The 72,089-nt window shown below is 33.3% G+C and overlaps 3 protein-coding genes across 10 annotated transcripts; 1 reads left to right on the top strand and 2 right to left on the bottom strand.

Moving 5' to 3' along the window:
* Positions 1 to 15,074: 15,074 nt before the first annotated feature.
* On the top strand, positions 15,075 to 24,003 carry LOC115716395 (carotenoid cleavage dioxygenase 7, chloroplastic). Its single transcript, XM_030645181.2, has 7 exons — positions 15,075 to 16,036; positions 22,225 to 22,353; positions 22,473 to 22,604; positions 22,694 to 22,969; positions 23,054 to 23,139; positions 23,432 to 23,740; positions 23,842 to 24,003. The coding sequence occupies exons 1-7, from the start codon at positions 15,196 to 15,198 to the stop codon at positions 23,986 to 23,988; spliced, it is 1,920 nt and encodes a 639-aa protein (XP_030501041.2). The 5' UTR covers positions 15,075 to 15,195; the 3' UTR covers positions 23,989 to 24,003.
* Positions 15,974 to 20,104, bottom strand: LOC133037863 (uncharacterized). 8 transcript variants are annotated; one of them, XR_009687849.1, is made up of 5 exons: positions 19,489 to 20,097; positions 19,074 to 19,187; positions 18,908 to 18,944; positions 18,663 to 18,740; positions 15,974 to 18,548 (listed from the first exon to the last, which is right to left on the bottom strand). XR_009687849.1 is itself a non-coding variant. In XM_061115582.1 (4 exons), the coding sequence occupies exons 1-4, from the start codon at positions 19,545 to 19,547 to the stop codon at positions 18,288 to 18,290; spliced, it is 435 nt and encodes a 144-aa protein (XP_060971565.1). In that variant the 5' UTR covers positions 19,548 to 20,101; the 3' UTR covers positions 15,974 to 18,287. The 8 variants fall into 8 exon arrangements, 1 of the variants encoding a protein (XP_060971565.1); XR_009687847.1 differs by having other exon boundaries at positions 18,663 to 18,761; positions 19,489 to 20,087; XR_009687848.1 differs by having other exon boundaries at positions 19,074 to 20,104.
* A 413-nt stretch (positions 24,004 to 24,416) lies between the features above and the next one.
* Positions 24,417 to 31,121, bottom strand: LOC115716396 (nuclear pore complex protein NUP62). The gene is made up of 9 exons (XM_061115581.1): positions 29,655 to 31,121; positions 29,008 to 29,104; positions 28,519 to 28,597; positions 27,735 to 27,857; positions 27,241 to 27,318; positions 26,305 to 26,408; positions 25,242 to 25,329; positions 24,941 to 25,039; positions 24,417 to 24,733 (listed from the first exon to the last, which is right to left on the bottom strand). Exons 1-9 carry the CDS (start codon positions 31,012 to 31,014, stop codon positions 24,641 to 24,643), a joined length of 2,121 nt encoding a protein of 706 aa, XP_060971564.1. The 5' UTR covers positions 31,015 to 31,121; the 3' UTR covers positions 24,417 to 24,640.
* Between the last annotated feature and the right edge of the window lie 40,968 nt (positions 31,122 to 72,089).

Raw genomic sequence — 72,089 nt, forward strand, 5'->3', positions numbered from 1 at the left:
GACAATCTACAACAGAGTTTACTTACATTTGGAGAAATGTTATGTTCTTTCCAGAACATAGGTTAAAGTAAAGCTCAGGTTGGATGCATGGAGTATGCATTGGAATGGACCGATATTGAACTTTGAATTAGATTTTGAAACTTACCGTAAACATCTATTCAATTCAATATCATAAGTTGATCCTAGATCACATGATCGAAATCCTGATATGGTTAGGCTTAATTTCAAGAGTATTATTCGTGTTCTTTGATTTGTTAGTTAAGCCTAATCTTTAGTCTGGGCAATACATACATTTTGGGAACACGGTAGTGCGATTGAGTGGGAGCGCTAACATAAATATGGAATCTATAGCTTCTATCTGGCGAATAGTAAGCAAAGGGTGATTTCCTTCGAGCTTAACCAAACGAGATAAATGATTGAGTACTCATTTCACTTAGTTGGAATATCATTTATACAGGGTTAAGTGTTTTAAGGATAAAATACATTGTAGGGTGTTACGGTAATTTTAAGTCCTTTTACAATGTAAATCATCCATATAGAGGATCATTGATCACATTAGGATTATAACAATGGATAACTAATAATGTGTCTATATGGTGGAACATATAGAGCATTCTATATACTGAGAGTGCAATTCTGAGTTCTATGTGTGGATTCAACGAAGAATTAATAAGTCGCTTGAATTTAGGTGGTAAATTCTAGATCTGCTTATTGGAAGCTCGGATATATAGACCCATGGTCCCCTCACTAGTTGAGATGATATTACTTGTAAGACTCATTTAATTGATTTTAATTAATCAATTAAAAATTCTCAAGATGGACTTGTCTATTTGAGATTTTATCACTTATTAAGGGCAAAACAGTAAATAGAGATTTTGAAGGGCATATTTATTAATTAGGAAACTTTAATTAGCTTCATTATTAATAATATAAATGATAATATATTATTTGATAATTATTTTTAATTATTAAATAATTAGATTTGTCATTAATATGGTTGAACAATGGAATTGGCAGTTTTTCACAAAACAGGAAACTATCAGTGTAGGAAAAGGAAAGTTGGAAAAGTGGCAAGCCTTGTTTCCACATTGCCTAGGCCGGCCACTTAGCTTCCTTTTCCCTTTGATTTTTTCAATTCCAAATGTCAATCATAGCCCTTGGTGGTCTTCTATAAATAGAAGGCAAAGGCTTCAGAGTTACACACAACTGTACAACCTTTTCACAGCATTATTCTGAAAGAATTTTCTCTCAGAAAATTCTCTCTGAGCCGCCACCCTCTCTCTCTCTATTCCTTCACTGTTTCGAAATGTATAAGTGCTAGAGTAGTGCCCACACACATCAAGTAATACCTCAATCATAGTGAGGAAGGCTGTGTAGAATTCAGAAACAACAAAGAAGGACTTTCGGGCTCAGATCTTGATTATACTCTGCTACAGAAAGGAATCAAGGGTTAGAGATCTGAGTGGGAGGAGACATATATTCCGCTGCAATCACTGTAAGATTTCTGATACTCTTATATGTTTAATTTCATATCGTTTTAGAAGTTCATATTTAGGTTGTTAAATCAACATACTTGTGAGTAGATCTAAGTTCCTGGTAAAATAACTTCCAACACTTTCATGCACAAAAAACTACGTGCATGCAAGAGTCATGTTAAATTTTTATATGGAAAACTTCGGCTTCTGCGAGGGAAGGCTAAAGTTGCATAGAAATTCAAGTAATGACTTCGCTTTAAAAGACCAAAGGGTGAAACATCACTGGGCGTGTGACAGACTTCAAGTAGTCCTTCTCTTCTAGAAAGGAGGATTGAAGAGTGTCATATCCCCAGTGATTTTTCATGCACAAAAAACTAAGTCCATACAAGAGTCATGTTGAAATTTTATGTGGCAAACTTCAGCTTCCGCGAGGGAAGGCTAAAGTTGCATAAAAATTCAAGCAATGACTTCACTTTAAAAGACCAAAGGGTGAAATATCATTGGGTGGACACTGCACATGTTTCTATCTTTCTTCAACTCTCAATGAAAGTACCGAATGTTTATCGAGATTTTTGGCAACCGAATATCTTAGAGCTTAAGAAAGAAGTAATAGAATAAATAACTAATTTGAGATTTTTATGTGGTTCAGGCGTTAATTATCCTTAGTGGATGAGTCCATCTTATTAGGCTCATTAGTCAGTAAATATGAGTACAGATATATATACAATGGACTAGAACTCTTTATTCCTCTCGTTCTTCTTATAGAAGAAGAAACTTAGTAGGAATGTTCTTGTAAGGTTTTTCCTTATGCCGATAGTATATTTTCTATTTTCCAAAAGTCCCCCTATCTTAGCAAATTCATGGATATTTTTGGGCAGCTTCCCTCCATGCGCGTGCTTGAATTGATCATCTTTGGGTGAGATCCAACTCTTAGTTTGGTAGGTGGCCATTTAACCATATGGCATTTAAGGGTGCCAGATTGTACTGGTTGGGTATCATACATGTGTTGTCCCAGGGTTTTCCTTTTTGAATTTCCTTTGTTAATGGACGTTGGATCATTCAGTTAGGTACGATCGTGTGTGCATGCTCCGTACTACAGCGTATCGTGGGGGACAAACTCTAGCGCTGTACTTGAAAAAGCCTGGTTGTTCAATTTGTAGTCTAATATGTATCAGCAGAGCTTTCGCAAAATGAAGTAATGGCTTGGTCAAACGTATTCCATGACACCTCTAGGCATTTGATGTGAAATCCATACCCTTTGCGGGAGCTCTCGACTTCAGTCCTACGGGAGCGAATGGCTTCTATTCCTGGGAATGAGGAAGACCCTAGATTGCAAATACCCCCCGCATCGCTAATTGGTAGGGAAGTCCCAATCACGGAAGCCCTTTCCACGAGCCAGGGCCAGTTTTATCTTAACCTTTCTTGATTAGGATTCACGTTTTGAGCTTACAAAAAATTGGACAACAGGTACGGTTGTCCAGAGTTTTTTTTATGGCTTGGAACTTGCCAAGAACTCAACCTTTTGGCTTAGAACCTACCAGGGACTCTGTCTTTTTGGCTTGGAACCTACTAGGGACTCTGCCTTGCCTTGAAGATTTAGCCCGATACGCGATTTCTTTAGGAACTATGTCCATTTATTCTCTGGCTATACAGTTCTTGTAGGGCCTTGACCTTATGCATTTAAACTAATTTTTAATTCATATTCGGGCTTGAAGCTTTCATGTTCTTGATTTGGCCTAAAGCACTCTATTTTTGAACACTACTAGTGTTTAACCTTAAAGCCTTTTACTATGGACATATGATCATCCTGGCTATCTTCTTATGGTCTTGAATGTATTCAGATTTACTTTTCTTTATGTCAAGCTAAGGTATACATGCACTTGACTTAGAGGTAGTTTAGTAGCTTATTCTAATCGTTGAAATTTCTTTGCATAAGTTTTCCATGCTAGTTCAATGCATTGTACGGTGTAGGTGCCCCCAACTGAGCACACAGACTTACAGTCAGTTGGTCACTTACAATTCACGAAGTTTTATAGACCTTGCCTAAAATTTTCTCGGGGGTGCTCCCGGGTGTACGCATGTGGAACTGAGAAAGAGTAACTTTAAGAAGTTATCTTTGTTAGCAAGTGGTTTAGACACAATTAGTCTTACGTGTAACAAAAGCTTACAACTCAGTGTTTTCTTTTAAAATCATGTTGTGGCTACCCTTGCGCAGTTTACTGTGCAACAGCTTTAACTGAAGAGTGATGGGAGGCCATGCTGAAAAGTAATGGGTACTAGCTCTTTTATATTTGGCTACCTCTGCAGGGCTTACCATGCAAAGGCCATCACTAAAGAGTGATGGGAGGTCATCGCTAAAGAATGATGGGAGGCCATCGCTAAAGAGCGATGGGTACTAGCTCTTTTATGGATTCCTGGATGGTGAAACATTAGAGGAAGCACTATACAAGTTAACTAGTGAGAGCACTTACTGAGATGTTCTCCATTCCAAATTTTGGTAGAAGAGTCAACTCCAAATTCTCTTTATACTCACCAGTCTTGTATACACCTTTTTTGTTATCTGTAACGCGATGTTGACCTTTTTAGTTTGGTCCAAACATGATTGTTATAGGATCTTTGTTGTCAAGGAATACTCTTTAGGGAGTAGGTCTCTTACAAAGAATTTCCTTAATTTGTTTGTTGAAGGGCCTGATAACTCTTTGTAGGCAAACATGCTGGTTTGAGTTGGCTTGGTCTCTTCTTTGTCCCTTTCATTAAGGGATTCTACTAGCAAAATCTGGTTTACTTCTTGGTCACAGTAGACCAGAAGAGTGAGAGTAGACTGTTGGCAGATCGGGCAACCCAGGGTACAGACTAGGTGGCCAGCCACGTTGGAGCATTACCTGGCCATTTGGAGGAGGCTATGGTCGGCCATCCTATGGAGGCACTGGTCGACCAGTTAGTTGATCTTATGGTCAGCCAACTTGCTAAAACCATGGTCTACCAGCCTTTTGAAGGCCATGTCAATGCTGTCATTTGATCCTATCTACAATTGGTTGGCTTTGCCCCTAGCATGATTGAAGTAGAGCCTTTATGCACTTATGTCAATAGCTATTTAGCTTCTTTCATGGTAACACTTTTTAGAGGTGGTATTGGGATACAATGTCTATGCATTATAGTGCCTAGGATTGGACACCTAATAGCCATCCCCCTAATCCCTACTTTTTAGCAGCATTTTTATTTGGATGTATGCTGATGTAAGTGTATCCATGTTGGTTATCCAGCATGTCTACTCCTTTTGAAACAAGGATGCTTAATTCTTTAAAGAACTGAGCAGACGTCAAGTTTTCCTTAGTTTTCAAGGCCCGACTGGCTAGTTGAGCGAGTGCGTCAGTTGTTGCATCATCTTTGGGGACCTACCTTTTAGTACAGCCTTTGAGCTGACTTGACAATTCTTAGCTCAAATAGGCCATCATCTTTTTGCATTGAGATGTATATTCACCTAGGACATGACCTACGACTATTTGACAGTCGTGATGTATGTCTAAGTGTTTAGCTCGCACTTCATGTGTTAGCTCTTGAGGCCAGCATTTGGAGCTTCATGCTCAGCAATGTTGTTAGAAGCCTTGAAACTGAACTTTGTTGCCTCGTGCAACCATTACCCCCAGGTGTTCTGAGGCCCAAGCCTGCATCGGGAAAGTGGTCAATGCACCTTCTAGGTTGAGTTGTCTTGCTCTTGCTCTCACTTCTTCTCTGGCTCTTGCTTCTCACCGAATCTTAAGAGATTTGGAGAGATATGCTTCTATGTTTAGCCATGAAGATGGCAAAAGCTTGGCCTTCAATGTCCATGTTTGGATGACAGGTGGCCTTATACCGATCGAGCCTCGGTGGTTCACTTGAGTGGTTGGCCAGGTGCTTCAGGTTTTGATGACACCTACGCCATGGACGGTTGGCATGCATTGCTTTGGAAGTTTGGATAGGAGAGTGATGCATGCACACTTCTCCTTCTTCTCCCTTAGACTTCATGGAGTAAGGGAATCGTTGAATTTCCCTTTTTTGCCATTATGTTGGTCAGAACCATCATTGTTGTGCTTGCTTCTAACATTCTTATTGTTGGAGAATCGACAAAGATTTTCTGTGATGGTCAGCACACCGAATAGCACTTGGGGCAATATAACGCCCTGTGTCTATACAACATTGACTTGCCCTCTTGTTTGGGTTTGCCGAACAGCTTCTTCCAACTTTATGAAGCCATTGGCTCTCTCAAGGAATTCTTTCATGATGCTTGTTAAGATCCTTCTAATATCTTTCTAGAAGTCGGTCAATGGTAAGATACCTCTAATTATGGTCATATATCAGCCTTCTTCTGTCACACCTTTAACCTTGGCAGCCTCAGCCATGAACCTTTGAATGTAGTCTTTCAAAGGCTCGTCTTGTCTTTGCTTTATTTCGACAAGATTCTCTAGTTGTGAAGGTATTTATCTTGAAGTAGAGAACTAAACATAGAACTCTCAAGAAAATTCTTCTCAAGAATTAAATCTTCGTACGGCCAGCTTGAAACATCATTGTTTGGCTATTTTAGCCAGGGTTGCCGAAAAGATTTAGCATCGGACATCTCCAGATACTTGTTGGAGAGTTGTTTGGATGTCAAAGTATTTTAGGTGTACTAGAGGATCTTCTTTCCCCTGTACATCTTCCAAGTTGGCATCTTGAATTTGGGCAAGGGTAAGGCATTGATGTACGCCAAGAAAGGTGAGCCCCTTTACCTATCCAGCTCAAGGTTTGATGGTTTAGGGTCAGCTAAGCCCTTGAGCATGTCTCGTATTTGACCTAATTGTGCTTGCACAGAATGATCTATTACTGCAGGGGCCTTGTTGATTGGCCTTTCTTGATTGAGTTGTATTATTGGATTGGTTAGAGCCTGGCTGCCAATAACCTGGGAAAGGTATGTTCAAGGCTGGCCAATCTTGAGTTTGCCAGGTGTCCATCGCCGCCCAGCCTTGTAATGGGTAGGGCCTGGTCACCCACTCTTCCTTGACTGGCTAGTGGAGCCTGTGTGTTGACATGGGGTAAATTACACCAATTGCTGAAGTTTGGTGGATCTAACTGGCTGAGGTGATTGTACTCACTTCTCGAGTTGTTGTTGTCTTAGGTGTTTCCTCCAATTAACGATTGGCCTTTGGGTGATTTCTCTCGGATTCCCTAGCTTAGGAATTCACCTTATTAGCCGGCTAGGGGTGCACTTCTAGGGTGCTATCTGACCATGGGTTGGACAATTGAGGGTGTTATTGTGCCCGAGACTCTTAGCCGACCCACCAGGCCCATGGCTGCCAGAGTCTGGATATTCTTGCCATCTGATCTCATGGCAAGGCTTGTCCTCCTTCAGATTGGGGAAGGTTTGTCCTAGTTCCAAAGGAGATTGGTTGGACAGTTTATCTGTAGACCCTCCCCGATCTGTCAATTAGTCTCCCTTAAAGAGGATCTCTAATGAGATCCTGGCCTCTTCTGAAAGTTCTTTCATTAAATAGCCTTATTAAGTCGCTAGCTTCTCTATTACGACAGTCTAATTCTGCCTGATGAGATTGGAGGATATACTCTTGGTCATTCATGCCTCTTAGGAATTTGTGTCTCTATTGTGTGAGTGTATCGTAGCCAAAGCATGTTGTTCTTCAGTTTGGCTGACTTGGTAGACGGCCTCTCTAAGTATGGCTAACTCGAGATCTTCTCCTAAGTCTACACGGGGCTTGCCAATTCTTGGCGTCATCTCTCTTGCATGACATCAGGGATCAGATCCAACTATGGTGCCTGGAGGTTGCTCCATATTGGTCATTCCTTCAATGTCAGGCGCTAGTGGAGGGCCCTCTCTAAGTGGCAGAAGTTGGCCATTGAGACAAACTAGATTGGTGGTTATGACCTGGCTAGTTGTGGTGGCCAAGTTCGTGGTGTCTGTCGGGATGGCAGAGTTAGCCACATCTATCAGGTTCGTGGAGATTTCAGTTGTGACTAGAACACGAGCATCAAGATCTTCAGACAGAGGGTCTTAAGGAAGACCCGATGAGGCAGAAGTTGTAGCCAGAGTTCTCCTTATGTTAACCATGGCATTTGATCAAATTACTTGACAACTCGCTCTCAATGAAAGTACCAAACTATTGACCTCAGAATTTGGCCAACTGATAGCAGAGTCAAATTTAATGTTGAAGATTGCCATGTTTTATACAATAAGAATAATAAAGTAAATAAGACACAAGATTTTATAGAGGTTTGACCCCCTTAGTTAGCAAGTAGTGACCTACTCTCCTTTCGGTTATATTGATACCAAGAGATAATACCACTCAGATTACTATGATGATGGGATCTGAAGTAGCTCTCTTAAGATTACAATGTATGAATCCGTATGCAAGTGTCATGAGAGGGAGAGAGAGAGCCTTCTTGGAGGCGTGTAAAAGATAAGGAGACGAGAAGATTAGGGTTTTTAGACTTAGAGTTGAGAGCTTAGGGAGCTTAGAGGCTTAAATGAGTTAGGGTTTTAGAGATAGGCTAATGATCTTTATCCAGTAGAGCTTACATGTCTAATATCCTTAGAAATAGGTAAAATAAAGTTTTTATTTACATATTTAATTAATAAATATAAATGACTAGATTGCCCTTCAAAAATATATATTTTCCCTTGATTTTCGTGGGTTGTTAAGACCCAATCTGTTGCTTGACTTATTGTCCACGAATGAGGGTTGCACATCAATGTCTTGCCAGGCAAAAGTTGGTTATAGCCATGCACCTATAGGATACAGCCTAGCCAACCATACAATGTCTGAAAGTTTAGGTCTTGCCAGCCATGATCCTGATAGGGTCTGGCCTGCCATGTGCCTGCCAGGGTCTGGCTAGCCATGTTCCTACTAGCTTTGGCAAGTGGAGGCCAACCTTTGTAGGTGAGGCTAACCTTTGTACACCTTTTCCTTGCGAAGGTCAGGCTTCCTTGGTGAAACAGACTCTTTCTTAGTCTGAAAGTCACCTTTTGGCCTGCCAACTTATGCTCAAACTCTGGCTAGCCATACAAGCTCATCTTGGTCGACCTATAGACTCCCCTTGGCCGGCCAGACATGGTGGTACAGCTCCTTGAAGGCTCGCTTAACATTTTTTGCTTGTTGCTTGACAGTTTTGCCATGCCTTGTTGTTGGAAATTATTTTACCAGGATCTTAGATCTACTCACAAGTATGTTTATTAACATCCTAAATATGAACTTTCTAAAACGATAAATTAAACACATATAAAGTTTAGGAAACCTTACATTGGGTGCAGCGGAATATAATGACTCCTTCCGTTCAGATATCTAGCCCTTGATTCCTTTCTGTAGCAGAGCATTATCAATATCTGAACCTGGATCTCTTTCTCTGAATCTTTGATGCTGAAACTCCTTTGCTGATGATCTTTCTTCACGATCTTCCTCACTATGATTGAGGTATCACTTGATGTGTGTGGGCACTACTCATACACTAAGGATTTCGAAATTATCAAGGAAGAAGAGAGAGAGTGGTCAGCTAAAGATAGGGAGAGAGAAGGCTCAGTTTTTCTGAATAGAAAAAGTCAGAAGAAAAGTGTTATTTTTCTGAAGCCTTCACTATCTATTTATAGCATTCCACTAGGGTTAGATTTGAATTATATGGCATTAAAATAATGAAAAAATCAATTTAAAAAAGCTACAAAGGTGGCCGGCCATGCCTTTAATGGATTGGGCCTTGGGCTTTGCAATTTTGCAATTTTAACACCTTTTGTATCTGATTTTCTCAAAAATGCCAATTTCCTAATTCAATCATTTAAATGCCAATTCTAACTATTTAATAACTATAAATAATTATTAAATAATATTGTCATTTATCATATTTATTAATTGAACCATACAAAGTATCATAATTAACAAATATGCCCCTATAAACTCTTTCTTTACAATTTCGCCCTTACTTAGTGAAAAAATTCACAAATAGACATAGTCTAATTTGAGAATTATAATTGATTAATCAAAACCAATTACATGAGTCTTACAAGCAATATTATCTCAACTAGTGGGGGGACCATGGGTCTATATAACCGAGCTTCCAATAAGTAGATCAAGAATTTAGCACTAAAATTCACTAACTTATTAATTCTTCGTTGAATCCACGCATAGAACTTAGAATTGCACTCTCAGTATATAGAATGCTCTATATGTTCCACCATATAGACACATCATTAGTTATCCATTGTTATAATCCTAATGTGATCAATGATCCTCTATATGAATGATCTACACTGTAAAGGGATTAAATTACCGTTACACCCTACAATGTATTTATTCCTTAAAACACTTGACCCCGTATAAATGATATTTCAGCTAATGTGAAATGAGTACTCCACCATTTATATTCGTTTGGTCAAGCTCGAAGGAGATCATCCTTTGCTTACTATTCGCCAGATAGAAGCTATAGATTCCATGTTTATGATAGCGCTCCCACTCAATTGCACTACCATGTTCCCAAAAAGTACGTATCACCCTGACCAAAAGGTAGGCTTAACTAACAATTCAAGGAACACGAATAGCCTTTCAAGATTGAGCCTAATCATAACAGGATTAAGATCATTTGATCTAGGATCAACTAGGCGATATTGACTTGAATAGATTTTACGGTAAGTTTAATTAAATCTAAGTCAAAGTTCAATATCGGTCCCTTCCGATGCATACTCCATGCATCCAACCTGAGCTTTACTTTAACCAATGTTCTGGAAAGAACATAGTATTTCTCCAAATACAAGTAAACTCTTGTTGTAGATTATCATATCAGTAAAACCCTGTGTCTGATAAATCTAGGAAACTTTATTCACATAGTCATGTTTACTTTCCAATGTGTTGACGGCACAATAAACAGGATCAAGTATGTGAAAAGGGTTTCAGATGAATTTATACATTATGTACATATAATCATGAAATAAATCATGTGAACCATGCAACATTAAATGTTATTTCTGATCTATATTAATAAGTAAATCTGATTATATTGAAATGAGTTTTATTTAGGGCATAAAACCCAACACTTGTAAGGAGGCTTTGTCCTGCTATTGGCAAGGTTGTATTCCATGTGTACTTGGTTTTGACTTACATGGACATGCCACGTCAGATGGATAAAATTTGGGATAACACATATAAATACAATATTTTTGACAAATATAAAATATTTATTTTAGCAAATATTCACCCAAATCTATAATGATATTAGATTATTTTTTATTGTCATTAAAGAATTTAAGAACATGTTGGGTTATGTGCCTTAAATAAAATTCATTTCAATATAATCATATTTACTAATTAATAAAAGATCAGAAATTATTTTATGTCGCATGGTTCACATGATTTATTTTATGATTATATGTTTAATGTATGAATTCTATTATGTCCAAAACATATATTTATTCATGATTATAGTGTTGTCAGCACAGTGGAATATAATCATGATTATATGTTCAAAAGTTTAAGTTCCATGATTTGTCAGTACACTGAATTTAGACAGACATGATAATCAGCAATAAGGTATATTTACACATTGGATAAGTGTTATGTTCTTTCCAGGGTATTGGCAAAGTATATCAATATCGGATGTATGGAGTATACATTAGATTGGACCAATATTGAACTTGGATAAGATATCATAAACTTATTGTTATATCTTTTTAAGTCAATATTGTTGGTTGATCTTAGGTCTATATAGATCTTAATCTTGAGATGGTTAGGTTCGATCTCAATTGTATTGTTTGTGTTCTTAAAGTTATTCGTTAAAGTCTAGTCGGTTGAATACTTACATCTTAGGAACATGATAGTGTAGTTGAGTGGGAGCGCTAATCATAAATATAGAATCTACAGCTTCTATAAGTATTTAGAAGTGAAACGATGATTTTCTTCGAGCTTGGCTTGATAGAGATAAATGATCGACATCTTATTTCAGTAATTATATTAGTTTACTAAAATATCATTTATAGATAGCTAAGTAATTTAAGGATAAAATACATTGAAGGGTAGAACAGTAAATTTTACCTTATTCAATGTTGCATCAATATAAGGTTTTCTAAACTCTTATGTGTTTAATTTCATCGTATTAGATAATTCATATTTAGGGTGTTAATAAAACATACATGTTAGTAAATCTAGATCCTGGTAAAATAAATCCCAACAGAACATATATATGAATATGTATTCATCTCTTTTATTATATTTAAGTAAATTATATGATGAATATTATGTTTGCATAATCTTCAAGATATATGCAAGATTTTATTGAGCCGCATAATCTTCAGGATATATGCATAATTTATATATATTCTCTATCATATCATAGATAAAAAATAGGGTTTTTTTCAGTTTTAACCAAAAAAAAGTAACAATATTACAAAAATACTTACGGCTAGCCAAATAAACAAATATACAGCCCAAATAAATAAAATTGCACAAATACCACTTACACACCTTCAACCCAGTATGCTTCCTAGGCAACCATCACACAACCACGCAACAACCCAACGCAACCGAAACAAAAATTCAACCAGAAAGAGATCCACCATTAATTATGGGGACTTCACTTGAGAAGACGAACAGAATCAATCAAAACATGGGCTGTTTCGAATTCATGAAAAAAAAAAGTGTAGATAAACTACTATGAAACTAAACTTCAACCGAAATTCTGTTTAATTTGCATAAAATTAATGTCCTGACTTCAATTTTCATATCCCAAACAATCCAACTCAAATATAATCCAAAAAAAATTACATCAATATAGTAAAATATTTATCCTGGTGTATTTTCGTTATTTTCTAAATTTCTAATGGTGAATTTGTTCATATTAAATTATGAAGAGACATGTAGATAGAGTTACATATGTGGAAATACAGTTCTGATTTTTAATGTTTCATAACAGTTGCATTACAGTTGCATAAATATTTTGCTAATAGTTATTTTGTCTCATTGAAACCTTCGTCTGATGCAACATTTGGCTAACCACCCACAACCATCATCTGATTGAAACATTCGTCTGATGCAACCTTTGGCCAACCACCCTACAACTATCGTTTGATTGAAACCTTTGTCTAATGCAACCATCATGCAACCACGCATCAACCACCCTGCAACCATCGTCTGATTGTGTAAGTGATAGTGTAAGAGGTATTTTGGTAATTAAAATTACATGAAAGGTATAAATGTTGTCCACACCTTATGGAGTTATTTTTGTAAATAAAGTATCAATTTATATTTTTCATGTACAGTAGAACCTCTACCTAAGAATACTCTATTCAAGAATAAATTCTAATTTGTTATAAAATTAATTATCAAGTCCTAATTTGGGTCAATTATAAATAAGAATAACCTCTAAATTATAATTAGTTATACATTTTTTTAGTCTTGTATTAACAAAATATACCTCTATATAAGAATAATTACATTTTAATAAAAATATATACATATATTTTATAAATTTATTTATGTAAAATTAATAATTTTATTCCAAATTATAATACATGTATAATATTATATTTACTCTAAAATAATTTTATTATGATATAGTACTAATGATTATTATTATTATTGTCACATGGATATTTTTTGGTATTTTAATTCTTTTTTTTTTTAGTGTAACTCTATTTAGTTATTACATCTTAATTAGAATATAATTTTCTTGTGCCAAAATATATTTTTGGATAAAAATTCAACTGTAATAATTCCTAATCAATTTAATAGTTTAAATATATCTATTCTATATAAAGTGTGCCTATATAACTGAATTCTTGGTTTATGAGAAATTCATGGGTGACTTTTTATTTATATTTAATAAAATAATAAAATAAAAATAAAACAAATCTCATTAATATTTGAACTGATATTTGATGCTAATCATTTATCTGTTTTTATTTTTTAAAAAATACTTGAGCTTACCAAAATCTATAAGAACAAAACCAATGAAGAAAATTTTAACAAAAAAAATGAACGAAGAAAAAAAGTGTCATAAACATTATTCTGATATTTGATGCTAATCATTTATCTGTTTTTATTTTTTAAAAAAATACTTGAGCTTACCAAAATCTATAAGAACAAAACCAATGAAGAAAATTTTAACAAAAAAAATGAACGAAGAAAAAAAGTGTCATAAACATTATTGAATAATGGCAATTGCCAACACAAGAATTTCAGCACAAAAAATTATACTTGACCCCTAGACAAGATTATCATCTTCCAATCCTAATAATATAAATAATGAACAACACCTCATTAGTTATTCTAGGAGAATGATGCATGGTAATGTCAAAAAAATCATTAGATGATAATAATATTTCTCTAACAATGATACCCTAAGTAAGAACTAAGAAGTATTGTAGCGTTTTATTTTTAAGAGCATGAATAATATTAAGACAATTGGATTCCACAATCAAGCTCTTATTCTCCTATTAAAAATAACACATTAATATACATGTAAATGATTCTTAGTTTTACAATAATAAATTATTAATAAACTCACAATTTCATAAAATTATAAAGTAGTAATTTCAATTAATTTTTAAAAATAATTTATAATTTGTTCGGAGTATTGGTTATAATTATTATTTCCAATTTTATAAAAAATAAATATAATTTTTTTAAAAAAAATAATTATTAGAAACTTGCCGTAAAAGGTTATTAGATTGTTACCTTATTAATTTTTTTTAGTGCCCATCAATGGGTATTACCCATTTAGAAGTGTTCCATATATATATAAAGTATTTTAACTAAAACATTTCACATTATAATTTGTGAAAAAGAGATTTTTTATCTACAACTTTTAGATAGATGTTATCTTCAATTATCAATAATTTAGAAATTGAATTTTAATTTTCTTTTTTATTTCACACACATTTAAGTTGTGTTTTCTTTAGTATTTGAACATGAATTTTTAGTTTATTTTGAGATTATCTTAAGAACATATTACACTCAAATTATCAAGTTTTCTTAAACACTATAATATATTACATCTAGTATTTATTTTTAATTGTCAAAATTATAAATTACATTATTTAGATATACATAATAATAATCTCACCTAATAAGTAATAATATTTTTTTTTTAATTGTTATTATATCTTTTAAATAAAGTAAAAAATACCTAACATAAAATTAGTAGACGTGCTTCGCACATAACTTTTTACTAGTATATTGTTACGTGCGATGCACGTATGCTATGTTTTATATTAAGTATTATATTATGATTTCGGAAGAAAATAAATGAATCAAAAATAAATAATATTTAATTTAGAGAGATTTGAATAATAAATTTAAATTAAACTTTTATGTCCAGTAAAAACATATTGGAAACAATAATAATAAGGTTATAATATATACCCTCAATTCTCAAAGTCTCGATTATAAAGTAACAAAGAAGTATTAAAATTTCATCTGCTCATTATAAAGCCACCTTCACTCAAAATAGTACAACAAAAGTAACAAAGAAGTATTAAAGGTGTAAATTTTACCAAAAGCAATGAGAATTAACAACTGATGATTGCATTCTGTTTTAGGTGAAATTGAGAGAGAGAGGCTTTTGTTGTGTTTACCTAGCCACTCTTAATATATAAAGATATATATATATATATAATATTTTATGATAAAATGCACATTTATGGATATATAAATAGAATGGTTAATTGGCCAGCGCACTCTAAAAACAAACTTCCAAAACTATAATATTCTCTTTAACAATGCTGAGCAACTTATGCCTCGAAATTATTCCTCCAAAACACCCTTCTCCGCTCCAATCACCTGCCGTTCACCGGGTTCATCTGTCACCGCTCACTAAGGCAAGACCACAACAACCACCACCTCCAACAGCAGCCCTTTCCATTTCCACGTCTGTCAACGACAACCGCGTCACTACCACTAGTAATATCCCAATAATAACTTCCCAAAACGACGCCGTCGAAGACTCCACTGCTGCATTTTGGGACTATCAGTTTCTATTTGTTTCCCAACGATCGGAGACAGCTAAACCGGTAACACTCCGAGTCGTGGACGGCGCTGTTCCGACTGATTTTCCCATCGGTACGTATTACTTGACGGGACCAGGGATATTCTCAGACGATCATGGCTCGACGGTGCACCCTTTGGATGGGCATGGCTACCTCAGGGCCTTCGTTTTCGACTCCTCTCAGGAGGTCAAGTTCATGGCTCGGTACGTGAAGACTGAAGCCCAAACAGAAGAGCATGACTCGGAAACTGACACGTGGCGGTTCGCTTACCGGGGGCCGTTTTCTGTGTTGAAGGGAGGACAGAAGCTTGGGAACACGAAGGTGATGAAGAACGTAGCCAATACAAGCGTTTTAATGTGGGGAGGAAGGCTGCTGTGTTTGTGGGAAGGTGGCGACCCTTATGAGATTGAATCTCGAACGTTGAATACCATCGGAAAGCTTGATTTGATCAATGGCTGTGATTCGGTTTCGGATGCTGTTTATAATAATAATAATAATAATAATAATAAGGTGGATGACGACGATGATGATGCCTGGGGTTTGGCCGCGCGCCTCTTGAAACCAATTCTATACGGTAACGATTATTTGTCTTATATATTTATATTTAACTTTAAATTAATATGCTTTTTTTTTTAAAAGAAATTAATATGTATTTATTAAAAAATAAAAAATTAATATGAATTTTAAGAACAAATAAATTTTATTTTTGAAAAACATAAATTAATTCATCCAATTATATATTTAGAGTTTCCACATTAAATTATTAGGCTAATTAGTAATTAATAATTTTTAAACCAAACTTTGAAATTTAATACATGTTAAAATTTAAAAAAAAAAAAATTAGTAATTAACCAAATTATTATTACTCTAACTTATCCAGATTTTTCAATTAAAAGCGATTAAAAACCTGTACAGGTCAAATGTGAACTATATCCTGTCGAACCAATCAAATGTAGTCAAATCAATTAATGAATTAACACTTCTATTGTTTCGAAAAAAAATTTAACACTTCTACTTTTAGGTTCCGTCATCTACCTCTCATACCATTTACAGGCATTATATCCTTTTTCTTTTACTTCCACGTGTAGTAAAGCGTTTCATTGTTGAAAAACGTGTAACTTTCTTTTTTTGCAATGAACAACGTTTACAACTTTAATAGAGATATATAACAACTATCTCCAATGCATTATTTAAAATAAAATGCTAAAAATTTAAATATTATTTAAAAATATAATATTTTATTTTATCTATTTACTTTTAAAAATATTTTAATATATAGAATTCTTTAAAAACAATATAATAATTTCACTAATTATTATTTAATATATATTTGTAATAATTTTTTAACTTTAATTTTTAAAAAAATAATAGCACCAATAATATAACATTACATCCATGTAAATTTTTAGAATAATATATTTTTCTCTTTAAGCATCTCAATATTTTGCAAATGTACACCTCACCAAAAAACCTTTTAACATTTTACCATATTGGAGATGCTCTAAAGAGGATCGTCCTCTGTATCCTCCATCTTCATTTTGTCATTCTCCTCTATATTCCACCGTGAATGGAAATCCAAAAGCCAAAAATCATTGAATCAATATACAAATCGATAAGTAAAATGTGATCATCTTTCAAAAAAAAAAAAAAAAAAAAACTTATGGGATCAAAAAGAGTGGGCTCTCGAAAGAGGGTGTTGAAGTGTTTAGATACCGTTTTCATTGTGACGTTGGCGAAGTTCAACGCAGACCCGGCCCTGACTTTGTAGGGAACCAACGTAAAAATGCAAATTGTTATATATATCACGTGGTATTTTAAAAAAATTGGAGCCTTCAATATATATATATTAAAAGCCTGTCCATGGTAGAGTTTAGAATCGGCCACATAATCACGAATTTTTCTTTTAAAAAAAAAAAAATCTGCATTTGGGATGTGTGGAAGAAACCTTACTTTTTTTTTTTTTGTTGTTTTCGTTTTTATTTTTGAGCACCTTATCATACTTATTAAGTATTGAGGAGTAGTGGAACACTTGTATTTAAAGCATCTTTTATCCATTTTTTATATGTAAGACTTGAGTTAATATCGAACAGAATATATTAGTTAATGTTATACCATAGTTAACTGCATATTTGTGCGGTTGTGGTTAAGGCCAAAAAAGAAAAAAATTAAGCAAGTGGTTAAGATTTTCACTTAACCACATTTCGTTGGCTGGTCAAACTTCTATATTTTCTCTGCCTTGCACCACTCTCACCCCCAACATTCTTCTGCAAATTTTGAAGTCCACCACCCAAATCTCGTAGATGCCTCCACTTACACACCTTTCACCTACGTTCCAGCTTTACGTACCTAATTAAGTTTCTACAAGTATAATATATAAATACCAAAACTACCTAAGCTTACTAGAACTGCAGACTCAACCTCGTAAATGAGAGTTATAACTTCGGTAATAAATAATAATGTCGCATTATTTTAGTAAAGTAGTTTTGCTATAAGACTCAAATAGTTTTAAGTATTTATTTTAGATAGTTTAGTCACTAATAAAATTTTTAGTATTTATTTGTGACAGTTACAAAAGTTTGGGAAATTATATTGTACTCCAATTGCTATTTAGTGAAATTACCTAGAGTATTAGGTAATATTTAAGTATTCAAATTATTTTTGGGAAATTTTTTTATGGTTTTTTTTAGGGAAACTTATAAAAATACTGTTTTTTTCCCCAAGTTTTACAATAATACTGCCACACGGCAATAATTTTTTTTTTACTGTCCAAGCTCCTTTTTTTTTCTTTCATATTGTCCAGACTTAAAATATTTATTTTTATACTGTTAACAGTAATAAAGCACAAACGGCACCTCCTTCGTGGTTGGGGACGGACAAATCAACACTAGAATCATAGAAACACCAGGAAAAAACCATAAAATTTGGCAAAGAGAAAAAATTACTAAATCAACAACAATCCTATAAAAAAAACATAAGAAAACACTACTAAAACAACACAAAAAAACTACAGAATATAAAAAAAAAAAACAAGCATAAAAAAACTTTGGAATGGTAGTATTTCGATCGGGTGTACTTGGATTCCCATCCTATAAAAAAAAACATCAAAAAACACTACTAAAACAACACAAAAAAAAAAATAATAAAGAACATAAAAAACAAGCATAAAAAAACATTAAAACTAAAATAATGAAATTACACACCTCGACAACCCTTTTCCTAATTATGTCTTCGAACAGATCAGTTGATTGAACAATCTTCACTTGGTATTTTCTCTTTCCCTAAGAGTTAACAAAATAAAACTAAAAAAACAACAAGACACAGAGTCAAACAAATAGAAAACTATAAAATAAGACTAACAAAAAAAAAAACATGCAAGAAAAAAAAATAGGAAATATAATCAACTTGAAAAAACTCTTAAAACAACACAAGATCAATAGAAAAAAACCTTATCAGATTTGGGAGACTTTTGAACTTTCTTTCGGCTGTTTGCAACAAACAGAAAACTATAAAATAAGACTAATAAAAAAAAAACATGCAAGAAAAAAAAATAGGAAATATAATCAACTTGAAAAAACTCTTAAAACAACACAAGATCAATAGAAAAAAAAAACCTTATCAGATTTGAGAGACTTTGGAACTTTGGCTCAAACTCAAAATCGGAGTCGGAGTTCTCTAACACAGATTGAGGGTATTTTTTGATTTAGTGTTCTTTGAATTACCATAACCTATATTTGCAAGAACAGATCTAGAAAATCACAATAAAAAAACCACTCTTTTATTTCCCTCCAAAAGTGTGATTAAAAATTAGAAAAATTAAAAAAATGAGAAGAAGATGAAGAAGAAGAACTGAACAAGAAATAAAATAAAAAATTTATATGTTAATGGAGAGAGTAAGAGAACTTAAGGAGGAAGATAGTGAGAAAAAAGATGATAAGTGTATGGATTTTGAAAAAATAAAATAAAAGAAAGAGACCCATGAAGAAGAAGAAGAAGAACAGAAGATGAGCAATTACTATTACATGATACCTTATCTTCATGTTCATAAGATGAGTCCACCCATCTTCTAAAAAGAACAAGTACTTCATGTTGTTCTTGTTCTGCAAATATTATAAAAGGACATGTGTTTGATAAATAGTGGGACATGTTGTGTGAGATTTTTAAATTTATTTAAATAAAAAAAAAGTATGAAAAACATATCACCAGCCCACATCCCATCAACCATTTAATCAGAAGATAATATAATAATTATTAAATAATTTTTAAATCATTAAAATAAAAAAAATAATAAAGAACTAGTCACTTTCACACAAACAGTGTAGGTTTGGTTTCAATAAACTGTGGGCAAAGTGGGAATGAATGGGATGAGTTGGATGCCTCAAAACAAAACAATTATGGTATATTAAACTTTCCAAAGGCAGGATACTGCCAAAAAAAATTAAAATTCAAAAATAGTATAAAAGTAAACTTGAGCGTGTAACAGTATAAACAAAAAAAATTAAGAAAAAACAGTAATAGGTGTAAATTTCCCTTTTTTTATAGCAAAGTTTACAAAAATAAAGGCTTTTTTTTAAAAAAAAAAAGAAAAAGAAAAAGAAAAGAAAATAATAAATAAATAAAAATATATATTATATGAAAAAAATACAATAAAAAAATTTTAAATATGAGAAAAATAGTCTACGGCAACTAGTTACCTCTTTAGCTAATCAATTATTTTATATATATATTTTTTTTTGCTTACTTTTTTAACTTTTTAAAAAAAAAAAACAAAAAAAATATCCATAAAATAATTTTTTTAAAAAAAAACGTGTTTTTACACAAATTGTATAAAAACTCATAAAATATAATTTTCATTTATTTTTTATTGTAAAGTTAATATTATATTTGTAGCATTTATTATTGTTTTTTTTTAAAAGGTAGCATATACTATTTAAATACTCCAAATTAGGTAATTAAAACAAACACAATAATTTATGAACCTTAATTAGAATGATGTCAAATCCTATAGTTATATTAATATTTTTGAAGCATGATTTGTTTTAAGGGATAATTAGATGAAGTACTTTTTTTTAAAAAAAAAAAAATTGTACTTTTACGTTTAAAGATTTTATATATATAATATATATTTATGATATTTTATAAAACAACATAAAAATAACAAAAAAATACATAAAATAATAGAAGAGTAATATCAAAATAACAAAAAAAAAATAACATACAAATAAGGGGGAGAGATAGAAGGCCTCTACTTCTTAACCTTAGATTCTTCCTTTTGAATTTCGCCAAAAAAAAAAAAAAAAAAAAAAACTAACAAGAGCTCAATCAATATAAAAATACACTAAAAGACTGTATTTTTTGTAAATAATACTACAAAAAATAATTATTTTTAGTGACAATTTTTAGTTATAATATAAATTTTTTATGACTAAATATGACTTTAAGACCATTTCCAATGCAAAATGTAAATTTTGTACTAAATTTGACACAAAATAAATTTGTGCTACATTGAGTCCATTATTTACAATTGTACTCCAATGCACAAGATGTAAAATAAGTAAACAAATAATTAATTACATTAATTGTCATTTGATATTTTATTGAGAATATACAAAAACTATTATTTTTTATTCTTTTATTATTTAAATAATGGTAATATGATAAATAAAGAATGCAAAGTTTAGTAAAAGTCAATCAATCATAATAATTAGTGGCATTATAGTAAATAAAAAAGTAGCATTTATTGTGGACTAAATTTGGCACAATGCTATATCTTGTGCCAAATTTGCCACAACTTTTAGCATGTGTCAAATTTAACACACTTTTTAAAACACCATTTGAGCAATAATTTTTTTAAAACACCATTGGAGCAATAATTTTTGTTAAGTGTGTTAAAAATAACTATACACCACCTTTTTAGCACTCCATTGGAGATGCTCTAAGTCACAAAAAAAAAATCTTTTGACTAAAATATAATATTTAGGTACACGTTGTCACTAATTTAGTTTTAGTCATAACAAGTATTGTGACTAAAAACACATTTAGTCACAACAAATTGTAATTTTTGTAACTAATACCTTTAGTCAGAGACTTTTTAGTCACAATATTAGAATGATGATCTACAATTAGTTACAACTTTTTTACTTTTAGTCATAAATTTTGTTGTGACTAAAAATAAATTTTTTTGTAACGTAAAATTGTAAAAAGATTTAAAATTCCGGACAATCGTATTTTTGTAATTTTTTTTATTATGTTTAATTTTTGAAATAATCCCTTGTTTTAATCTTTAAATATTCAACAATATATACCAAAAAACTTAACAAATAACAATATGTAACTCTTCTGGTTGGGTTTTAGCTCGGTCACTTGTCTTTTTGGTGGTGTGTTGACTCATGTGATGGCTGAAACTATGGCCTTCTGTATGGTGTTGGGTTTTATGTTTGTCTTAGCTATGTTCATGTTTTAGTAGAATCGGATTGTCTTAATGTCATTATTACGCTCAAAACTTACTTGGTGGACTATTTTTATTTAGATTGCATTATTAGAGATACTTTGGCTTATTGTACTTGTTAATAGTGCAATTACTCACTCATTAGTACAAGTGTACAACTAACTCTTGCGTTAGATAATCAATTTATTTGGTGGCATGGCTATTTCAGTTGTATTAGTGCCTCTTTGCTGATTGTTCTCAAAAAGACATTAATATGTAACTTTTCAGTACTCGTGAGTTTATTTATTTAGCAATGAATTATATGTGTATTTTTATAGGAGTGTTCAAGATGCCTCCCAAACGATTGTTATCTCATTATAAGCTGGATATTCAAAGGAATAGGCTCCTTACCGTGTCATGCAATGCAGAAGATATGCTACTTCCCCGCAGTAATTTTACATTTTATGGTAAAATAATACATAGATTAATTTATAATAATGTCTTAACGATTAAAGCTGATGAGTTTTATCGTTTTAAAAAAAGGCAATACTAATCATAATGCAACATTTAATTTTTCATCTTGCAGAATTCGACTCAAATTTCAAATTGTTGCATAAGAAAGAGTTTCACATATCTGAGCACTTAATGATTCACGATTGGGCTTTTACCGACAGTTACTACATAATATTTGCCAACAGAATCAAACTTAATGTTCTTGGTGATTAAACAACTTTAATTTTTTTTCATTTTATTTTATGATCTGTTTTATGTAATTTATGAAAAATATGTATATATAATATTGGACAGGTGCAATAACAGCAGTAAGTGGGGTTAGTCCAATGATAGAGGCATTATCAGTAAATCCAGACAAAACCAAAACGCCAATTTACTTGCTTCCTCGATTTCCTGAGGAAAATAAAATAAAACGTGATTGGAGAGTGCCACTGGAAGCAAATTCACAGTTGTGGTTACTCCATGTTGGCAATGCTTATCAAACTTTGGAGGACAACGGGAATAAGATCAATATCCAAATACATGCTTCTGCTTGTTCTTATCAGTGGTTCAATTTCCGCAAACTATTTGGTAATTAAATTATAATATATGTATATATGTGTGAAATTTATTGTAATTAATTTAATTAATTTATTGGGAAGGTCTATCTTATAGGTTATGATTGGCATAATGGTAAATTAGATCCTTCAATTATGAACTTAAATCATGGCAAAAATGACACCTTGCCTCACCTACTTCAGGTTTGTATTTTTCTCTCTTGACTTGGTGTATGTCTGAATAAATTAGCACTCATAATTTATACCAACCATTCATTCATAACCTTGGCGAAAGATTGAGTAATTTTTAACCATGTTGCATAATTAAGTTGACACATAACACATCATTTTCATCTTTCTTTCCTTGTCTTTTTTCTTTGCTTCATTTTATTTTCTCCAAAAAAAAAATTCTAGTGGGGCAATAGTATAGTATATATAAGTAGATTCTTAGATTGAACAGAAGAGCTAGCTGAGATTGAAACAACATTAATTGTAGGTATCTATAACGGTAGATGCTGAAAATTGTAACTGTGAAGTTGAGACTCTGAACAAATGGAGCAAGTCATCGGATTTCCCAGCTATAAACTCAGCATTTTCAGGCACCAAAAACACTTACGTATATGCAGCATCGTCGTCAGGGTCACGCCCAACTTTGCCTCATTTTCCGTTCGACACAGTGGCCAAGCTAAACGTTGTAAACAAATTCGTACACACATGGTCTGTTGGTAACCGACGATTCATCGGAGAACCTACTTTTGTTCCCAAAGGAACTGAAGAAGACGACGGCTACCTTCTCGTTGTTGAGGCAAGTGTTACTGACTGCCAACACTAATCTATTGTGACATCTTTAACTAATATGTTGATTTTCTTGTTACCTTGTTCATCTTTCTTCTTCTTCTTTTTCAGTATGCAGTTTCAATACAGAAGTGCTTCCTAGTTATACTGAATGCCAAAAGAATTGGCCAAACCGACGCTCTTGTGGCCAGACTTGAAGTCCCTAAACACTTGAACTTCCCTCTTGGTTTTCATGGGCTTTGGGCAAATTCCAACTAATTCTCATTTTAAATTTTCTTTGTTGAAGTTGTGAAGCAATTGTACAGAGATCATAATTTGACATGAAATTGAAATCACAATTTTGTAATATTGGTCATATCTTTCAATTTTTTGTGTTCACTTTTTGTATATATACATGAGCATAACGAAATTATTCCACGTCCAGCAATACTGGACAAAATTAAAATGTTAACCAAGATCATTTGTTTTGGCTAAGCAACCTCACAAATCTAAAAATCACGACGTAAAGAGTTTTGGGCCAATTAATTGTGGAATGACAGCACGACTTTGTGAGGAGTGTTACACGGTTTTTCGTCAACTAAATATTACGAAATCATAAATTTAGTTAGACCGAATACACAATTTTACTGTCATAACAATTCAATTGTACAGTAGGCATAATTTGTCGTGAAATTGAATCCCAAAAGTTTATAAGCCGAATCTATCACTTTTGTATTAACATCTTGGTGTTGCTTAACAGAAGTCACCGTAATAATTTTACTAACATGTTATGGCAGTAAGAAATTAATCCACATCCTGCAATAACTGGACATAATCAAAATGTTACAATTTAAGCTGAAATAATCAAGTAAAAACATCTCAGTAATCTATAAAAGGTTCATATTCTTTGGCTATACAGCCTTACAAAAAATCAGGACATCCAAAGTTTTGGGCCTGCCAATTGGCGATCAGCAGTAGAGCCCTGGCTGGCTAGCTTCTGAATCCGCGAGGAGAATTCTTCAGCCTGATAAGAGAGTAAAGAATCGGTATTTTAGATCTGTACAAAGAACTATGGGAAGCACATCTTCAAATATCAAATAGTAACAATTTCTTCTAAAAGAGATCATACACGTTCAAGAGTTATCCAAATGGAGAATCATCTCATAAATGCTTAAAATTACTGGGGAATCAACAAAATCAGCAAGAATATTTGTTGAACATTAACTCTAACCTTTTCGTCAATCCACATTAAAGAACTCAGCTGATTGTTTAAAATTCTAACAACCACATCTAGTGGATTCATACCGTCGTTAGCATCAAGCTCTCCTCCCTAAAAGAAATTGAAATAAAGAATATTATTATAACAGTTATCAACAGTAAGCAAAAAAAAAAAAAAACAATTATCAACAGTAAGCTGCCCATCATGAAGTGAAAACCATAAAATGAAAACAATAAAATGAAAGAATATTATTTGACAATATCAACAGTAAGCTGCCTATCATGAAGTGAAAACAATAAAATGAAAGCAATACCTGGTTGGAATTTAGGGTCTGGATGACTGTTTTAATCTGTTCTGTCATCTGCTCCAATTCCCTCTCCATAAACTCAGCCTGCTCATACCTGCAATCAAAATAGAAAGTAAGAAGTGAAAAATAGCAAAAACATTTCTTATAAATATATATGGGGACTTGAACCCCAGACCCCTCACCCACCCACTATAGGAGCACTAATTGCAACAAGAACTCCATAGGATCTAAATCAAAAATTAGAGTGAAGAAGGTTGCAGAATCTTTATTACTCTTCAAGAAGGACAAGTACAGAAAAACCCAAACTATTCGAGTCAGTTTGGAAACTCCATGGAAAGTATTCACTTTCTTACGTTACACAAAAAAATCTGGACCCTCTAAGAAGATAGGCATGGCCTTTATATAGACAGCCATTAACTAAAAGCAATAAAAGAGTTCTAACTAACAAGCAATACAACCAGCCCTAACCATAAGCTGTACTAACTCTCCAACTAGCTTGTAACTTATTCTTACAGTGGCTATATAGTAGGCATGTAAGCATATTTGCGGCCTAAGACCATCTCCAATGGGAGATGTAAAAATTGTGCTATATTTAGTACAAAAAATGAGTTTGTGATATATTTGCAAAAAAAGAATATACATACTTTATAATTTAATGCTAAAACTAAATATACTAAGAAAATAGTCTGACATAAAAGTAAATAAACAGTAGTGCATTAATGGTGATACAAATTTTGCATCATAGCAAATGTTGTGTGAACTTTAGCACAAGATTTGCTATGTGCTGAATTTGGATCACCTTTTAACACACCATTGGAGCACACTTTTTGTAAGGTGAGCTATATTTTAGCTTTACATCTCCATTGGAGATGCTCCAACATTAAACATTTGTACAGAATTTTGCTCAAAATAAAGATTCCAATCTCAGATTCTTTCAAGAACTGAGTATGGGTTTTGGCTATCACAACTACATCAACACCTATGATGAAAATGAGTTCGTTAACATATAAACTTTGGACTTGTATGATTTATTAAGCAATGAAATAAAATTAAAGTTACAAGCACTGACATAGCATCTCTCGTAGAAGCAGCTTCATCATCAAGAAGTAATCCACGCTCATCCTTGTAAATACGCTCAGCTTCTTCTTCCATGCTTTGTAAAGCCTTATCGACCTACATATAATCATATAAAAAACCCCAAATAAATGACAAAATATTGAAGTTCTTTGTCATTCAGTTATTAAATGATACAAACTACAGTATATGTCACCTTTACGCCAAAATTACTAGGATAAATTTGATGTTTTCCAGTAGAAATGTTACTTGTAGATTGTAAAGCAGAAATCAAATGTAAACCCCCAAATAAATGACAAAATATTGAAGTTCTTTGTCATTCAGTTATTTAATGATACAAACTACAGTATATGTCACCTTTACGCCAAAATTACTAGGATAAATTTGAAGTTTTCCAGTAGAAATGTTACTTGTAGATTGTAAAGCAGAAATCAAATGCATCTATTTTTTTTTTATTATTATTATTATTATTATGACTAAACTCCTTACATAGCTCTCAATTAAAACTATAACAATTATTGTGTACGTACCCAAAACTTGAACCTCAAAATTAATGAGAACTTAAATCATGTCTAACCGTTTGAAATACACCTCTTACTCATAAAATGTATTATTAAGGGCCTAAAACTTTGAAAAAGAACAAATCTATCACAAGTGCTTGCACTGAAGAGTAGGAAATGACACAAAAATAGATATTTCACAGCATTTAAGAGCATATTAATTATATATCACATCCATAGGTTTGTTTAAAGAACATTTGGGATTTACTATCCATAAAGAGAACGTTGATTTTCCTTGTTTCTTCTTTTGTGCTCCATAGTCCTAGTTTCTGACTCTTACTCTACTCTTGTATTTCCATGTGCTTCATTGTAGACAATTATTAAAAATAGCATTCGGTAAAAATATACAGAAAAGATCGAAGTGGAACTACCTCTTGTTGATGTGTCTCAACCAACTCCAGTTGCCGCTCCAGGCTAGATTGGGTTTCTACCACTTTTGCCACTTCAATCTAAATTATGAAAATACATTTGAAAAGACAACAAGTAAAAGATATAACATTAAATAAGACAACGAGTAAATGCTGCCTGATATAGATGCAAACAGAGCAAATTACATCAGTACAACAATTGTGCATGGACACAGCATAGGTAGTTAACTAAAAAAGAACAGATACATAACAATTCAAATCAGACAGGAAGAGCATTGCATCTAAAACTGTAATAACTGATCAGAAAACTAGTCTTCTTCAAGTCAAGAGAAAGAAAAGTGGGATTAAGACCCACACATATTGGAGGGTATATACATAAGGATATGCCAAACTGCAATAAGAAAAATGTCAATGATGCATAACTTTGAAGAACATCTTGCTTTGACAAAATTATAAATAGCCTACAACCATTGTATTATAAATAGCAAACAGACTACCTCAAGCCTCAGAAGAACATCACGATTCTGCAAAATCCTCCTGTCCCACTCAGCTATTGTATTAGCCTGCTTTCGAAACTTTCCAGTTCGTTCTTGCAGCTCCAAATTCCATTCCTTGATAATCTTTAGAACAAGAAAAGAAAAATACAAACACTATAAGAGACTGAAACTGCTACTCAAAAAAAGCAGATTCAGTAATAATACAGCGTAGTGAAACTTGAATAGACTTTCAAGTATATTTCCAAAAATATTAAAGAAATATGCATGTGGAGTTCAAGAAACAACAGCAAAAGGGAGGCTTTATGTCTTTTTTCAGCCTACTCAAGTCTGAACCGTTGGGACTATTTGAAATTCAGAAGAACTACGCGGGAGGGAGTACAATTTCATAGTTTGGAAGGGCAACTTATGATTCAATTTCAAATGAATCAGCATTACATTATGTGTTTCTACTTCTTCATCAAAATTGGGAACATCATTGAAGGAATACATATCTTCACTGAAGTTAATGAAAGTATGTTACCATACAAAACCACACATATATGATATGTAGATTTACATAAACATAATAAATTAATCCCAAATGGGGTGTTCACAGCAATACTCTCCAACTTTAGTTATCATGCAAAAGGTTTTTACGTTTAGAAAAGGAAATGTGAAAGATATGTTCGGGTGCATATTTTAAGTGCAATACTCTCAAAATGTACAAACATCTTTACAGGTTTTTTGTAAACCAGAAACTAGAAGGAAATAGAAGATGATACAAAGGTTCAAGCATGTAGAGTACCTCTTCAACAGTCTTCCCAGTAATCTCAGATGGCAATTTTGGTGCACCAGCTACAGCAGTGATAACACTTGAGGTTGTTCTGAAAAAGAACCGACGAAAATGATGACAAGTCAGATATTAAATGCCTATATGTTAAACGGGAAATAGAAATATAGTATAATCTTAGGAACTTGGTTTCTGCCTGAAATAAGATATATTGTAAAATTCATACTGCGTTTACCTCTTGGGGAATCATTAGCAAGTATACTAACTAAGATATACTAGAACGAAACCCTATAAACTACTAGAGCAAAAATTGGACAATAATAATTTTACAAAAATAGGACTTTATTACAACAGCCCTTACATTTAAAAGAAATTCCACTTGCATCCACCTAAAATTCCTAATGACACGAAAAGAAAATGAAATAACAAGTAATGATATTGTACAAAAGAAACATATAGCAGTAATCTCCAGGAATAGCATAATTTTCCAGGAAGTATACAGACCCACTACTAGATGCTACGGTAAGAGAAGTTGACGTTTGAGTTGTAGTTGTGCCAGAAGTGGATGTTGTTAAAGCTAAAGACGCTGAAGTGGGGACTCCTGCAAAGTTATCTCATGCAAATGTCATACATGGAAACATGGATAACAACTAGCTACTAGATTATGGAACGTCAGTAAAAGCAGACCTTGATAAGTAAAATTGTCATATTTAAAATTTGTTATAATAAAAGTTATCTAAGAAAAGCAATCAGTATGATATAGATGAAACCCCACAAAAATTCTATTTAACACTGTTTTCGTAATTTCATTTACTTCTTTAAGGTTTTAGCAATGAAATTCAACAAAATAACAGATGGAGAATACAATCTTGTATGAATATCTCCCCCTAAACAAAGTCCAGTGCTTAATTTACAATGTACCTATAGGTTATACACTGCAGGCTATCAACTACTATCAAGTATCAACCATCAAAATAAATTAAGCCAGATAATACAATACAATACAATAACAGTAACGATACCTATTAAACAATTTCCACTACATATAACTTACATATACATATATAAAAATATATTATGTATACAATGAAATAAATATGCCCAATTATGTAAAGAACATGTCATTTATAAAGAAAACGTTGCAAACTAACCAATCGAAGGCACAGTAGAGGTCGATTGTGCTTGTGTCGATCCAGCAGCAGGTGTAGTTGCTTTGGTCGACAATGAAAAACTCGGAGAAGAACCAGCAGTGCCAGATGAGGCAGCTTTGGTGGCTAGACTAAAACCAGTAAACGTCCCAGAGGTGGTCGATGGAGCAACTGAGCTGGAAGTGGCTCCCGCAGCAGTAGTAGTAGACGAAGAGGTTGCTCCAAAAGCAGGCACTGAGAAAGAAGGTTGAGGTGCACTATTAGAAGCCGGAGTTGAAGAAGCGGTCGTTGTTGTCACCGTTGAAAACGATGGCGCTGCGGACGTTGCGAATGATAATGAACTGGGCTTCGCTGCCGGTGTGCTAGAAAGAGCGGTGGCCGATGAGGCTGCATTGGCTGACCCAAATGGAGACTGGGAAGCTGAAGCTCCAAACGAGAAGGCTGAAGAATTTGTAGACGAGGATGCAATAGGAGCTGAAGAAGTTACGGTAGTGGCGGTAGAATCTGTTGAGGGCTTTCCAAAAGCCGAAGCAGTAGAGAATGAAAACCCTGACGAAGACGCTGAGAAAGGTGAAGCGGAGCTTGAATTTGAAGCAGAACTGCTCGTGGACAAGTTTGGGAATGCAGGAGTGGTTGAAGCAGAAGATGAAGACGAAGAAGAGCCAAAGAAGGAAGAGGAAGAAAACGGAGATGAAGCAGCTGATGACCCAAACAAAGATGAAGAAGAGCTTGGTGTTGATGTAGGAGCCCCGAACAGGGTCTGACTAGAACTTGACCCAAACAAAGAAGGCCCGGAACTAGTCACAGTAGATGTCCCAAGAAGGGCGGAGCTAGATCCCGATATGGATAAAGAGGCACCGAAAGCAGTAGAGCCTGAACTCGCAGCGGGAAAGGTCGGACCAGTAGTTGTTCCAAACAATGACGAAGATGAAGTCGCCGTGGTCGAAGCTGAACCAAACAAGGGCGAAGCTGAAGGCGTAGATGATGTTGCTGTTCCAAACTGGAGAGGACTCGAAGTTGGCGCAGCAGTGGAACCAAACAAAGACCCGGCAGTGGAGGAGGACCCAAAGAGGGACGGAGTAGACCCAGGCGCGGAGGAAGGGGTCCCAAAGAGAGGTGCTGAAGAGGGAGAAGAAGATACGAAGCCAAAGGGAGACGGAGCGGGGGCGCTAGGGTTTGCTGAAGAGAGAGGAGAAGATCCGAATGAAGAGGCGGTGGGAGCGGAGGATCCAAATGCAAATGGAGAGTTTGATGAGAATGAGGAGGAAGAGGAAGAAGAAGAAGAAGGGTTTGAGAATGAGAAACCCGAAGACGGTTGTGTAGCGGCGGCAGGTGCGGAGGAGCCGAAAGAGAAGCCTGACATTTTCGCCCTCTATTATTTGGTATGAGCTCTCACTGTTTTTGCTGAGGGGTTTTAGTTTAAACCAACCAAGGTTTTGACAATCGGCCTAATTTGCTTAGGGTGTGATTGGTTTAGGATTTGAAAGCTCTTCTATGTTTTTAAAAATTAAAATGTGCCTCACATAAGATTTTTGATTGATTAAGTGTTTTCAAAAGTAAAATTTGAATATTATTTTGAGTTTTAGACTAAAAAAAACACTATTTTTATGTTTTTTTTCAAATCATGGAATCCAAAAACTCTCTAATTATTCTCTTAATTTTTTATTTTGAGATTCTCAACTAATCACATATTCAATTTTTTAAAACTCAAAAACATTAAATCACACAGTAAACTGGTGCGATATTTTCTCTCTTGTGATTTTTTTTCTCTCTCTAGTACGTTGAAGAACTTGCTACGATAACCCAGAAGCTTCTGCGACCAACGACGACAACTCACAAGCGAGTCGAGACCCTTCCGTTCGTTTCACGTCGGCTGGCGTCGCCGATCAACGACAGCCACCGTCTGAGCATGTTTGTTTCTGTTAGTTTTTTGTTTCACTTATTAATTCCCCTTTTATTAGTTTAATTCCATTTAGTGTTTTTATCGGGTTAGAATTATAAGGAGTACTTTCTTTATTTGATTTTATATGCTGTGATCGTGTTTATGTGGTGCAGCTAATTAAGTTTTCCATTAGTCCTGTCTTTTGACATAGTTCTTTAGTCTTTCCATTTTTTTGGTTCGATTCTTGTTGGTTCTTGTTAGTTTTTTTGTTTATTGGGGGCGCTTTGGCATGGGTTAAGTAGCTCGAAATCATCATGGTGTTATGGTAGAAGCATTCAAGAAGGAGAAGATTGGTTGTGCTCAACCCGAAATTGCTGAGATAATAGGCATTAAAGAAGTTTTGAGTTGGATTGCAACTCATTCGTGGAATAGAGTCATGTTGGAAATAGATAGCTTGGTGTGTGTCCAAGCGATTCAGAGCAGTATTTTTATGCCTTCACAGTTTGGTCTTATTGTTCAAGATGTTCGAAATTTGCTTTTGGCTTTATCTTTTGGTGATGTGTGTTTTGTAAAACGATCTGCAAATAAGTTGGTTCATTGCTTGGCAAGAGACTCCTGTTGCTCTACAGATCGTGTGCTTCAGTAGGAAGACTGTTCCTCTGAAGTGCATTTATTAATTAATAAATCTTATGATTTTTATTCAAAAAAAAACCATTAAATCACACTACAACCAATCACATATTTAGAAACAATTTTTGAATCGCAAACCAATTAATTATCTATATTATATATATAAACTAGTTGGGGTTACGATCGTAGTTCAAATATATTTTTCAAAAAAATTGTATCATATTTTATTTTTTAAGGAAGTGATACAGAATAAAATAATAAAAGTATTAGGCGGACCCACTGAGAGAGGTGGGACAGTCGCCCATGAGAAAAAAAAAAAGGGAAAATATATGTTATAACAGATATTTATAATAAGGGTAAACTGCGATATAAATACTTACACTATGTTTGGTAGGAGGGGAAGATGGGTGAATGGAGAGGGGTGGAGGGAGAGTGATGGAAGGAGAGACTAAATCACTTGTTTGGCAAGAGGGAGAGAAGGAGGGAGAGGAGAGATGGAGGGAGACATTCTCCCTCCAAACTTTGAAAATTTAATCCCTTCATATTTGGAAGGATTGTAGAAAAAGACAAAACACATTTTGAAAAATACAATAACTACCCTTAAAAAAAATAAAATTTTATTTTTAAAAGGATAATTTTGTAATTTTACTAATTAAAATTTTCTCTATCCTTCCCGCCTCACCCCTAATACCAAACAATACAAAGGAGGTGAACAATCATATCTATCCCTTTTACTCCCCATCCTCTCTAACCTCTCCATCCATCCTACTATCCATCCCTCCTGCCAAACATAGCCTTAATGTTTCAGATTTTATACACTTAAATACTTTATTTTTATTTTTGGAGGCAAAAATACCTAATATTATAATTCTCTTACACCAGTTACTACCACTTCCGTTAACTCATAAATATGAACACGTGGAGGTCCAGATGCATTACATTTTTTTTTTATTTTACAACTTAATGTTATCAATATCAAAAACTAAATGCTACTTGTTTTAAAAAAATCCAGTTCTCATAATAATTTTCACATATACTGCACTGGTTCACTCAGTTATCGTAATTTAGTTTTGAATCTCTCTTTTTTTTTTTGAAACAAGTAGCATTTAGTTGTTGATATTAAGAATATTAAAATTTAAAATAAAATAAATAAATGTAATGCATATGGGCCCTCCACGTATCCATATTTATGAGTTAACGGACGTAATAGTAATGGATGTAAGAAAATTGTAACATTGGGTTTTTTTACCTCTAAAAATAAAGATAAGGTATCTATGCCGCAATTTACCCTTATAATAAAAGATTATATTTATAAGCATAATATTAACTTTGGTGTAATGATTAAGCTACTTAACATATCCTTAGAGGATAAGGGTTCTAATTCTACTAAAAGTATTTTTTTTTTTAGTTTACTTTTGCCCCTCCCTCACTTACAAAAAAAAATTACGCCTCCTCTCACTTTAAATCCTAGGTCCGCCATCAGACTTCATCAAATCTGATATGTACTATTTTACTCATAGTGCATCCAATTCGCACTAAGTGCGGATTTTCAATTTTGGATCCAATCCAATCTACAAAAGTGTGGATTGAATCGGTTATTTTGGATTGGTTACTTTTTAATATTAAATTATTTAATATTTATGCTAACAACAAAATAAAACAAATTATTATTATTTTATGGCTCCAACAACAAATTAAAATAAATAAAATAACAAATAACGAATTCAAACGATGAAAAAAAATTATATGTATAATGAAATGTTTAATTTTGTTCTAAATTGCATATTGAAAAAAAATTATATATATATATCAATGGAATATACATTTGATCTTTTAAGTTTTGAAATATAATTGTATTATATGTATTAGACTTTTAAATTATTATTTTCTTTACATTTTAATTATATATAATTTTTTAATTTTTTTTTTATAAATATGTGTAGATTGAATTGGATCGGTTACTTTTACATGTCAATCAACATCCAATCCACACAACCAATCTAACCCGCACAAGTGTGCGGATATCTGCACTTTGCAGATTTCATTGGATTGGATCGTGCAAATTGGATTGGATCGATTATTTTATGAACACCCCTAAAAGTAACAAGGTTAAATAATCAGTGAAGAATTTTCTTTTATTTATAAAAATTTATTATCTATTCTAAGAACATGTAGAGAATAGATACCTAAGAGAACTAACCAATAAAAATTTAATATCAGAAAAGAAAATATCAAAACTAAAAGTTTTGACTTCCAACACACTAATAAAAATTGTAACATATTGATTTTATGTATTGGTCTTTATTTATTTATTGGTATTTTTCTAGAAGTATATATACTTTAATCATAGGAAATAAAGAGTATGGTTGTTGAAAATTTATAGAAAGACTAACTATACTAGACAACACTCGAAGTGATATTATTATTGATACAATGAAATATCGAATTCAACATGATTTAATATAAATTATATAATAATTTTTTTCGTTAGATTGATTTAATATATAAAAATTCTACCGTTAACAATTTTTAAGATGTCATTTTATAGTGGTGTTAAATTTCATTAGTGCTTAATAGCAATATTTTTTTTTTCAAATTATCAAACAATAAATATAAATTAAGGATTTATGTTAACACAAAAGACCAAAAAAGTTGTTAACTAATTATAAGTATCATATCGGTATGACATGGTGCTAATAACAATAGTAAGTACAAAAAATTTATTTACCAAAAACTAAATTACATAAAAAAAAAAAAACAAAAACAATAAAGAAAGCATAAAAGATTACAAAAAAAAAAAAAAAAAACAGAAAACAACAAAAAACAGTCGTTTATTTTTATTTTTTTATATCATCCATTCTTCTTGTGAATTGAATTGATATATTGCTTAGCAATAGTTTGTTTAAGGAGTGTTTATAAAATAGCCGATCTAATTCAATCTAATCTAATCCACAAAGTGCGGATATCCACACTTGTGCGGATTGGATTGGATTAGAAAATTCAAAATATGCACTTATGCGGGTTGGATATTGATTTACCTGTAAAAGTAATCGATCCAATTCAATCTACTCATATTTATAAAAAAAAAATTAAAAAATTATATATACAATTAACATTTAAATATAAAAAAAAATAGTAATTTAAAAATTGAATACATATAACACAAATATATTTAAAAACTTAATAGATCAAATTTATATTCCATTCTTATATATAATTTTCTTTTTTACATACAATTTAAAACAAAATTAAATATTTTTTTATACATACATTTTTTTCTTTCTTTGAATTTGTTATTTGTTATTTTATTTACTTTAATTTTTTGTTTGAGACATAAAATTACAATAATTTATTTTATTTTGTTTCTAGTTATGTGATAAAAAATATATTTTTTCATAAATATTAAATAATTTAATATAAAAAGTAACCAATTCAAAATAATCGATCGAATCTGTACTTTTGTAGATTGGATTGAATTTAAGCTAGGCTATTTATATAAATATGAGAAAAAGAAACCTAGTTTACATAAATATGGTAAGGAAACTTAATAGGACAAAACATGGTATTTAAATTTTTTTTTTTTAAAAAAAAAAAAACTTAAAATATATGGAATATGCTATTTGTATTACCATAAAAAATATTGAAATTCTCCTCATATTTCTTTTTTAAAAAACAAATGAAACTATAGTGATTGTCGAAGTTGTCATTGGTGCCGGAAAAGTCGCCGGAGTTATTGTCGGTGCAGGAAAAGTTACTGGAGTTACAATCGGTGTCGAAAAAATAACCGGAGTTGTTGTAGGTGCTGGAAAAGTTGCTGAAATCAGCATTGTCGCCGAAAAACTCACTGGAAAAGTCGTTGGAGTTCTCATCGTCACCGGAGTTCGACGCCAACTTACAGAAACCAATAACATTTATCAGCTAACTAAAAATATGAACAATGAAACTAGTTTCTTAAGATAGCAAAAAAAAAAAAAAACTTAAACCTTAATTACATTAAAAAAAAAACAGTTTCAAAAACTACAAATAAACATATAAATTTACGAGAAGATAATTTAAAAAAAATTAACATACTTCAAAAAGAAATAAAAAAAACATACCAAAAATGAATCCTTACAACTTAGATCAGATTTACTTTTTATTTTCTTCTTGATAACCTTCTTACGAATTTTAATTTTAATTGGACGAAGTTTCTTCTCATAGTGAACACTTAAAATTTTTAGCAACATCTTTTATTGTATTTTTACTAAAGGAATTAGCTTCTATTTGAATAAAAGCATAACAAATAAATCGAAATAAGTTTCATCATACAACAACAAATGAACATTATGAAACCAAATAAAAACCAGTTTCATCACACAATAGCAATGAAGATTATGAAAACAAAACATAAAAAATATATAATCACTCAACCAAATGAAAAAAAAAAGTACACTAAAAAAATGCTCACAAATATAATTAAAACAACACACAATGCACAACAATAATCTAAAAATAAAAGATAAGTAAAAAACCAGTTTCGAACCTAGAAACAAAATATAAAAGAAACTTAAAATAAAAATATATAATAACATCGAAAATTGGAGCAACCACACTACACAACCTTCAAAATCTCCAAAACCAGTTTCGAACATGTGAACCATGCGAAACTAATTTCGACCCTGTAAAAAACCTGTTGGATTTTGTGCCCTAACTAAAATTCTATTTCAGTGTAATCTTGAATATTCATTTATCAATAAAAATTAAATTTATTTTATTACTTGTTTAATGTATTAATTGGTTCATATGTTTATTTCATTATCATTTGTTTCATTTATAAATTCATCTAAATCCTTATCACATTGATATTCTTGATTACTGTGTTGTCAACATAATGGAAAGTAACCAAGATTATGTGATTAAATAAAGTCACACGATGTATAAGTACACAAGATTTCCACTGATATGATAATCAACAATGTAGTTTACTTACACCTTAGATAAGCCCTAGCTTAGTGAAAAGTCTCTTAATTAACAAATAAATCCTCAAACCTCTTTTCTTCACAATTAAGCCCTAGCTTAGTGAAAATTCATAAATAAGACATAGTCTAATTTTAGAATTATAATTGATTAATTAAAATCAATTAACTGGGTCTTACAAGCAGTATTGTCTCAACTAGTATGGGGACCATGGACCTATATAACCGAGCTTCCAATAAGCAGATCTAGAATTTACCAAGTACATTCCCTAACTTATTAATTCCTCCTTGCACCACTATAGATTTTAAATTGCACTCTCAATTATGTAGAACGCTCTATATGTTCCACGATATAGATATGCTATAAAAATTAACCATCGTTCTAATCCCAATAATCAAAGATCCTCTATAGATGATTTACACCGAGTAGGGACAAATTTAACGTTTTACCCCTCAATGTATTTTATCCTTAAAACACTTAGCTTCCTATAAATGATATTTTAGTAAACTAATATAAATATAATCATTGAAAAAAGAACTCTTCCATTTATCTCTATTAAGTCAAGCTCGAAGGAAATCATCATTTCACTTCTATGTCCAAATAGAAGCTATATATTCCATATCTATATTTAGTGCTCCCACTCAATTGTATTGTCATGTTCCTAAACTATACGTTTGACCCGAACCAAATGGTAGGCTTTAACTAAAAGCTCAAAGAACACAAATAACACTCTTGAGATCGAACCTAACCATGTCATGATTAAGATCTTTTGATCTAAGATCAACCATTGATATTGACTTAGAAAGATACAACGGTAAGATTATAATATCTTTACTAAGATTAATATCGGTCCCAGTCCAATGTATAATCCATACATCTGATACTAGAATACTTTGTCAATGTTCTGGAAAGAACATAACACTTATCCAAGGTGTAAGTAAGCTTTATCGCTGACTATCACATCAGTGTAAATCCAGTGCATTGATGAATCAAGGGACATTATCTTTTGAAGCATATAATCACAATTACCTTCCACTGTGTTGACATCACTGTAATTGTGAATAACTATATGTTCTGGACTTAACAAAAATTGTATACATTAAACCATAAACATGAAAACTACATGTAAACATAAATGACTTCTAATCTTCTATTGATAACAAATCAGATTAGATTGTAATGAGTTTTATTTAGGGCATAAAATCCCAACAAACTCCCACTTGCACTAACATAAAACAAGAAGTGCATTTTAATCAGTCCATTGTCTTGATATCCAAATCAAGTGTAGTGTATTTGACTAAACCCAAATTATAGGAACTGTAAGTCTGTGGTAAGCAACTGCTTTCTCCACCATTACTTCCTTTGTTTTCATAAAACATTATGGAATAATATTTTTCTATATGCACTACTCATGTAGGAATACTGAATTCTTTACTGCTTATTAAGTGCATCTGAATAAACAGAAGACATGTCTCTAATTCTGTAACGCCCCAATATTTTGCCTTATTTTACAAAATACTAATTTTGATGCATTAATTAAAAGATTCAAAGCTGTTTGGAAATACACAGTGGGTTTTACAATAAATATGCAAAAAGGTGAATGATCATTCATATTAAAAACAAAATAAGTAGTTGGGTGCAAAAAAATAAATAAATAAATAAATAAATTTGTAACATCCCACTGAGCTCAAATTACTTTACTATAAAGAAAACAAAACCAAGGCTCCACCGCGTTCTAGACCGTTTGCTCGTCCATAGCCCCTCGCAGTATACATACCAGAACTGACCCAACTCACCAAACTCACATTCAATGCTCCCTGTCTATTGCCTGTAGGGGGAAAGTAAGGGGGTGAGCTAAAAGCCCAGTAAGAAAATGCTTATCATACAATACCATATAATCTCACACATATCATTAATTTATTTATTAAGTTTTAGCAATATCATACACCTTATTTTATAACTATAGCCAAATAACTGTACACATGAGAACCTTTATCATATAGGTCCATACTAATTGTTCACACCATACACATATCCAGAGATTATAACTCCAATATCATACTCATAACATAATCATATCAATACTATAAATAATAATGTCATTACCATAACATTGGCATATCATAGCCATTACATACATAACTCAGGCCTAGCCTGACCCTACAATATCCTGGGCCTAATCTGCCCATATAATAACATGGGCCTATACAACCCTACCATTGTTATAGGATAGGGTATCTCTATATTCAACAGTAACATCACTGTATCATACCCACCATAACAATCTCATAAACGACTCAGTAAAATGCAGGGTAGGGTATCTCTACATTCAACGGCCTTATCCCGTATCATACCCCACCATGGTCCCCCACTTTACCTGAGACATTAGCATACAACATACAACATACAAATACATCATACAACATACAAATACATCATACAACATACAACATATACAAGTCATACAACCATAATCTATGTATCAATTCGCAAACTCATATTGTGTCCATACCACACATTCTCAGTACCATATACATATTCATAATAACAAGTCATAAATCATATTTCAATACATAAAGAATTTAAATTTATGCATATAAACACATAAAAAACTATCTAATTTCCTTACCTCAAATCCCGCTGCTTAAACATGTTATCTCGTCACTACTACCTATAATAACACATGGGTCAAGGCTCTAACATTAAAATTCGCACTCTTACAGTACAACAGAAAGAATACTATTTTTGACCAATAACTACACAAATTCAGTGAAAGTTTCCTTCATAACAATTATAGGAAATTCAATTATCTTTCCAATGATATAAAGATCACTAAAAATGGATTAAAACTGAGGGAGTTATGATAGTTTTACTGAAACTATTTATGAGAAGGAATATGGAGTAACGAATCACAGTAGACATCAGAAATACAAAGTTTTGATACTGAAATATTCCAAATCATAGAATACTCTCTTCATAAAAGTTTTAGAAAATCAAATTCCCTTTCTAATAACACTAAAATCTTTAAAATTGGAGTTATAACGTAAGAGATATAAATATTTTACCGAAACAGTTTTTTTTTTTAGAAATCCTGAAGCAAATCAATTTCGGACTACAGAAATAAAACAATAACTTCGACTTAGAATAATCAATAATTGGTGATAGTTTCTTCATAAAACATTTAGAAAATCGAATTATCTTTTCAACGGTACCAAGATCGCTAGAATCGGATCATTATTCAGAGAGATATTCAGATTTTACTGAGACAATTTATATAGAAAACATAAAAAAAATGATTTACAATAAACAGCGTAGATATACTAATTTTTGACATAGATAAATTTCGATTCAATAAAACCTTTCTTCATAAGAATTATGGGAAATTCAATAAGCTTTCTATAGGCACCAAGATTGTAAGAATCGGATGAGTATTTTAAGAGATATCACAGTTTTACTGAGACATGTTTCATTCTGAAAAAAATAAGAAAAGGAGACCTACGAATATTCTCCTATTGTGATCAATAAATGAGTAAATGTAGAGTTTCTTACCTCAAATACTTCAAGCTGCTTGGATTAATAGACATGAGATGATGGTGATCAAAGATGAGAGTGAAGAGTGCTATAGATTTGGCGATGACTTGAAAACTTTTAGGGTTAGTCTTGCTCAGATAGGTGGGAAGAATAGAACGATATAATTTTAGGGTTAATGAAACCTATACTTTTCTGACTCTTATTAGGTTTAGTTTTATGAATAATAATAATATTAACATAATAGCAATAATAATATGATAAATTATTAAATAAACAAATATCTTACTTTTAAATTTAAATTGTAAGCTCTCAATCTCGTAACTTTAGGGGTTAGTTTTGACCTAGAAAAATTACAAATTATGATATAGCTATTTCTACAAATTTATAGATCTTTGAATTATCTTTCCAACGCCACTGGAATCACCTCAATCGGAGTTATAAAACTCCAGATATGGTCATTTTAGTAAAACAGTTTCTAAACCTGGGAATTTCTCTAAACTTACAATTTTTCTAACATTAATCAAATAATAATATTATTTAATACCACTTATACAATTAATTAAATCTAATAGATATATTATAAAAATCCTAATGGACTTGCATATCAGTTAAACGATTACCTACTTATGAAAATATCATAATATTTTACTTTCGTAGTTAATACAACTTTAACTTTCTTTAGAAAATTGGTACAACTACACTAAGCAATAATATCAACTCACTAACAACACCAATAAATGAGATAATTATCCTCGCACAATTAATATCCAAACAAAAAGAAAAATTAAATACTATTTTAAACTGGATATTACATTCTACCCTTCTTAAAAGAAATTTCGTCCTCGAAATTTAACTTACCAACACTCGGGGTGTTGAGTCTTCATGTCTTTCACCACTTACCGCATTACCTCCTTATCTACTATATGGAGCCAACAAATATGCATTTAACCTATATCTTGTTGATCAATCCATAACACATATAATACAAATAACTTATTAATTAAGCATTATTATTTCTTAAATATCAAAACGTACTCTATCATAATAAATTACATATACATGCTTTAAATACATAAGTTTTTGCAATAGCATGCTCGTAATATTATAAAAAAAATTCTTCTCTTATGACCATCCTTACATGACATTAAGAGTGAAACTATTTATTCTTCTATGAGCATCCTTACATGCCATTAAGAGTAAAACTATTTATTCTCTAAATGAACATCCTTACATGTTACTTGAGAACACATTATACAATACAAAATAATAAATACAAGGAGTAGGGTAGAAGACCTTATGCAAACTTCTCTTTAATCATTCCTATTCTCTAGTTAAATGTTACTACATATAAGAATCTTACTTCTCTACTTGATTTTCTACTGTAAGGCTACAGTGTCATTCTTTCAATTTCATAGATGTTACTCACTCATCGATAGACACTTGTTCCATGACACTTGGAAATAAACATGTAAGCTCTTTAAAAGGTCTTCTATATATAAATATTTTAATGATCCATTTCGACCACTTTTTTGTCTAACATTCACTTCTTGATATCCTTTATCCATGTATTCATTGCACTTGTCACGCCTTCCCATTTTTCTAGGTAACCGCTGTTGGTTTTTTTTTTTGTAGTCTCTTTCTTGTATCATTCTATTGTATTTTCTTCGCTAATCTCTCCTATAGTGCTTGGTCCTCCATTACTCCTTTCAACCAAGTTGACTTGATTATGAGATAATCTAGTTTTCCACACTAACTTTTATCTTCTAGGCAAACATGAGATAACAAATTCAGTCTTTCACTAAGATTTCAAATAGTTGTGCCGAATTCAAGTTGATTATGTTTTGTCTCTTCCTCGAAGAAAGACGATCAAGCAATTCCCAATCATGGTCCTTGCGGATCGGATCATCCATATAATACAAAAAGATACTCCAAATATTTGGTATCTTTCTCTTTGAATGAGATCTCAATTGCAGCGACAGTTTCATTAGATATCGCCCATAAGCATCTATATTTCATTTTATTATTTATTAACTAAATATTAACTAAGGGATGACCCTAATCCAGAATATGAACCATAAAAGAAAATACTGAGTAAACTGATCACCAGAACACCAGCTACAGTACCTATTATCCAAAGAGGAATCCTTCTAGTAGTATCAGCCATTTGTCCTACTTTCCTCTACATTTCATCAGGTGGTGTTACATTGCTATAGTGATGAAGTCTAAATCTGCAATGCTGATAGATTTGTGTAATTATGTTCAATGATTGTTTCTTCTATTATACTAACCTTCTGGGTATCACATCACTTTCATATTTATAATACCATGTATTTTTCTAACCATATTTATGTCTTACATATTGTAGACCTCTATAGTTCACAAAATAAATCCCAACTTCTTAATTGCACTGTTAAGACCTCCAAAATCTAAAACCAACTTACATTCGAGTACAGACCATCTACTTTTAGTTAAGTAAGATCATACCTTACGTATGCTAAAATATCGTAAGTGCATTAGTAACCCTTTAAAATGAGTTAAACCCTAACATAGGTTAGGTAGCCCAATTATTTATTTATCATTTACTATTTAACCATAGGTTAATCATGTAATCTCATAATATATCAATCAACCAAGTTGTTGGGGTAAGGTGTTGGGTTTTATGCCCTAAATAAAACTCTTTACAATCTGATTAGTTATCAATATAAGAAATTAGAAGTGATTGATGTTTGCATGAATTTGACATGCTAATGGTTTAATATGTTTAATATGTTTATTACATTCATACACACAAAATCTGTTAAATCCAGATCATATGTTTATTCACAATTACAGTATCGTCAACACAGTGGAATGTGATTGTGATCATATGAATCAAAAGTTTTGGTCCCTGTTTCATCAGTGTTATTGGATTTACACTGATGTGATAATCAGCGATGATGTGTACTTACACTTGGAGTAAGTGTTATGTTCTTTCCAGGACATTAGTAAAGTATACTAGTTTCGAATGTATGGAGTATACATTGGACTGGACCGATATTGCAACTAAGTTAAGATATTATAAACTTACCGTTACACATATCTTTACAAGTCAATATCAATAGTTGATCTTAAGATTAAAAGAATCTAAATCCTGATATGCTTAGGCTCAACTCAGGAGTGCTATTCATGTTCTTTGATTTATTAGTTAAGCCTCCTTTTGGGTCAGGGTGATACGTATATTTTGGGAACATGATAGTATGATTGAGTGGGAGTGCTGAACATAAATATGGAATCTATAGCTTCTACTGGTGTATAGAAGTCAAGTGATGATTCCCGTCGAGCTTAGCAAATAGAAGTAAATGGATGAGCTCTTGTTTAACTGACTAATCATTAGATCACTAAACACCATTTACAGGTAGCTAAGTGTTTTAAGGGGCAAAATACATTGAGGGGTGAGAACGGTAAAGAAATCCCATCTCGATGTAGATCATCTATATAGAGGATCTTTAAATCACAATAAGATTATAACAATCGTTAAATGAGATAGTATATTGATATCGTGGAACATACAATATGCTCTATATAAGTCTGAGAGTGCAATTCTAAGTTCTAAGAGTGGATTCAACGAAGAATTAATAAGTAGAAATTTACTTGGTAAATTTGGTTCACTTATTGGAAGCTCAACATATAGATCCATGGTCCCATTCTAGTTGAGAACATTGTGCTTGTAAGACTCATTAATTGATTCGTGATTGATCAATTATAATTCTAAAGTTAGACTATGTCTAATTTTATGAATTTTCACTAAGCAGGGGTGAAATTGTAAAGAAAAGAGTTTCTAGGTTTATTTATTTATTAATGGACTTTATATGTCTAATTAATAATTAAATTAAATGACAAAATTATTTAATAATGTATTTTAGTTATTAAATAATTAGTTTTGGCATTTAAAAGGTTAGAATTGGAAAATTGGCGTTTTTGAGAAAATAGAGATAAAATTTGGTAAAACTGCAAAATTAAGTGAGGTCCAATACTACACCATGGCCGACCACTTAAGTTAGTTTTTCAAATTAATATTTTCATTATTTTAATGCCAAATAAATCCTAACCTAAACCTAGTAGTTGCCTATAAATAGAAAGTGATGGCTCAGTCAAATCACAAGTTTTCAGATCATCTTTCTGACAGAAATTTCTCTCTTCAGAAAAACTGAGCCTTCCCCACTTTCTATACCTGGCCGAAATCCCTCTCTCTTTTCTCCTTCATCTTTTTCGTGACCCTAGTGAAAGAGTAAGTGCCCACACACAGCAAGCAGTAACTCAATCATAGATTGGAAGACTGTGAAGGATCAAACTTGAAGAAGAAGGACATTCGAGCTCAGATCTTGATTATACTCTGCTACAGAAAGGATTCAAGGGTTAGAGATCTGAGTGGAAGGAGACATTAATTCCGCTGCATCAATGTAAGGTTTTCTTAACTTTATATGTGTTTATTTTATCGTTTTAGAAAGTTCATATTTAGGGTGTTTAAACAACATACTTGTGAGTAGATCTAAGATCCTAGTAAAATAATTTCCAACATAAGGATACTATATACATAATTGACAAATCATGCCGAACAGACCTTACTCTGTTCATCGTTATTATACCTCCTACACCCCACTTGTATCTGATTTGCTACTAGAGACTCACTTTTATAATTATTTAGTCAGGGCTCTTTGACTTGTACTTCCTAAACTACCTTTAAAAATAAGTCCATGCTTCACTTAAGCATCTTCATTCCATATCTGAATGCAATCATGTTATCAATATATACATCCCTTTCTCTTTCCTTATAAGTTCCTCACTTCCAATTAGATAAACTTTAGTTATTTTCCAAACAATGGCTATTGTCTTATTCCATCTTAGTATGTTCCTCTAGGATATTGCTCCATTACTAGCCCTCTAGGTCGAGAAAGTTTCAAATATTTGTTTGAATTCTTAGCTCTTGGCAACTTTAACTTTTGGCAGATCTGATGTCATTCTTTCCTCTAACACTATATAGCATAGAAATGCCACCTCTCTTGACCAAAATTAACACTTTTGTAAGTTTTTTTTTTCTTATTTGCTTCTATTCACTTAAACATACTCATACTATTGTCCACAAATAAAATCATGAGTGGATTGTAGTATCATTTGCATACTATGTGCCTTTTATGTTGCTTGATCATTTCATAATCCCAACACTTCACAAAAACTCGTATGGTCCTTGTCGTTCCATGAAATTCTTCTAGATGTATCACTTTAGTCCTAGTTGTGTCTCACTTGTCTCTTGCCTTTGGGTGAGGCTTTCCTAACCTCTTCTCCTTGAGTTATGATCTACACCGTTGTTGTATCGATGGGTATTTAAAATCTAGGGATGTCACCCTTGAATATTAATTTCCCTTCTTCCTCAAGTCTTGAATTTATGATCTACTTTCTATAGTTGTTTATTTTTTTTTCATCCTTTACGAAGTTGTATCCATGATCTCTAAGTTGTCCAGTTTGAATTGTTCTGTATAGTTGTCCTCTGTGTTGCCTCTCATTCATGTTGTACCCAAATTGTTAGCCGTGTCTAAATCTTCTTTTTCTTCCTCCTTTGAAATTGTCTTTATCGAAACCATGCGCATTTTACTTTATTGTCCCCTCACAAAGTAGCTGACCTTGAGTTTGAAGCTTACAATTTTCCTTCGGTAATCTAATATTTGTTAATGCTCTACTTATCTCTTGGTGTTCAAGATACCTTCATAAGTCATTACTTTAAAAAATTATATCAGGTCTCTTTCTAACTACTTATTCTAGATTCTGTTCAGTACGCTACACTCCTTTCTACATGATGGCACAGTCCTCTTTAGACTAATTTGTATAATAGACTTTTCTCTAAAGTCTTCATATACAATATTCATACTTCTTACCATCTAACTTAGGGGTGTGTATCCGTAGAATATCCATCAAGATAGTACTTGCTCCTTATAGGTCTATTCTTTCATCCTTCTTAATAAGTGAGTTTCATAAAATACCCTATCTAGTCTAGTATAGCATCCACTATCTTAAATTATTCCCTATTATTATAGGTTGGGCTTCCTTTCATAATTAGGTGTGGAGACTTCATCTTTAACCATTTGTAGACAAGTGCAATTCTATGCATCGGTACTTAGTTGGCTATTGGTACATTTCATTATGTGCTTTAAGTTCCACTACTAGTGTTGGTGATCTATTGTGCTGAGCCTGTGGAAACTCTTCAACAAAATGTCTTAGTCATGCTCACATTCCTTCCAATGCCTCTATTAGATCGTTAGCCTTAACTACTATTAGGTTCTCTGGAACATCAATCATTTGTGGGTCAGCGGAACACACATCCTTAGCCCCCACCTCTATTGGTTGTTCCTTTCACAAAGATTCTAACTAATCTTCTAGTTGCATGTGTGAGCTCTTACAAGAAAGGTTGATTTAAAAGAAACAAAAGAGTTCAATTATAGGGAGAAAAGATTCCATGAACATATCTAAACTTAATGTTGTCAAGCTTAACTAGTAATATTCTATTTATCAAACAAAGTCTTATGAATTCCTAATATAATTTATTCTAAATTTTCAAGAAAGGAACGTTGTCCTTCCTAGATTCAATTCAAGGCAATAAAGAAATCATCTTCTTCGTAAAAAGTGTAATCAATCATAAGGGATAATATACTCTTAATTTCTCTAAGCACCCACTACAGATGGGGCTCTAATTCTAGGAAACATATTTTAACAAAAATCTATGTATCACATATAAAACTATTAATAGCAATACTAAGCATATTAAAACTATCACTTACGTTATAGTGAGAGGGATCTTTCTAGTCTTCTGTATGTATACTGTGAGTATCCTTCGGGCTAAGGAACGATCGGCCCTGATACCAACTGTAACGCCCCAATATTTTGCCTTATTTTACAAAATACTAATTTTGATGCATTAATTAAAAGATTCAAAGCTGTTTGGAAATACACAGTGGGTTTTACAATAAATATGCAAAAAGGTGAATGATCATTCATATTAAAAACTAAATAAGTAGTTGAGTGCAAATAAATAAATAAATAAATAAATAAATTTGTAACATCCCACTGAGCTCAAATTACTTTACTATAAAAAAAAACAAAACCAAGGCTCCACCGCGTTCTAGACCGTTTGCTCGTCCATAGCCCCTCGCAGTATACATACCAGAACTGACCCAACTCACCAAACTCACATTCAATGCTCCCTGTCTATTGCCTGTAGGGGGAAAGTAATGGGTGAGTTAAAAGCCCAGTAAGAAAATGCTTATCATACAATACCATATAATCTCACACATATCATTAATTTATTTATTAAGTTTTAGCAATATCATACACCTTATTTTATAACTATAGCCAAATAACTGTACACATGAAAACCTTTATCATATAGGTCCATACTAATTGTTCACACCATACACATATCCAGAGATTATAACTCCAATATCATACTCATAACATAATCATATCAATACTATAAATAATAATGTCATTACCATAACATTGGCATATCATAGCCATTACATACATAACTCAGGCCTAGCCTGGCCCTACAATATCTTGGGCCTAATCTGCCCATATAATAACATGGGCCTATACAACCTTACCATTGTTATAGGATAGGGTATCTCTATATTCAACAGTAACATCACTGTATCATACCCACCATAACAATCTCATACACGACTCAGTAAAATGCAGGGTAGGGTATCTCTACATTCAACGGCCTTATCCCGTATCATACCCCACCATGGTCCCCCACTTTACCTGGGACGTTAGCATACAACATACAACATACAAATACATTATACAACATACAACATACAAATACATCATACAACATACAACATATACAAGTCATACAGCCATAATCTATGTATCAATTCGCAAACTCATATTGTGTCCATACCACACATTCTCAGTACCATATACATATTCATAATAACAAGTCATAAATCATATTTCAATACATAAAGAATTTAAATTTATGCATATAAATACATAAAAAAACTATCTAAATCATAGAATACTCTCTTCATAAAAGTTTTAGAAAATCGAATTCCCTTTCTAATGACACTAAAATCTTTAAAATCGGAGTTATAACGTAAGAGATATAAATATTTTACCGAAACAGTTTTTTTTTAGAAATCCTGAAGCAAATCAATTTCGGACTACAGAAATAAAACAATAATTTCGACTTAGAATAATCAATAATTGGTGATAGTTTCTTCATAAAACATTTAGAAAATCGAATTATCTTTTCAACGGTACCAAGATCGCTAGAATCGGATCATTATTCAGAGAGATATTCAGATTTTATTGAGACAATTTATATAGAAAACATAAAAAAAAATGATTTACAATAAACAGCGTAGATATACTAATTTTTGACATAGATAAATTTCGATTCAATAAAACCTTTCTTCATAAGAATTATGGGAAATTCAATAAGCTTTCTATAGGCACCAAGATTGTGAGAATTTGATGAGTATTTTAAGAGATATCACAGTTTTACTGAGACATGTTTCATTCTGAAAAAATAAGAAAAGGAGACCTACGAATATTCTCCTATTGTGATCAATAAATGAGTAAATGTAGAGTTTCTTACCTCAAATTGTAAAGCCCGCTTAGTTAATTTGGAAATTAGCAGTTGTTTATGATTAATTATGAAATTATTTATAGCTATTTAAATAATTTATTATACTGTCATTTATGGAATTCAGAAATGCATGGTTATGTTATTCAGTAGTTTTCATATTTTTGCATTTCCGGTGCCCGGTATTTTGGAACTCGGCGTTTGGCTCAGTAGAAATCACAATTTAGTATGTTAGTAGCTTGGGACTGGTTTTAGACATTGGGAATGTCGGGAATGGCCGGGAATTTAGAATTTCCCAAAAATACCCCTTTAGTGATTTTTATGTGATTTTTGTGTGGAGGGGCAAAATGGTCTTTTTGCCCCAATGACTTTTTGTCTTTTAGTGACTTGATTATTTGAAAATTAAATGTTTATTTCATTGTATATTTGGCTGAAATGGAGTTGATTTATATTACTTAGCTTTTATTCATTTTATCAAAAAATCAAAGTTAGAAAAGTTAGAAAAATTTTCACTCAAAGCTCTCTCTCTCTCTCTCTCTCTCTCTCTCTCTCTCTCTCTCTCTCTCTCTCTCTCTCTCTCTCGGCTTGGTGTGAGCTGCTAGGGCTGGGGGATTTTCTCAGCAATTCAAACATTTTTCAACCATTTTAAGTGTAATTCAATTGTTGGTAAGATTCTTGAACTTGTCCTTCTTTGTCTTCTTGGAATTTTGATAAAAAAAATGAGTAAATGCATGTTGATTTGGATGTTGTTGCTGCTGTATTCTGTGGTTATCTTCTGAGGTTAAAAAGCATGATTTCTAGATGTTAATTAAGCTACTTTTGGAGTATGATTCCTAGGTTGAGCATGCTAGAGTTTTCTTATGCAAAAGTTTGGTTTTCAACATGAAAATTGTGTAATCTGTTGCTGTATGGTTGTTAATGTTTTTGTTTGTTTTCAGAAGCTTAGTTAAGCTTGATTAAGTAGAATCAAGCTGGTTTGAATGCATGTTTGTGGGATTTGCTCAAGTTTGAGTTTAGAACTCAAAGCTTGAGCTTTAATGGCAAATTTTGTATTTGTAATTTCTGGGTAGGTTTGATGCCTTGGAAATGTTATTTGGGATGTATGGAGTAGGTCTGGAAAGTTTGAATCAATTTGGGGTTGAATTGGTTGAGATATGAATTTTTGAAATTCTGTCTGCGAGGAACCAGAATTTCGGTTGTGCATCCGGAATTCCGGATGGGCTTCAAAAATTCCCAGAACCAGAATTCCGGTTGGGCAACCGGTCTGCCGGTTGGGGAATTTTCAGAACCCGTGTTTTTCCTCGTTTTTATGTTTTAAGGGGTATTGCCATGCTTTTTATCGATAGGGAAACTTTTAGTTCCTAGTTTTAGTCCGGGAAGTGATTTAGCGTGTCAACTTATAGCGTTGTGATTTTTATGGTTTAGGAGCTCGTAATCCGCCGCTCGGCTAAAGTTCCGATCAGGTTAATGGCACACCCGAATTCGGAATCCGAGTAAGATTAGTATAACAAGATGCATATGTAGATTACATGTTTAACGAGCATGTAGGAAGCTCGTTAGATTACATTAGTTGTATGTTGGCTTCGAACCATCCAACCCCGTCACGTCGGTACAGTGGAGTATGACCAAGAAATGAGTATGACCGGTTTGACCGATCAGCCGACACTTGGTTGGTGGTTCCGTACTATTGACGTATCCCGTCGGTTCAGCCGGAGTATGACCGGTTCGACCGATCGGGAGGATATAGTAACACGTCGGTACGAGCCGGAGTATGACCAAGAATGAGTATGACCGGCTCGACCGATCGTGTTTTTACGTGTCAATAGTACCGTCCCTATGAACGTTCGAACTCGGTACCATGTTGGACATGGCAAGAAGTGGCTCGCACCGTGTTGGACACGGCGGTTGCGGGACTCCGCATCGTGTTAGACACGGCGGTTAGGGTTATGATCGGGGGTATGGGCGTCCGATCATAACCGGATTATGTATGAGTATTATTATGCTTTTCTTATCGAGTCCGTCGACTCACGGATCTACGTTTATGTGTAGGTAAAGGCAAGGCTAAAGCTGATGGACCGTGAGCGAGCTTGTGAAGATTGTACATGTCGGGGCGGTTAGGCCTGGAGCGTACGATCATCGGGACGGCCGAGGCCGATTTTTGTAACCGGTCGTTAGACGACTTTTATTTTATGTATCAGTTAAACAGTTAAATCTTTTTGTAAATGATTTTATAATCGGGATCCCGAGTCTTTTGTAATATTGTTTTATAAGTTTAATTAAAAAGCAAAATTTTAATTAATCACGTTTTTCCATAAACCTCGTTGATTAGCAACGAAATTTTGCACGATATGTTTAAAAATCACGTAATACGCCTATGTTAGTTAGGGTGTTACAATTTGGTATCGTAGCCGCTGTGTTGTCTTCCGAAGATCGTCACGACATGTACAATCATCATCAGCAGTTAGCTCGGTTCACGGTTCAGTAAGCCTTTATTGCTTTAGTAGTTTATTTTATTCAGTTATGAAAAAGAAAAGCCTGTTAGGAAGCATGTTAGTAGCCTGATAGTAGAATAGGCGCATGTTTCGTTTTTAATTTCCAAATTAAGCGGCATTAGTAAGCTCACCTTGAATACGACCTGATATGCCAACTCTTGGTTTCGCAGGCGGTTCTAATCAGATGGACGCCAGGCGGACCACCAGGAGTCAGGGCAACTCAGTGGGGTCGAATCAAGGTCAGGGAGCTCAGTTTCCCCCACCTGTTAGGGGCCGAGGTAGAGGTCCCCGGCGGTGGCTCGTGGTCGGGGTGATGAGAACCCGCCACGGGCGCCTGAGCTCCCCGCCCGATCAGGGAGCCCAGAATTGGGAGTTACGGTTTGCGGAGATGCAAGCCCGGATCGAAGAGCAAGACCTCGAGATTCAGAGATTGAGACAGCAGGATGCTCCTGCAGTTCCAGTGGCACCTGCCCCTGCTGTCCAGGCCGAGATAGTGGTGGCGGCCCATAGATTGGAACCTTTGTACGAGCGGTTCCGGAAGCAAGCACCTCCAGTTTTCCTGGGAGGTCCGGACGTGATGAAAGCCGAGCAGTGGCTGACGGTGATTACCAAGATCCTGAACTTTATGGGTGTCACCGGTAATGACAGAGTGGTGTGCGCCACATTCTAGTTCCAGGAGGACGCTCTGGTCTGGTGGGACATGGTGTCTCAGATCCATGACGTCACCACCATGACCTGGGAAAGGTTCCAGGAACTCTTTAATGCAAAGTACTACAACGAGGCGGTCAGAAGCGCCAAGAGGAAAGAGTTCGCTCACCTGACTCAGCGTGAGAATATGAGCGTCACCGAGTATACGACTCAGTTTGATCGGTTGGCGAGGTTAGCCTCGGGAATTGTGCCAACCGACTTCAGCAAGAAGGAGAAGTATCTTGACGGGTTGAATGCCAAGATCAGGCATGATCTGATGATCACCACTGACGACAGCACCACCTATGCTCAGATGGTGGAGAAGGCACTGCGAGCTGAGGGCGCAGTTGGGTGTATGTCGGAGTCAGCTAGTACTCCGGTGAGTGGCGGGGCTCCTACCCCTCCTGCATCAGGCTATAGCAGGGGGAGTAGTGGTTCGGCCATTGATCAGAGGAAGAGAGCACCCACTGCTTCAGGTGGCTCGAGTCAGAACAAGAGGTTCCGAGGGAACCAGAACAGAGGGAGTCGTCCTGGTGGTACTGAGACCCGATTCTCCTATCCCGAGTGCCCTAGCTGCAAGAGGCACTATCGGGGTGAGTGCAAAGGTCAAGGATGCTTTCATTGTGGCATGCCCGGACACTTCAAGAGGGACTGTCCCCAGCTCCGATCAGAGGCACCGAGAGCTCCAGCGATACCCACTCCAGCCAGGGTGTTCGCTATCACTCAGGCTGATGCAGATGCCAGCCCATCAGTTGTCACAGTCGGCCTTTCTATTAACAACTCGCTATATTCAGTGCTGTTTGATTCTGGGGCTACACATTCTTATGTGGCGGCCAGAGTCTTTAGTAAATTGGGTAGACCGTATGATAGATATGAATCAGGGTTTGGAACCCTGTTACCTGGCGGAGAGTTGGTTATCTCCAATAGGTGGATTAGGTCTATGCCGATCAGGATAGATGGTAGAGAGTTAAGTGCTGATCTGATAGAGATGAGTCTAGTCGAATTCGATATTATTTTAGGAATGGATTTCCTATCTAAATATTCGGCGAGCATTGATTGTAAAAGGAAGATGGTGGTCTTCCAACCGGGAAGTGAGGAACCATTTGTGTTTGTTGGTTCAGTTCAGGGATCTCGGATCACGATGATCTCGGCTATGTCAGCTAGAGAATTGTTGCACGGCGGTTGTTTAGGGTTTCTGGCCGTGGTGGTGGACACCACTCGGCCAGATACCATTCGGCCAGAGAACATCAAGGTGGTTCGGGAATTTTTGGATGTTTTTCCCGAAGAACTTCCAGGGTTACCACCTCAGCGGGAGATTGATTTCGTGATAGACTTGGCACCAGGGGTGGAACCGGTTTCCAAAGCCCCATATAGAATGGCTCCAGCTGAACTTAAGGAATGAAAGATTCAGCTCCAAGGGTTGCTTGACATAGGGTTCATTCGGCCCAGTGTGTCACCCTGGGGAGCCCCGGTTTTATTCGTCAAGAAGAAGGATGGATCTATGAGGATGTGCATCGACTACAGGGAATTGAACAAGCTGACGGTGAAGAATAAATATCCATTACCTAGGATCGATGATTTGTTCGATCAGCTTCAGGGGAAGACAGTCTTTTCTAAGATTGATCTCCGTTCGGGTTATCATCAGTTGAGAATCCGAGAGGAGGACATTCCGAAGACGGCTTTTCGCACTAGGTATGGACATTATGAGTTTCTGGTTATGTCATTCGGACTAACCAATGCTCCTGCAGCATTCATGGACCTGATGAATAGAGTATTCAAGGATTTCCTCGATATCTGTGTGATTGTGTTTATCGACGACATCCTCGTGTACTCTCAATCAGAAGAGGAGCATGAGTTACATCTTCAGATGGTACTGCAACGACTTCGAGAACATAAGCTCTACGCCAAGTTCAAGAAATGTGAGTTTTGGCTATGTCAGGTGTCCTTCCTAGGGCACATTGTGAGCAAAGATGGGATCAAGGTGGATCCCGGGAAGATTGAATCCGTCAGGGATTGGCCGAGACCGAAGACAGTGACAGCGATTAGAAGCTTCTTGGGTTTAGCGGGGTACTACCGTAGGTTCGTCGAAGGGTTCTCTAAAATTTCAATGCCCCTAACCGAGCTTACAAAGAAGAATCAGCGATTTATTTGGTCAGACAAGTGCGAAGCTAGTTTCCAGGAGCTAAAACAGAGGTTGATTACCGCTTCAGTACTAGCTTTGCCTTCGGACAAGGAGAAGTTCGTAGTATATTGTGACGCATCCAAACAGGGTTTGGGGTGTGTGTTGATGCAATCCGATCGGGTCATCGCTTATGCTTCCCGTCAGTTAAAGGATTATGAACAGCGATACCCGACTCATGATCTAGAGTTGGCCGCAATGGTTTTTGCACTGAAGATTTGGCAGCATTACCTTTACGGGGAAAAGTGTGAGATCTATACCGACCATAAAAGTCTCAAGTATTTCTTTACTCAGAAGGATTTGAATATGAGACAAAGGCGTTGGTTGGAATTGGTGAAAGATTACGATTGTGAAATCCTCTATCATCCCGGAAAGGCCAATGTAGTGGCCAATGCCCTGAGCAGAAAGGGTCCCGGGCAAGTAGCTAGTATGGTTCAGATCTCACCTCAGCTAGCAGAGGATATGGTTAGATCCAGCATTGAGTTTTTGGTAGGTCAGCTTCACAACTTAACGCTGCAATCTGATCTGTTGGAAAGAATAAAAGTCGCTCAGATGACAGATCCAGAGTTAGTAAAGGCCCGAGATGAAGTGTTGGCTGGTCAAGCCAAGGACTTTTCAGTGTCAGACAGTGGGATGCTTTTATATAAAGCCAGAGTTTGTGTTCCGAATAGTGTGGAACTTAGGAATGAGATCTTTGAGGAGGCTCATTCCACCCCGTATTCTCTGCATCCCGGCACCACTAAGATGTACCAAGATTTGAAACCGTACTTCTGGTGGAGCGGTATGAAGAAGAATTTGGTAGAATTCGTATCGAGATGCCTCACTTGTCAGCAGATTAAGGCTGAACATCAGAGACCAGCAGGGTTGTTACAGCCTCTAACCCTACCAGAATGGAAATGGGAGGATATTACGATGGATTTTGTGGTCAAGTTACCTAAGACCACGGGTTTATTTGATTCCATCTGGGTAGTGGTGGATCGATTTACAAAATCTGCTCATTTTCTGCCGGTTAGAACAACATTTTCAATGGATCAGTTGGCAGAACTGTATGTCAGAGAGATAGTGAGACTTCACGGAGTACCGAAGTCTATAGTTTCAGACAGGGATCCGAAGTTCACCTCCAAATTTTGGCAAAGTTTGCAACGGGCAATGGGTACAAAGCTGAAATTCAGTACAGCATTCCATCCTCAGACAGATGGTCAGTCCGAAAGGACAATTCAGATATTGGAGGATATGTTGAGAGCCTGTGTTATGGACTTTGAAGGCTCATGGAATAAATATCTACCGTTGATAGAATTTTCTTACAACAACAGTTATCAGAGTACGATAGGGATGGCTCCCTATGAACTATTATACGGAAGGAAATGTAGATCCCCTATCCACTGGGATGAGACAGGGGAGAGAAAATACCTAGGTCTAGAGTCAGTGCAGCGGACCAATGAGGCAATAGAGAAGATAAAAGCTAGAATGCTTGCCTCACAGAGCAGACAGAAGAGTTACGCAGATCCGAAACGCAGAGATGTTGAGTTCCAAGTAGGCGAACATGTGTTTTTACGGGTATCTCCGATGAAGGGGATTAAACGTTTCGGGAAAAGAGGCAAGTTATGCCCTAGATTTACAGGACCTTTCGAGATTCTCGAGAAGATAGGTCAAGTGGCATATCGGTTAGCCTTGCCTCCAGCCTTATCAGCAGTTCACAACGTATTCCATGTCTCGATGTTGAGAAAATACGTTTCAGATCCCTCTCATATACTCAGTTATGACAGTCTTGAGCTACAGCCAGACATGACTTATGAGGAACAGCCAGTGCAGATCCTGGATAGAAAGGATAAAGTCCTTCGGAATAAGACCATAGCATTGGTCAAAGTTCTCCGGAGAAACAACAAGGTGGAGGAAGCCACCTGGGAGCTAGAGTCAGATATGAGAGCTCAATATCCAGAGTTATTCAGGTTAGATTTCGGGGACGAAATCCTTTTAAGGGGGGGATAGTTGTAAAGCCCGCTTAGTTAATTTGGAAATTAGCAGTTGTTTATGATTAATTATGAAATTATTTATAGCTATTTAAATAATTTATTATACTGTTATTTATGGAATTCAGAAATGCATGGTTATGTTATTCAGTAGTTTTCATATTTTTGCATTTCCGGTGCCCGGTATTTTGGAACTCGGCGTTTGGCTCAGTAGAAATCACAATTTAGTATGTTAGTAGCTTGGGACTGGTTTTAGACATTGGGAATGTCGGGAATGGCCGGGAATTTAGAATTTCCCAAAAATACCCCTTTAGTGATTTTTATGTGATTTTTGTGTGGAGGGGCAAAATGGTCTTTTTGCCCCAATGACTTTTTGTCTTTTAGTGACTTGATTATTTGAAAATTAAATGTTTATTTCATTGTATATTTGGCTGAAATGGAGTTGATTTATATTACTTAGCTTTTATTCATTTTATCAAAAAAAATCAAAGTTAGAAAAGTTAGAAAAATTTTCACTCAAAGCTCTCTCTCTCTCTCTCTCTCTCGGCTTGGTATGAGCTGCTAGGGCTGGGGGATTTTCTTAGCAATTCAAACATTTTTCAACCATTTTAAGTGTAATTCAATTGTTGGTAAGATTCTTGAACTTGTCCTTCTTTGTCTTCTTGGAATTTTGATAAAAAAATGAGTAAATGCATGTTGATTTGGATGTTGTTGCTGCTGTATTCTGTGGTTATCTTCTGAGGTTAAAAAGCATGATTTCTAGATGTTAATTAAGCTACTTGTGGAGTATGATTCCTAGGTTGAGCATGCTAGAGTTTTCTTATGCAAAAGTTTGGTTTTCAACATGAAAATTGTGTAATCTGTTGCTGTATGGTTGTTAATGTTTTTGTTTGTTTTCAGAAGCTTAGTTAAGCTTGATTAAGTAGAATCAAGCTGGTTTGAATGCATGTTTGTGGGATTTGCTCAAGTTTGAGTTTAGAACTCAAAGCTTGAGCTTTAATGGCAAATTTTGTATTTGTGGTTTCTGGGTAGGTTTGATGCCTTGGAAATGTTATTTGGGATGTATGGAGTAGGTTTGGAAAGTTTGAATCAATTTGGGGTTGAATTGGTTGAGATATGAATTTTTGAAATTCTCTCTGCGAGGAACCGGAATTCCGGTTGTGCATCCAGAATTCCGGATGGGCTTCGAAAATTCCCAGAACCGGAATACAGTTGGAGCAACCTGGCCCGCTTGGGGTTGGGGAATTTTCAGAACCCGTGTTTTTCCTCGTTTTTATGTTTTAAGGTGTATTGCCATGCTTTTTATCGATAGGGAAACTTTTAGTTCCTAGTTTTAGTCCCCGGGAAGTGATTTAGCGTGTCACTTATAGCGTTGTGATTTTTATGGTTTAGGAGCCTGTAATCCGCCGCTCAGCTAAAGTTCTAGTCAGGTTGACCGGGACACCTGAATTCGGAATCCAGGTAAGATTAGTATAACTGTATGCATATGTAGATTACATGTTTAACGAGCATGTAGGAAGCCTGTTAGATTACATTAGTTGTATGTTGGCTTCGAACCATCCAACCCTGTCACGTCGGTACAGGCTGGAGTATGACCAGCAGCCGGAGTATGACCGGTTTGACCGATCAGGCTGACACTTGGTTGGTGGTTCCGTACTATTGACGTATCCCGTCGGTACAGGCTGGAGTATGATCAGCAGCCGGAGTATGACCGGTTCGACCGATCGGAGGATATAGTAACACGTCGGTACAGCCGGAGTATGATCAAGAATGCCGGAGTATGACCGGTTCGACCGATCAGGTTGTTACGTGTCAATAGTACCGTCCCTATGAACGTTCAGAACTCAGTACCATGTTGGACATGGCAGTAGTGGCTCAGTACCGTGTTGGACACGGCAGTAGCGGGACTCAGTATCATGTTAGACACGGCAGTTAGGGTTATGATCAGGGGTATGGGCGTCTGATCATAACCGGGATTATGTATGAGTATTATTATGCTTTTCTTACTGAGTCTGTCGACTCACAGATCTACGTTTATGTGTAGGTAAAGGCAAGGCTAAAGCTGATGGACCGTGAGCGAGCTTGTGAAGATTGTACATGTCGGGGCGGTTAGGCCTGGAGCGTACGATCATCGGGACAGCGAGGCTGATTTTTGTAACTGGTCGTTAGACGACTTTTATTTTATGTATCAGTTAAACAGTTAAATCTTTTTGTAAATGATTTTATAATCGGGATCCCGAGTCTTTTGTAATATTGTTTTATAAGTTTAATTAAAAAGCAAAATTTTAATTAATCACGTTTTTCCATAAACCTCGTTGATTAGCAACGAGCTGCACAGTATGTTTAAAAATCACGTAATACGCCTATGTTAGTTAGGGTGTTACACAAATACTTCAAGCTGCTTGGATTAATAGACATGAGACGATGGTGATCAAAGATGAGAGTGAAGAGTGCTATAGATTTGGCGATGACTTGAAAACTTTTAGGGTTAGTCTTGCTCAGATAGGTGGGAAGAATAGAACGATATAATTTTAGGGTTAATGAAACCTATACTATTCTGACTCTTATTAGGTTTAGTTTTATGAATAATAATAATATTAACATAATAGCAATAATAATATGATAAATTATTAAATAAACAAATATCTTACTTTTAAATTTAAATTGTAAGCTCTCAATCTCGTAACTTTAGGGGTTAGTTTTGACCTAGAAAAATTACAAATTATGATATAGCTATTTCTACAAATTTATAGATCTTTGAATTATCTTTCCAACGCCACTAGAATCACCTCAATCGGAGTTATAAAACTCTAAATATGGTCATTTTAGTGAAACAGTTTCTAAACCTGCGAATTTCTCTAAACTTACAATTTTTCTAACATTAATCAAATAATAATATTATTTAATACCACTTATACAATTAATTAAATCTAATAGATATATTATAAAAATCCTAATGGACTTGCATATCAGTTAAACGATTACCTACTTATGAAAATATCATAATATTTTACTTTCGTAGTTAATACAACTTTAACTTTCTTTAGAAAATTGGTACAACTACACTAAGCAATAATATCAACTCACTAACAACACCAATAAATGAGATAATTATCCTCGCACAATTAATATCCAAACAAAAAGAAAAATTAAATACTATTTTAAACTGGATATTACAAATTCTATCCAAATGGAATAGAGATAAAGTAGTTAAGAACTTTCTTCAGTTTGAATAACTTTCCAGTGCTTTTGAAAGCAACAAAGTTATTTATCTTCACTGATGGAGCTTAAATTATTATAGATTGGTTTTTACATCCTTCTAGAATAATTTCTCCACCCCCAGAGTAACCACCATCTCTAATAGGTTATGAGTTGGTGTAGATATAAGAATTCTAATATACACCCCTATCATCTAACATATAAGTCACTTTCATAAATCTTTCTTGATTGTCTCCTAATATTCCTTGTTTGATTACATCTTAGATGGCTCCCACTCAACAGTAGGAGTCTGGTTAAATTCATACATAGGAGTACATTTAATCTCTTACTATTGGTTCTCAGGGACATCTTGTTGTGACATATTATCTTAGTCTGAAACTATAAGTTCCTTCTAGACTAAGTCATCAATATAGCATTCTAGTATTAACATTAATGTACAATACTTGCTTAAGATTAAGTAATCATTCTAGATACCATAAAACATTTCATGAGGATTAGGTATTTTGTCCAAGTCATTCGAATAGACTTAACAAAATTTCCTATCTTATCCTCATAATTATGATAAGTTATTTCTATCCATATGAATGGTTAGATTTACTTTCTCAATTATATTCTAAAGTTCCTATCATGATCATAACATAGTAAGCTATCACAAGTGTCATCCAAATAAAGATGGGCTTGGAATTTTAAAATTCTCTCACTCAAATAAGGTACTGTGATACTATGTCCAAGAACTTTATTGGTATCAATTTCTATTACTACAGTAACATATTAATTGGAATAAAAATACAGGATCAAGAATAAGTCCTAATAATTTGCTAATTTGTTCATTATATTCTATCCATGTCTAATAAAATATGTGTGTCATAGGGATACCGTGGTGTATTGAGTATAGTCTCGAGTTCAAAATTAAAAAAAAATATGAACTACATATGTCAATAGCTTCTTCCACCCTAAGTGTTATAGAGATCTTGTGGAGTTATGAATATAGTCTAGAGTTCAATAGATATCAAAGATCATTGAACTGCATATATTACTTCTTAACTTCTTCCACCCCTATTAGATCAAAAGATCTTTTTATTAAACAAAATCTTAATAATTTCTTAAGAATTAACAATTATTCATAAACATCGAATTTAAATTCAAGTGTGTATGTGGTATTATCTCTTTACAGAGAATAATATACCATAGATTTTGCATCAATAATAAAATACAAACGCATTTTAACATAATAAACATAAAATATAATTGGTATTGGCATATACAAGATAAAGTTAACATAAAGCTTAATTCATTAAAAAATTTCTTAAAGAGAAAATTTTATTAAAATTCTCAAAAATGTCATAATGAATTGTCTGCATAAATATGAAATAGGAAATAAAATCCCAAATTAATAATTTAAACTAAATTGTTCATAAATTAAAACAATTAAATCAAAAATTAAAGAAGATTTCGAGCTTCATCTTCAATCCTGGACAATCTCCACCCTCTGTCCAACCATCCGACTCAACTCGCTAGGATATCAATCCAAGTTTAAACAGCTGGAGCTGAAATAAGAAGAAAATAAACTTGGTTATTAGATTCAGAATCGATAACCAAAGAGGATAAAATTCTTTAAAACACATGAGTTTATAGCATTGATAGAAATACCTTGTTTCTTTGCCAAAAACTTAAGACATTGGGGTTTCCAGTGGCCTTTTTCGTTGCAATTGAAGTACTTTCCTTTTTGCTTTGCATTGGGATTAGCAGCCTTTTTCTTATTAGCTGTGTTAACAACTTTAAGAGGCTTCTTGCTATTCTTCCACTTCTTCTTTTTGGGTTTCGAAATAGAGGCAGTATTTGCCTCAGCCTTAGCTGTACCATTAGCAGTGACAGAAGTAGGAGCTTTAGTTCCTCCTTTCTGTGGTCCTCCAATCAAATTTTCAAATGTTTGAAGGTTGTTGATTAACTCATGGAAGTCAAAAGTCAACTTGTTCATGACATAATTTGATGTAAAGGGCAGAAAAGCTGGAGTCAAACTATTCAAGATCAAACTCACTTGAGTTGTCTGATCTATCATAGCTCCATGATTCTCAACTTCTTGGAAGTAACTAGTCATCTAGAGCAGGTGATCACACACGTTCTGATGAGGTTTCATCCGTGCATTGATAAAATTCTTGGTTGCCTCAAAACGAGCTTGATCTGATGCAATCTCAAACAGTTCAGTTAATTGGTTCATGATATATGCAACCGTGAGAGTATTGGCAAACCTTATTTTTAAGGTGTTGACCATGCTAGACAGCATAAAGTATCGAGCTTTATTGTTAGCATTCTGCCAATGCTCGAACTTTTCGTTGACTGCCTTGGTCGCATTCTCACCTGGCTGCTCAAGAGCCTCTTTAGTCAACACAAACAAGGCATTTTCACCAATGAGAGCAATATTAATGTTCTATTTCCTTTTGACAAAGCTGGCTCCAGAGAGCTTGTTGTCAGTCAACAGTGACACCATGGGGTTGTTCATAATCATATTGGGTACTACAAATATCAATAAATAGAAATCAAATAAGGTTTAATACAAAATCATACACATTCAGAAATTATTAGCACTTAGCAAGTAGGAATGACAAGTGAAAATACAATAACAAACAATCCTAAATAATTTCTAAGGTTTTCAACAAACTGATACAGTGTCCCGTTTAGGCGAGGGTCAAAGATATCATTCACTGAATAGAGTAGTCAGCTCATCTAAAATGAAAAACATTCTAGCAACCTTTTATTCGATCAAGATGAGAATCCAGCGTTGTCCCGTTTAGGCGAGAGTCAAGGCCATTCTATCTTATGAGCTTCCACTATTGTTTCATACCTTGTAAGTCTTACTCTTAGCAGCCACTTTAGGGTGGACGTTACTAAGAATAAAACACTTACAAATAATACTTATCTTTCGAGATTCTACGGTGTTAAATTGCTAATGAACGTTCATCCATTAGGGATGATTACTAACTAAAATAAGAACTATGTAGAACCAACAATGGAGATCGAATATCCTTATAATAAAACTCATTATTTAAAGTGTATTTTCATCTAATATTTATTTTAATATATATTTATTCAATTAAAATTACCAATTTAGATAACTCTAAACATAAATTTTAATTTAATATTTATAAAATTATACTTAGAAAGATCTGAAAATAAATAAAATTATTTTCCTTTTTAGTAATAATTCTCAATAAATATTTCGAAAATTACTCAATTCAAGTTGGTCTAAAATTAATTTTCAACTCAAATTTAATTTTCTATAAACATATATATAGCAAAATTCGAAATCTAATGTATTAAAAATACATTTTCAAAATTTACATAAAATAAAATAAAGTAAATCCTGAAAAATTATCCTAATTTATATTGATCCAAAATTAATTAATAAATTAATTTTCAACACAAATATAATTTTCTTATTGTTATACTCGAAATTCGGCTGCCATCTAAGTGGAGGATTGTTGGGTTTTATGCCCTAAATAAAACTCTCTACATGCTGATGGTTTAAATGTGTTTATAATATTTACACACAAAATCAATTAAATCCAGATCATATGTTTATTCACAATTACAGTATAGTCAACACAGTGGAATGTGATTGTGATCATATGTATCAAAAGTCTTAGTCCATGTTTCATCAATATTATTGGATTTACCCTAATGTGATAATCAGCGATGATGTGTACTTACACTTGGAGTAAGTGTTATGTTCTTTCCAGGACATTAGTAAAGTATACTAGTTACGAATGTATGGAGTATACATTGGACTGGACCGATATTGCAACTAAGTTAAGATATTACAAACTTACCGTTATACATATCTTTCCAAGTCAATATCAGTAGTTGATCTTAAGATTAAAAGAATCTAAATCCTGATATGCTTAGGCTCAACTCAGGAGTGCTATTCATGTTCTTTGATTTATTAGTTAAGCTTACTTTTAGGTCAGGGTGATACGTATATTTTGGGAACATGATAGTATGATTGAGTGGGAGTGCTGAACATAAATATGGAATCTATAGCTTCTACTGGTGTATAGAAGTCAAGTGATGATTCCCTTCGAGCTTAGCAAATAGAAGTAAATGGATGAACTCTTGTTTAACTGACTATTTATTAGATCACTAAACACCATTTACAGGTAGCTAAGTGTTTTAAGGGGCAAAATACATTGAGGGGTGAGAACGGTAAAGAAATCCCATCTCGATGTAGATCATCTATATAGAGGATCTTTAAATCACAATAAGATTATAACAATGGTTAAATGAGATAGCATATTGATATCGTGGAACATACAATCTGCTCTATATAAGTCTGAGAGTGCAATTCTAAGTTCTAAGAGTGGATTCAACGAAGAATTAATAAGTAGGAATTTACTTGGTAAATTTGGTTCACTTATTGGAAGCTCAGCATATAGATCCATGGTCCCCATTCTAGTTGAGAACATTCTGCTTGTAAGACTCATTAATTGATTCGTGATTGATCAATTATAATTCTAAAGTTAGACTATGTCTAATTTTATGAATTTTCACTAAGCAGGGGTGAAATTGTAAAGAAAAGAGATTCTAGGTTTATTTATTTATTGATGGACTTTATATGTCTAATTAATAATTAAATTAAATGACAATATTATTTAATAATCTATTTTAGTTATTAAATAATTAGTTTTGGCATTTAAAAGGTTAGAATTGGAAAATTGGCGTTTTTGAGAAAATAGAAATAAAATTTGATAAAACTGCAAAATCAAGTGGGGCCCACTACTACACCTTGGCCGGCCACTTATTGTGGAGTTTCAAATTGATTTTTTTCATTATTTTAATGCCAAATAATTCCTAACCTAAATCTAGTAGTTGCCTATAAATAGAAAGTGATGGCTCAGTCAAATAACAAGTTTTCAATAACCTTTTCTGACAGAAATTTCTCTCTTCAGAAAAACTGAGCCTTCTCCACTTTCTATACCTGGCCGAAACCCTCTCCTCTCTTTTCCCTTCATCAATTTCGACCCTAGTGAAAGAGTAAGTCCCCACACACAGCAAGCAGTAACTCAATCATAGATTGGAAGACTATGAAGGATCAAACTTGAAGAAGAAGGACATTCGGGCTCAGATCTTGATTATACTCTGCTACAGAAAGGATACAAGGGTTAGAGATCTGAGCGAAAGGAGACATTAATTCCACTGCATCAATGTAAGGTTTTCTTAACTTTATATGTGTTTAATTTATCGTTTTAGAAAGTTCATATTTAGGGTGTTTAAACAACATACTTGTGAGTAGATCTAAGATCCTGGTAAAATAAATTCCAACAACTAGCCTCAGAGCCATGGTAATTGATTTACTTGCATGAAATTTGAACTTTAAAACGATTGTTTGTTATTTGGATAATTTCATGTTGTATTGAGTGTTATATGATTATTGATTGATGTTTGTGAATTTTCTCAAAAAATAATTGAAATTTTGTTTCTGGAATTATTTTTATTGGATAGTATGGAAAAAATTAAGCAAGTTACTTTTTTACAGAACTCAATTTCGATTTAATTTGAATTAGTTATGATTTTTTGAAGATTCGAAAAAAGATAAGGGGGCTGTGCACTCACACGCGCACGCGGATTCAGACAAATTTCTTGTCTGAACTCCTCATCCGCGCGCGGACCACGTCTGGTGCCCCATTCCGCGCGTGCATACCCTACAAGCTCCCCTGTTCCGCCGAGTTTTCTCGACTGTCACCTAGGAGCACGCGCGCGGACAGTATGCTTGGCATGCTGTCCGTACAGCTCCCAAAATTTTTGTTTTTCTTCGTTTTTTCATACTTTTTCATGGAATTAACTTTCGATTTTTTGTGTAGTTTTGTATTTATAAATTTACTATTCCTAATTCAATTCTAATTATCATAATGAATTAATTTAATATTTTTTTTATTTTAATTCATGATATTAGTGTAATTTGAATTTGAAATTAGTAAATATCTATCTTTTTGCTTAATTATCTATCTTATTTTTAAATTTGATTATATCTTATCTTTTTTTTTTTAGAAAAATTTAAGGTCAGATATTAAACCTTTTTAAATTAATTTTTTTTTTAATTAATTTGACCTTATTTAAATTTAAAATAAGATAACTATAATCATGTAATTTTAAATAGATGTAAGATATTTTGCTAACTTTTAAATTTTGTTATTTTATTTATTTAAATTAAATTTAAAATCTGAAAAAGATATTTAATTTATCTTTTCTAATTTTTTATTTAATTTTTATTTATAAAATAACATTTAATTTTTTAAAAGTAGTTAGCAAATTTTGAAATGATATTTAGGTTAGTTGAAACCTAATTTTTCAAAACTGTAGTTTTAATTTTAAATAAATTTTTTTAATAATTTCGAAAATTTAAATTAATAATATTTTTTTTTTATTTTTCGAAAATAAATATTTTTTTTTGAAAATTAAATTTTATTATTTATTTATTTATTTAATTATTTATTTTTCGAAATTTATTTATTTAAAATTAAATAAATCCTACTTCCAACTATCCAGCTAACCTTGTTGCAGGAGTATGTGGTTTTAGCTTGTGTGTAAGTTTTGAAAACCTATTATTACTTGATTGCAAATAGCCATGGTTACTTTTTGCCAAATCTAATGATCTGATGGCTCTCTTGGTCAAGTTAATAATTTGTAACATGTAAATTTTACAATCTTCTTTCATCTGTGTATGACCTAGCAACATGATAGGATCCATCCAAGTGTGTACCTGTGTGAGCCTCTGTGTTTATTTTATTATATAGATGCATATAGGTTGTTGCTAAATAAAATGTCACACCATGATAGATTTTATTTAGGTCCATTTAGTTTTTGGACCTATTCAATTAATAACAGTTATTCATTTTAAGGTTAAATTCCTCTCTTTTGGGCCTTGTGTGAGAGTTGGGAGCCATAGAAGTGGGTACGACATACTGAACCCAACACCCCCTCACATGAACTACCCCAATTTTGAAGGCCCTTTTGCCTGATTTGAATAACTGTATTAGGTTAATTATATTAGTTTGACCTAATAAAATTGAATTAGCAGCATAATTAACTTTTAAAATATGTGAAAATCTATTTTCATTTAAATATTTTAAAGTTAATTTTAAGAAAAACACTTTTAGTTTTAGATATTATTTCTAGACAAACTATTTGTATTTTTCTTGTATTTAATTAAATATAGAATTTTAACTAACTAGATTCTTTCTGGAGCTTATTTAATTAAATATTCCTATTTAAGTTATAAATTAGTTGTATCAACTGATTTTTCTTATCTAACTTAAATTTGAATATTTTATTTAAATTTTAAATCAAGTTGAGGAATCCTAGGCATTAGTTATTAAAGATTCTTAAGATATTTTTTAAGTTAATATCTTTTCGAATATTAACTTAAAATGGAATATTTTAGATATTTTTTTTAGGTTAATATCTTTTCGAATATTAACTTAAAAAGATATCTTCAAATTAAGTGGTTATAACTTAATTTTTGATATTTAATTAAATGTAAATTTGAAATTATTTAAGTTTTAGATTTTTTCTATATAACTTAAATTAGATATTTTTCAAATTTTTGTTGAAAAGATACTTTGGCAAATAAGATATTTTCTAGATAGTAATTTCTAGACTACTTATTATTTCTAATATTTAATTAGGAAAATATTATACTTTGTGAAATTAATTATTTAAATAATTAATTTTGGTACAAATTTTTTTAAGTATATTTTTCCTAGTATTAAACTAGAAATTAATAATTAAGCCTTCTCTACACTTAATTATTATTTCTTGAATTTAATACATTTAATTAACTTGAAAATTTTAAATATCTAAGTTGATTTTCATCATGATACTTAAATATTTATTTATTTTTCATGACACTTAATTAAATAGAAAATTATTTTTAGGTTGAAATTTAATTTTTCAACTTAAATTCCAATAATTTTCAAAATATATATATATTTTTCTTTATTTTATTAATCAATTTCGAAAATTGCATTTTATTTATGCAATATTTTTCGAATTTATCTTGAAAAATAGATTGAGTTGTAAATTAATTATTTATTTTAATTAATTCTTGGGCTAACTTAAATCAATGATTTTTTCATGTATTCATTAATTTAAAATAAAAGAAATTTAATATATATATATATTATTAGACATTGAATTAATTAGTCATAAGAAAATCTAGATAGGTGATATTTTTGCTTGAAGTATTTCTTTTCTATTTTTATTATTATTTTTTTTTCGAAATTTGTATAATTTTTTTTTTATATACTTTAAATTTTCGAACTTAATAAAAATATATTCTCAAGGAAATTTTTAAGTTGCTAATTAATCTAATTTAATTCAACTTAAATTAATTTCCTTAATATTTACATTTAAGATTATTACTAAGATGGAAATAGTTAATTTTATTTCAATCACCATCTAAGTATAATTTTATAAATGTTATATTAAATTCTTAGTTTTGAATTTTAATTCTAAATTTTGAATTTAATGAGAATTTATATATTAGAATAATAAAGAAAATACATTTTAAAGAATGAGCTTTATTATTATTAAGATATTCGATCTCCATTGTGGGTTTTACATCGCGTTTGTTTTAGTGAGTAATCCTCCCTAATGGAGGAACGTTCATTAGCAATTTCGCACCGTTTAATCTCGAAAGATAAGTAGTTTGTAAGTGTTTTATATGGTATAGATCACCCTAATGGTGGAGACCATATTTGACTTGCAAATTGCGAAACAATGGTAGTAGCTGATAAGATAGAATAGCCTTGACTCTCGCCTAAACGGGACAACGCTGGATTCCAATCTTGATCGAATAAAAGGTTGCTAGAATGTTTAACATTTTAGATGAGCTGACAACTCTATTCAATGGATGGTAGCTTTGACTCTCGCCTAAACGGGACACTGATATCAGTTTGTTAAAAAACCTTGGAAATTATTTAGGATTGAATTTTTAAGTATTTTCTCATATCATTCCTACTTGCTATGTGCTTATAATTTCTGAATTGATTTTGTGTTAAACCATTATTAATTTCTGTTTGTTGATTTCTATTATTTTGTAGTATCCTGTATTATCAAAGTGAAACCCATGTTATCACTGTTGACTGAAAACAAGCTGAATGGATCTAACTTTAATAAGTGGAATGAGAACATTAATATTGCTCTCATAGGAGAAAGTGCCTTGTTTGTTTTAACTGAGCCGTCACCTGAAGTGCCTGGGGACAATGCTTCCAAAGCTGTGAAAGAAAAGTATGAGCGTTGGCAGAAAGCAAATGACAAAGCTCTATACTTTATGCTTTCTAGCATGGTTGACACCCTCAAAACTCGGTTTTCTAAAACTGAGAAGGTTGCTGAAGTTATCACGAAGTTAAATGAGCTATTCGGTAAGGCATCACTTCAGTCACCCTTTGACGCGACTAAGAAGTACATTAATGGAATACATATATGGATCGATGCAATCGCTTTATATGGAATAACTCATTAATTACGTGAGTATCATAGTGTTGGTATTATATTTATCCAGGATCTTAGATCTATTTGCAAGTATGTTGATTTAACAACCTAATAATGAACTTCTAAAACGATGAACTAAACACATAAAAGTTAAGAATAACTTACAGTGATTGCAGCGGAATTAATGTCTCCTTCCACTCAGATCTCTAACCCTTGATTCCTGTCTGTAGCAGAGTATAATCAAGATCTGAGCCCGAAAGTTCTTCAGTTGGATGTGATCCTTCACAGTCTTCCAAACTATAATGAGGTACTGAATGATGTGTGTGGGCACTTCTCTCTCACTAGGAATTTCGAAATTTCTCTCTTGTTTTCTCTCTTGATTTCGTGTGACACACTTTGCAAAGCAAAGTTTTCTCAAGCAAGCACATGCACACAAAGAGAAGAGAGGGGGCGGCTATAAATAGGAAAAGGGAAGATCACAACTTTCCAAATAAACAGTTTCCTCTTTTACTGTGTAATTGAATAACTGCCTTATTTAGTGTGATTCACCACTTTCCTATTTAGGCTAGGCTTTGATTAGCAATTAAATGACAAATTAAATTGAAAATAATAATTGGGAAAAATGCAATGATGTGGCCGGCCATGGTGTGTATGGGCCTCACATGGATTTTGCAGTTTCCTCAATTTTATTTCTATTTCTCCAAAAATGCCATTTTTCCAATTCTAATCATTTAAATGCCAAAACTAATTATTTAATAACTAAAATAGATTATTAAATAATATTGCCATTTAAAATTAATTATTAATTCAGACATGCAAAGTCTCATAATTAATAATTAAACCTAGAAACCCTCTTATTTACAATTTCATCCCTAAACTGTGAGAATTCACAAATTAGACATAGTCTAACATTTAGAATTATAATTGATTAATCATAAATCAATTATAGAGTCTTACAAACAGTATAGTCTCAACTAGAATGGGGACCATGGATCTATATTCTGAGCTTCCAATAAGTTGAACCGATTTACCAAGTAAATCCCTAACTTATTAATTCCTCGTTGAATCCACTCTTAGAACTTGGAATTGCACTCTCAGACTTATATAGAGCATATCATATGTTTTACGATATCAATATGCTATCTCATTTAACCATTGTTATAATCTTAATGTGATTTAGAGATCCTCTATATAGATGATTTACATCGAGACGGGACCAATTTACCGTTTACACCCCTCAATGTATTTTTCCCATTTGAACACTTAGTTACCTGTAAATGATGTTTTAGTGATCTAATATATAGTCACTGAAACAAGAGCTCATCCATTTACTTCTATTTAACTAAGCTCAAAAGGAATCATCACTTTACTTCTATACACCAGTAGAAGCTATAGATTTCCATATTTATGTTTAGCACTCCCATTCAGTTATGCTATCATGTTCCCAAAATATATGTATTATCCTGACTCAAAGCAGGCTTTAACTAATAAATCAAAGAACAAGAATAGCACTCCTGAGATTGAGCCTAAGCATATCAGGATTTAGATTCTCTTAATCTAAGATCAACTTCTGACATTGACTTGGAAAGATACAACGGTAAGTTTACAATATCTTTAACCAAGTTCAATATCGGTCCAGTCCAATGCATACTCCATGCATTCGAAACCAGTATACTTTGCCAATGTTCTAGAAAGAACATAACACTTACTCCAAGTGTAAGTATACTTCATCGCTGATTATCACATCAGTGTAAATCCAAAACACTGATGAACAGGGACCAAATCTTTTGAATCATATAATCACAATCACATTCCACTGTATTGACGATACTGTAATTGTGAATAACTATATGTTCTGGATTTAACTGATTTTGTGCATATATCAAGTATATGTATTAAACCATAAACATGTAACATACATGTAAACATACTTCACTTCTAAATTGATAACTAATCAGATTGTAATGAGTTTTATTTAGGGCATAAAACCCAACAAACTCCCACTTGCACTAACATAAAACAAGTTGTGCATTACAATCAATCTTTTGTCTTGATCCTCTGATCAAGTGTAGTATATTTGAATCCACCCATATATCTGGAACCAGGTTCATAAGACACATGAAACCTCCCTAACTTATGCTTTACTCATCAAGGGATACTGAAATCCTTACTGCCCATTAAGTACATCTGAATAACCAGAAGACATATCTCTCAAATTTTAAAATTTGGAATTGAGATAATGCAGTGTAGAATTTTCTTCAGTAAAATAACTTTCTGGTAATTTTGAATTTACAAAGTTATATCTTCTCCGATGAAGCTTGAATTATTATAGATGAGTTTTAACACTCTTCTATAATGATTCCTCCACCCCCAGAGTAACCACCATCTCACAATGAGTCGGTGTGCATATCAGGATCACTAATGCATAGTTCCTTAATAACATATACGTCACTTTTGTAAATCTTTCTTGATTGTCCCCTAATGTTCCCCATTTGATTACATCTCAGATGGCTCCCACTCAATAGCAGATGTCTGGTTAGAAACTTTTAACCTTTTACTATTGTTTCTGGGAACATCTCATTGTGACTTATTATCTTAAGCCGAAACTGTAAGTTTCTTTAAGATTAGGTCAACAACATAGCAGTCTAGTATTTGAAGTGAAAAATACTTGCTAGAGATTTAAGCAATCAAATCAAGATACCATTAAATGTTATGAGAAATAGACATCTTGAATCAGTCTTTCGAATAGACTATGCAAGAATTCTTCTATCTTATTCTCATAATTC

This window comes from Cannabis sativa, chromosome 5 (genome assembly GCF_029168945.1).
Source record: "Cannabis sativa cultivar Pink pepper isolate KNU-18-1 chromosome 5, ASM2916894v1, whole genome shotgun sequence".
NCBI lineage: Eukaryota > Viridiplantae > Streptophyta > Magnoliopsida > Rosales > Cannabaceae > Cannabis > Cannabis sativa.

Excerpts from the sequence above, each read along its gene's own strand:
- LOC115716395 (XM_030645181.2), top strand. The coding sequence starts at position 15,196 with ATGCTGAGCAACTTATGCCTCGAAATTATTCCTCCAAAACACCCTTCT. Across the intron at positions 22,354-22,472 it reads CAGTAATTTTACATTTTATG|AATTCGACTCAAATTTCAAA; the intron begins GTAAAATAATAC and ends TTCATCTTGCAG. Across the intron at positions 23,140-23,431 it reads CCTTGCCTCACCTACTTCAG|GTATCTATAACGGTAGATGC; the intron begins GTTTGTATTTTT and ends CATTAATTGTAG.
- LOC133037863 (XM_061115582.1), bottom strand. The coding sequence starts at position 19,547 with ATGAAGTACTTGTTCTTTTTAGAAGATGGGTGGACTCATCTTATGAAC. Across the intron at positions 18,945-19,488 it reads CTTATGAACATGAAGATAAG|CCGAAAGAAAGTTCAAAAGT; the intron begins GTATCATGTAAT and ends TGTTGCAAACAG. Across the intron at positions 18,741-18,907 it reads AGTCTCCCAAATCTGATAAG|GGAAAGAGAAAATACCAAGT; the intron begins GTTTTTTTCTAT and ends GTTAACTCTTAG.
- LOC115716396 (XM_061115581.1), bottom strand. The coding sequence starts at position 31,014 with ATGTCAGGCTTCTCTTTCGGCTCCTCCGCACCTGCCGCCGCTACACAA. Across the intron at positions 25,330-26,304 it reads GCTTCTACGAGAGATGCTAT|GTATGAGCAGGCTGAGTTTA; the intron begins GTCAGTGCTTGT and ends TTTTGATTGCAG. Across the intron at positions 25,040-25,241 it reads AGACCCTAAATTCCAACCAG|GGAGGAGAGCTTGATGCTAA; the intron begins GTATTGCTTTCA and ends AATTTCTTTTAG.